Source organism: Convolutriloba macropyga, chromosome 4 (genome assembly GCF_964194025.1).
Source record: "Convolutriloba macropyga chromosome 4, txConMacr16.3, whole genome shotgun sequence".
NCBI classification, from domain to species: domain Eukaryota; kingdom Metazoa; phylum Xenacoelomorpha; order Acoela; family Convolutidae; genus Convolutriloba; species Convolutriloba macropyga.
Window position 1 is genome coordinate 50,920,687 of NC_134471.1, and position 72,089 is coordinate 50,992,775.

At 33.4% G+C, this 72,089-nt stretch overlaps 2 protein-coding genes across 5 annotated transcripts in view; one reads left to right on the forward strand and one right to left on the reverse strand.

Moving 5' to 3' along the window:
* Window positions 1-14,247: 14,247 nt before the first annotated feature.
* On the reverse strand, window positions 14,248-46,756 carry LOC142338490 (uncharacterized). 3 transcript variants are annotated; one of them, XM_075388267.1, is made up of 4 exons: window positions 46,612-46,756; window positions 38,352-38,604; window positions 36,324-36,510; window positions 14,248-14,557 (listed from the first exon to the last, which is right to left on the reverse strand). In XM_075388267.1, the coding sequence occupies exons 2-4, from the start codon at window positions 38,454-38,456 to the stop codon at window positions 14,280-14,282; spliced, it is 570 nt and encodes a 189-aa protein (XP_075244382.1). In that variant the 5' UTR covers window positions 38,457-38,604; window positions 46,612-46,756; the 3' UTR covers window positions 14,248-14,279. The 3 variants fall into 3 exon arrangements, with proteins under 3 accessions (XP_075244382.1, XP_075244383.1, XP_075244384.1); XM_075388268.1 differs by lacking the exon at window positions 46,612-46,756 and adding an exon at window positions 43,241-43,373; XM_075388269.1 differs by lacking the exon at window positions 38,352-38,604.
* Window positions 46,757-66,149: 19,393 nt separating this feature from the next.
* LOC142337732 (uncharacterized) overlaps window positions 66,150-72,089 on the forward strand; it is an 85,874-nt gene continuing 79,934 nt past the window's right edge. Inside the window, exon 1 of one of the 2 annotated variants that reach the window (XM_075387204.1) lies at window positions 66,150-66,376. In XM_075387204.1, the coding sequence (XP_075243319.1) occupies window positions 66,346-66,376 (31 nt within the window). In that variant the 5' untranslated portion in view covers window positions 66,150-66,345. Of the gene's footprint in view, window positions 66,377-70,850; window positions 70,893-72,089 lie in introns of those variants that run through there. The other variant, XM_075387205.1, reaches the window with a different exon arrangement.

A 72,089-nucleotide genomic window follows, 5' to 3' on the forward strand; every position in this document is an offset into this window, starting at 1 on the left:
ATACTGTATAAACATTACTTCTCGTGGTGGTGGCCCAACCTAGTGTAATACAAACATTTGGAGAACAACTTTCCGGTTTCAGGTTTACTATTAACCTTTAGGTCATGCATACGCAGGTGCTTTGTTGCTCAGATATCCCATGCCTTTTGGGTCGCAGCTCATTTTGGCACAACCCAGATTGATGTGCTTGGCCCCATAAAAGTACGGGCAAGACGAGCTTGTTTCGTGGGCAGAGGCTGTAGAACAAACCGGCCTCAAATAATGTACGGGCAAGGCTGAACACATTTGTACACAACGGGCAGGTCCCAACAGACTCAAGTCAATCCGTTGGTCAAATTAAACAGACCAATGCCATATCCTGCTCCAGACCGCAAAGGGCCAGTCACTGGGCAACACGGAAGAGACCCAAATAATGCACTGGTTCAGATTGAGCAGAATTTCGTTGCCCATGTACCAGACCATACATAGGTTGGTTACCTTGTGCATATCAATCCTGTGCACATTGAGAATTTTTAAATTTATCTGTTCAATTTTTCCCCCAAAAATCAGGTGGAAATTTTGAAAAATCTTTCTAAGGTCAGTTTACGGCCCAATTAATAGGACAACGCAGCTGGCAGTAATAAAAATTGTCTGTCGGTTTAGTTGTCTAGATTATGTAGCTAAATTCTAATGATCAGCTATTTCTCATCGAAAAAGATGTTTTTCAGAACTCAATTACCTTTTGTTTGTACAAGATTGGTCCCTTTTTCTGGTTTGATGGCCGGGTTTCTATCAGTTCAAAAAACTGCTTGAGCTCTGATTAGAGCGCTATTCTCTTGATGTTTCCGCTCCTCAGTGGTTAAAAAGACTGACTTGTTTTTATCCTAGCCAGACCAAAAAATAGGTTCGAGGTAATACGTATATGGTAGCTTCCGCACAAGAGGGGCGCGACTCGCTATCATGTACACATTACTCTATTTCCCTTCATATTTTTTACAAAAGTATCATATCTTGTCCCATTTAGTGCAATCCACTTATATCGAGTTAAGCTGGTTATTATCCATTATCAGTCAGGTAGTTTGGGTTCTATCCCCACTGACTTCAGCGGACATATCTCAGATATATAGAAGAACTGAGAAAGACGAAGAACTAGTGAGATTTTGTCAAAGGCACGTAAAACAAAAATGCAAAACAAATTTGAACAATAAAATACCAACTGAACTCTAGAATTATAAAAACAACTTTATTTTCATTTGAAACTCCCTCCCTGATTTAAGGTATAAACTTAAATAAGCATGAATTACCGTGTTTGAATCATGCCTTTTCACGCTGAGAAAGTATTTTTTCAAAAAAAATGAGGTTTCAATAATTCCATATATTTGAACAAAATTTATCAAAAAAAAAACAATAATACATTCTAAATCATTTTGCGAAAAAATTTAAAATTAGCATTACAATCTCTAAAACCCTTATCATCAAATCGATCTCTGGCTATTTTAAATTGCTCTTCTGTTTCTACATGATGTAGAAACAAAAGATACTGATCAAGCTACTGATCAAGCTCTTTTTTTAGCTTGACCAGTATAATTAGTTCCTTTTTTACCGTTAAGTCCAATATTGTTATAATCTTTTATTGTATTTTTATTTTCTAGAGAAGCTTTAGTTATTCTTTTCAGTTACTTTTTTCATCACATTTAACAGTTGGATAATAATGAGTGTTTGCTTTGAGGAAACAAGCCTTCTTAATAGCATCTTTAGGTACTCCAGCTTATTTGTTGCCTGGCTCACTATTACTCATGATACCTTTCATTATAATAATTTCAGTTTATATAGTAATATTAAAGGAAACATTAAAGTTTATAAGTATACTAGCAGTATCTGTACAATGACATCTACACTCTAATTGTTTCTCAAATTAATCATATATAGCTTTATACATAAATAGTTTAGCCTTCTCTAATATAACAAAACCAATTTAATTAAACTTATCCAATTTCACTTTACCTCCCACTTTACGTACTGCACTTAAATCCTCACCAAAGTCTAATGCAGTTTATTAATCTGTACTATTTTTACATTTCTTTCAAAATTTTTTACAAGTTCAATGTGGGGTCTATTGTATGCTTTCTCTATCGTCGTTCCATAGAAGGCATTCTTCATCAACTTGAAGAACATATCGCCAGGTTTATCACCTCTAGCTTTTGCCTTTTTTTCTGTTGAATATTAAACTCTATACAGGTTCACTCTCACTATACTTAAACTTTGTACTTACTATACTTAAAACAGTCTTTATTGCAATTTCCTCTAACTTCATCGCATGATTTAAATACCAATCTAACATCTCACCATCAATAATATAATTAACTTTATCTGTTAGAATTAATATTCGATTCTAATTTGGTTTGTAGTTTTTCTTCAATTCTACTTGGTAATTTGTAAATTGATCTTTTTCTTTTTTTGGCGTTTGAGGAAAGGAAACTTCTCTGTCTGTTTTTTTAACTCATCTCTATAGGCTATATGAATAGTAAAAAATATCCTTTAGTACTAGTTGGAGGTGTATGTTTGTTATTTCTGCAAAGATTAATCTCCTCAGTAGGTAAGGCTAGCAGGACAGCAGACGAATATAATGAATTTAAAACTAATTTGTTTAAGTAACTCTTTTTAGTGTTAGAAATAGAATTTATTTGTTTATTAGTAGATTCGACATAACCATCACCCAACACAGAAGCTAAACCAGCTTAAAACCACATTCTATTGTTTTATAAATATTAAAGGTTTCTTCTTCATAATATTAAAAAATAACACCAGTGAATTTTTATCTGCTTCAAAAATTTATACCAGGAGTAGAATATGTATATCAAGGATCTAATTCATAATATTCTATACACTGATGTCAAAAATTTTCAGAAACATCTGATTCTATTAAAACATCAGTCTTAAGATAAACCAACAAAGAACCTGCCATTGTTTTACATCGCGTATCATTCTAACCTATCTTAGCTCGTTCAAATTCCTGATATATATAATTCCCTTCTGTTTTAGTTTAGAACAAATGCCTCACCAGATTGTAATGATGTTTCACTAAATTTATCTATCTTTTTAGTCATTCATTTAGAATTATTTCTTTTTTTCTCTAATTTGTTTTTACTCAGCATCACACACACTTCATCGCTCAATGTTTAAAAGATTTTATCTCAATAAAGAATGTGAAAGAATCTAAACATTTGGCTTTAGCATAACCCAGATCAATACTGATATAAATCTCATCTGTTTTGCTAATACTTTAATTTAATCTCCTGTACAAGTTTCACTAAAAAAGAAGATTACCATATTAAGACGCATTATAAACAGAAAATGGCACATATGTATTTATAGTTTGGATGTTAGACTTATTATGTGCATAACTTCTAAATATGTCCCTTAAATGATCGCGATCTTCAACACAGTCATCGCCTAACTCCTTTTCCTAGTCCTAACAGTTAGTGGGTTATAGTCTCCTCCTTAAGTGTTATGTTTGTTTTGAAAATATCTCGAAATAATCTATTAAAATAATCAACCCTATTTACAACACAATTAGCAAAATCAGCCCCAAAGATATTATAACCTAGTTTCAAATATATTTCGATAACCACTTTTAGTGGTTTAAGCACAAGCAACAGGAATATGTTTACCATCTATTCTTATGCATTCAAAATCATATACCATAATGAAGGGTACTCTGTTTTTATAATGGAACTTGCCACACATTAGATCATCATCTCTATGGAACTCTCATTTTCCAAGGTGTGAACCATCATTAGAGCATCTATCTAATTTTCAGTCTAATGCATCTTCAGTTATAAATGACACACAACATTTCAAACACGGATAACATTCCTGACCTAATATTCTTAAAAAATATGACATATTTCAGCATAATAGATAAGGCCCGTTATAATAAAAAATATTAGATCCTTTTGGATCATTAGGATCAAGTAAAACATTTTCCAAGGTGTGAACCATCATTAGAGCATCTATCTAATTTTCAGTCTAATGCATCTTCAGTTATAAATGACACACAACATTTCAAACACGGATAACATTCCTGACCTAATATTCTTAAAAAATATGACATATTTCAGCATAATAGATAAGGCCCGTTATAATAAAAAATATTAGATCCTTTTGGATCATTAGGATCAAGTAAAACAGGATAAGTAGATCTATCTTTATCTTGGTTAAACACATCAAATAGTATTACATCCTTATTCAGTTCGTGTATCACCTCAAATTTAAAATAATATAAAAACCATAAAATTTAGGCGGTGGTTTTATTTCAGAAGTTTACTCTGCTTTATTGTAATTATTGACTCTATTGGGATGATATTTTGCAGCATGTAAATATACAATTACATTTCACATTAAAAAGTTGTTATCAACTACGTCTACATTGAGTAAATATCTAGATTAAAAATGGAATTTCTACATGAGAGCCACCTACTTGATAAAAGTTTTGTATATACATATTACTTTTGATAAACTTTTGCATACTCCAACCAGAATAATTCGTCTTTTTTCCTGCACTGCAGTTTCTAAATCCCCATTCAACAATCCAAGTCATATGGAATATTATAATTTCTAGACACCAATCAAAATATAATTTTGATTTCTTCTAATGTTTCATGAATAGGTTTATCGTACTACATCAAAGGTGTTAAACTTAATATGTGGATGTATGATAGGTAATGCTTCTAATACATCTAATCTTTTACTAGTTCCTATTAATTGATTCTGCCTGATATTATGATCTCATCCTAATTCATCAACTTTCTCTTTCCACATTTGATTTAATTGTTTCCTTATTTCATTTTCTCATGTTTTACTGATTTTTTTTTCTTCTTTAATTTCATATCTAGTAATTTATATATTACAAATTCACCAGTAAAAGTAGTGAACTCTTTAACAGGTTAGCCTGCAACAGCATTTGTTTTTTGGTGTGACCCTCTACGCTATATTGACTGAGAGATGTATTACATGGTATACGATCAAAATGATCTTCATTGTTATTTCACCATCAACTAATTTAATGTTATTCCTACGCTTACATTTTTCAACATGTCTATTTTAATCAGTCCCATCATCTATATAGATTTCATAGGTATCACTTAGGCCTTTTATTTCAGAAAAATTGTTTATCTATCTTTAGTTCTACTTTAGTAACAAGATTTATTTTACTATTTCTAATAAATAATCTATAGTTCTTCTTATGTTTTGATGAATTATAATGTCTATTTGTAGTTTTAGATAAAAAAAACGACTCTTTACAATATTTGCTTTTGGTTTTATTATTTGTAAATGCTTCATTTGTCGTCGCAGTACTATAACGATCGAGTAGGTCAATACTTTCAGTCCTTTTATCCATTATTTTATCCAAGTAAAACTTAATTTTTTAAATTTGTCAAATAAAATTTACATCTTATAAAATTGCATATCGAGAAAAAGTTTAATTATATAAACTGGAAAGATAAACCCTGGAGTAAATATTGTGATAAATGTATAGTTAGTGAAGATAGTTGCTATGTATGCGAACAAGATAATGTAAAATTTAAAAAATATGCCGAACATTGTCAAATCATTATACAAAACCTCATCAATACTTAACATGTGCATTCCGCAGAGTGAATAGATTTGAGAAAACTAAAATTTTTTTATGTTTATACTTAGATAGGTTTGATATACTCATACTGAAAATCAGTTCAGAGAATCCGCTAAGAGATAGAACATCTCAATAATTTTAACCGTATTAAAAATGGGGTGGACGATATATATTAATTACTTCTGTATTAGTTGTTAAAGTTTTATTAAATTGGATATCTGATCTTTACTCGGATTTACGGAAATGATTTAAAGGAAATAAAACTGATGTATTGGAGCAAAATGGAGTAGATGAACATAACTTTATCATAATTGTTAAATCTAAATCTGTTAAAACATAATTTTCGTTTTATAAGATAATTTTGTTATCTAATTGAAATCGTTCAAATTTCCTGTGAATGTACACGTGAGTGGGAGGGGTATAAAGTGTATACTAGTAATGATGTACATCGGTAAAACAAGTTGAAAAATATTTCTTAAATATACTCATCAAAATATATTTGATGATATGGACAAAAAAATAGATCAGTTGCAGTACATGTGATATACTCAAAAAGAAGACATCGTATTATAAATATAATGAGCTCAAGACATAAAACCACAGATCTAAATACCAAAGCAAGAGACAATACGTCATTAGTTAACAATACACTTAAAATTCTCATTTATTTGTTAATAAAGTACAAGATGTGTTTAATATGGACTACTTTATCAAATATCAAACATTTTGATATTGGAATAATAAAGTATGATATGGTAGAAAACAATTAAAATACTTACATAAAGATAAAAATGTTGTTAATGACTCAAGAGTAGAGGACGTTGATATTTATAAACATATTGATAAATCAGAGGTTAGTGAAAATGGTTTTAATTTACATAGTTCATATTTGAGTTTTAGAATGAGAGAACCAATAGATATTTGTAAAAACACATATGAATATGAAATATTTACCTAATGAGACAACTAGCGTATATTATGCAATGGGAGGTTTGGTAACTATAATAGGTATAGCCATATGTGTTTTATACAAGTTCTATGCAAAGAAGAATAATACAAACGTACAAGACAATAACCAATCCAGTCTTAGTGGTCTAGATTTACAAAATATTGAAAAATTTCAGATTAAAAAGGTTATGGGATGAAAACATCAAGATATGGTTATCGTTATAGTCTTGCTGAGATTGCTTATAATGCCCATGAAATGAGTCTTGTTATGACAGAGTTATATGGAGATGGAGTATTTTTTGAATTGAAATGGTTAAACGTACAGAATGTAATGTTGATATTATGGTTGAAAACAATTGTTACAACGAAGTCGCTTTAAATAACCATATCAATGTAAACCGTCTAAAATGTTTTGATTGCAGACGTTATTTATACAATAAGTTTTTTTGCTGATAAATGCATAGATCAACAAAAAGAAATAACAAAACAATTACCTAGCTATATAGATAAACATGAAGAAAAAACAAATAATGTAATTAAATGTATAGAATGTGATACTATTCTAAGTGGTGATTTTTTTATCCAATACTTTAGAAACTTCAGGACTATGTTAAATAGATGTAATAAGTGTTATGCTTCTGCAATTGAATATTATAATAAACTTAGTAAAGATAAAAAAAACAATATTAATAGTAAAAAAATGATGTAAGCACTTATTATAAAAACAATAACAATAATAACAAAAATGATAAATTTTTATAGTTAGAGATTGAGAACGCATTGAGGTCACTGATTTTGAATGAATTGATGATAGAGATTATGAAAAAATTAAGAAATGAGGGTCTAGATAAGACAAATTTTAACCCTACTAAATTGAAAAAAAAACACTTAACAATATAAAATTGAGAAAACAAACACTTTTCATAAAACAAACAGTTTATGTAAAGATTGTAGTAAATCGAAACTTTGTTGTCCTGATTGTAATTTTACTTTATCTATATCATCACATAATAAACATAGAAAGAGGAGTCATTCATATGATCAGTTATAATTATTACATAAGCTATCAAGTAAGATAGTTAATCAAGATAGTTTACAATAAGATAGTTTACAGCAAGTTGTAATTTTAGGTAAAGTATAAAATAATAGCATTTTGCGTATTACTTTAAGCTAAAATATATTTAGGCATTACTTATTAGATTATACAGATTCTATATTGTCATCAATAATCCAGATTACAGAGGGTTTATATGGATTACCTGGAGTATAAGAGGATTCTTTGGATTATAAGAATGTTAAGTGGGTTATTAGCATTATCAGAGATAATAATGATCGTGCATCTGCATCACCTACATAATACTCTTATAAACCACATAATCTTTTTGTAACCCATAAAATCCTCCTATAATTCACATACTCCTCTTATAGAGCAGATAATCCACATAATCCTCTATAACCTGGGTTATTGATGACTATCTATAATCTGTATAATCTAATGCTTAATGTTTAAATGTACTTATGTGCATAAAATATTACGCGTGAATGCTATTATATTAAAGTTTATTTAAAATTATATATTATTGTAAACTAGCTTATTGTGAACTATCTTGATAAACCATCTTACTTAATAGCAGATTTAATAATTATAAGTGATTATTTGAATGATTTCTGATTCTATTTTTATTAAGTGATGATCTACTTAAAGTAAAATTACAATCAGGACAAGAAACTTTTTCTTTGCTACAATCCTTATATAAGCTACTTGTTTTATGAAAATTATCTTGAAGTTTTTCGATTTTTAATTCTGTACAAGTTTTATTTAATTTAGTAGAAGTATTTTTGTCTTATCTATGCAAGCATCTGTTATTTTATTCATAATCTCTATCATCAATTCATTCATAGTCTCAGTTCCCCATTGCGCAAGTCTGCCTGGGCATACCAGTCATTGGTCATCCTAAACACAAGCTTTGTTCAATAGTGAATTGTGCTTTATTCTGCTTATTGCTTAAAGTTTCTTGATCAATTTATAAACCTTTGTTACATTGCAACTAAAAAAACTTGATGTTTGGCAACTTGTACATGAATCCGCTGCAAAAAAATCAGAATTGATAACAAATTATATTTTCATTAAAAATATTGCATTGCTTTGTAATCTGCTGAATTGTTATTGTTTACCTTACTATGGACAAGGAATGAATTGGATACGGTTATACGAATACTGGAAAGAATAACGGGCCAAAAAAAGACGAAAAGACGCTTCACTGAGATCTTGGAAAAAAGTTTAAGCTTCAGATTTCTTTTGACTTTAATAACAAAAGAGATTAAAAATTGGTGTTTCAGTGCTACTTTTATATTGAGTTTAAAGTTCGTCACATCCCATGTTTCTCCATTCATCCCTCATTTCAGCGATCTCTTCATTCAATTCATCATTTTGCTGATTGCGAGAGTCAATCAAAGCTTTATTTACAGATATATCCTCATTAGCCTGTGCAATCTGAACATCCAAGTCGTAGCTCTTCTTTGCGAAGTCGTTGTAAACATCTAAAACCAGTTCTAGGGCTTCGTAAACGTTGGAATTGGTGGTCGCTGCATTTCCTAGCTTGTCCAGAAGTGCGTCAACTTCTTCGGTTTTGTCTGCGGGTGGTTTGTAGTTTGGGTCATTTGCGGCTTTGAGGGCTTTGTCAACGATTGCGGATCCGTACTTAGCCTCAGCTTCGTCCAGCATTACGTCCAAATCGTCGGATAGTTCCTCGTTAGTACACATTGTATCACTGTCGCAATCGTCCGCCATGTCCAGAATTTCTTCGACAATATCAGCCACAATTTCTTCTTCACTCTTGCCGTACAAGAAATCGAAGTCTCGTCTTTTGGGATCTTCGTCCCGCTTTGCAGGTTCGGGTTGTTCGTTTCGCTTTGCGGGTTCGGGTTGTTCGTTTCGCTTTGCGGGTTCGGGTTGTTCGTTTCGCTTTGCGGGCTCGGGTTGTTCGTTTCGCTTTGCGGGTCCAGATTGTCCGTCTCGTTTTGCGGGTCCGGGAACGTCACGTTTTACTGATGGTTCAAGAATATCTCGTTTTGCTGGTTCGGGTTCCACTACATCGCGAAGTGCGGGCTGCACAACATCTTCACGTTTTTGTTGAGTCGGTTCAATCGATCGGAGTTCGGGTGCGTGGGCACGTTTCCAGGCTTGCCGCTCTTGTTGTCGTTTTGCAATGTCATCATCGCCACTTCGTTTCTGGTTTCCCATCGAATTCCTCTGTTCGGTTGGGAAAACCGCAATGAGAAGAAGGCATATAGCTAGGAGTAGAGCTTTGTTCATTCTCTCAGATTATTACTCAAATCAGTTCAATTCAATTTTGTTTAGTTATAACAAAATTAGCTCGTTTAATATCAAACTTACAAAAAGTAATAAATGAGGTATGTGTTTGGTGGTGCTCTCAAAAGTTTAAAATGAGTTTTGCTGTGATCGTGACAAACGCGCACGTTTTTTTCAAGTTCTAACCAGTTATTACATGAACTCGGCTTTATTACTTAAAAGTACACCAATTGGTTGCTATGCAAGCTACATTGAGTTCAAAAATCTCAAGTAACAAGCTGCGATTTGTATATTAAATTAGACTGACTTTCTTAATGGCAGCATCATGAAATTTCTTTTTTCTAAACATGCTTTAGAAAGACGTGCATATTATAAAAAGCACATAAATCGCTTTTCGTTTTTTTCTTGCACCGCCTGTAATTCACAATTCAGTTCGTTAAGTTGAATAACTTCAATTTTAAATGCATAAAAAATAAGTTCATCAGCTATCACCTCAATGATGTTCGTGAATGGTTCGGCATGTTTTTTGATCAATTTTAATTATGAAGTTGTGAACTCCTGGAGATGAAAATCATGTTCCATTTTAGTTCAACTTCTGAGCATAATAACGCATGCTGTTCACTCGAGAAAGGTCCGGTCATTGTCACAGAATCAACATTTTACAGATATATGATACGCTTATGTTAAATTAAAACAAGTAATAACAGTCGTCAAGTGCGGCTCGAGTTGTCAACTCCTAATATTGATAAAAATGTAATGATTGCTGTGAAAGATTCCCAGATCGAGACGTTCACCGTGAAAAAAAATTGTGGAAAGAGAGGAAAAGTTGAAAAAATTTTTTCACCGATGTAATAAAAAAATCTGAGTCATTTATTTTAAGAGCAAAGTTAGGGTTCAATTAAAGTGAATAGTGGCGGCTTCCACACTTTCACGCCTATCCGCAATTTCGATCTTTGGAATTGAATGATGGAATTAATGTGGAATAATTATGAAACAAAAGTGTACTCATAGTGGAACTTCAATGTGTTCAATCTTCCACCCTCATCCCCCTCTTTTACTAGGGTAATATTATAGAGTTGCGCAAACTTTTATTCCAAATTTTTGAAGGTGGAAAATAGTCAATTCCTTAATCCGAGTTGTAAAAATTGCGTTTTCATCAATGAAATCTGTGAAAAAAAAATTCACCGCTGAAAACAGCAAACTTTTCAAAAAAATCCACTTTAATTTTCCCGCAAAAATTACCGTTAATAGTAGAAAACTTCACCGTTTTGAGCGCGTTCGCTGCTGAATGATGCTGGAGAAACGTTTTCACTACTGTTCCCTGCTATTCAACATTTTATTTTGAAGAAACACTTCGACTCGCGAGATATGATTTCTTAAAGGTCGAAAACAAAGATGAGAAGAAAGCTGTTGGCAACTTCAACTCTTAAGGCCGCATATTTATAAATAAAAGGGTTCGGCTGATTTAAGACTGGCAAATTTCTCTCACATAATTCATGGAAAGTGTGCTACAGCAAAAAGAACCAATTTCTTAAACATGTATCTGTCCAATTAGTAACATTCGAATGTCCAATTTTGTGGACAAAGCTTGTGCATTTCACTTTAAAGTTACCCGATGTCAAAATACAACATCAATGGGCCGTCTAAAAAGTCATTAAACTCTCTAAAAAGATCTAAATGCTCCCTGCCGAATTGCTTGTTGTTTCTTTTCTTCTGAGTGACCAGAATTATGATAACAAGCTGATCATTGCAATAAAAATTTTGTCCGATGTCTCTAATATAATTCAATTGCACTTAATGGCAATTTTAAAAATAATTAAAATTTTGCTTAAAAAATATCCATTTTTTGCAAATACTTACCAAAAAAGATAAAAAATTTTTATCTGGTACCGCTGAAACTAGGTCTTATACATAAACATCAGATACGTAAATTTCAACCCTCTTGTTATTGACGCTTTTAATTAAATCTAGGCATTCTCCCTGCTGTACAGTAAAAAAAATCAAAATTTAGGCAAAGCCCAATCTAATGTTAATCTAATTTTAATCTATTAAATTTAACTATACCTATCGTTGCAAATATAAAATTGTTTCGCAATATTTTAAAATTTCAATTTTGTGGAGTGTAATTTTGCAAATAATTAAAGAAAAACTGAGCCAAAGTTTGAAAAAAAATGCAACCAAGGACTTATTAAGAACTAGGACTACAGTAACTTTCAAAAACAATGGACAACAACCATACAATAGTCTTGCGGAATGTGGAGCAATGTCATTATGTGGAAAATTTGTACAGTAAGAACCAACCACTATGATACGTCTTCGTTTTTCTGATAATTTTTAGAACGGTTTTACTTTAAAACAATCGAGTTGGGAGATCAAAGTCATTCAAGATCATAATTTCTGGTGTTTGTTTGAAACTCGGAAGTTTTCTATCTTTAATCAGCAATCAGATCCCGATAAGAAAACCAAATGAGAATAAATCTTGATTTCTTTTTTCTAGGTACTCCTGAAAATGGGCGTTTGCATATTACTGCCAACCCGTATCTCACTTTAAATGGTTTTGAAATTTTTATTGAGTTATAATGTAAAATCTGATATAATATTTCATTAGAAAGTTTATAAGGTAAATAATGTTAAATTCATACCAAAAAAAAATCTTTTTTGATTTCAATTTATCGTGTAAGACCTGAACAGCACCTCATCAGCTCTAACAAGTTAAAGTATGTACAATTGGAATACTGTATAATGTCTCTGAATTAAATCATCAGAATATATCATCCAATGAATTGGATCTCATTGTTTTTCTCATCTCACAATTGTTTTTTTCTGATAAATGCAGTCGAAAATTGAAAAAAAAAGGTCATCAAGCTGGTATTTGAACTTAACAGCTTTGTATTTTATTTATTATAACATAGGCACTAGATCCGGAAGTTTTTATCATGCTGTGAATTATAGTCGAAAAGAACATCGAATGGCAATGATTGAAATTTCATATTGTATAATTTTATTGGCATAAAATTCCTTTTTTTTTCAATTTTTCGAATTAATGAGTTTAAAGGCACTCTTACAATTAATTTAAATTTGCCTTAAAAGATATAATTTTTGTTTTTTTAATTTTTTTTAAACAGTTCAACTTTTTATCTTGTACCACTGACACTTAGTCTAATATACTAGCCTATAATACGTGAACTTCTGAAGTTTTTATGATTACCAGTTTATATTAACTATAGATTTTCTGCTTCTCTGAAGTAAAAGAAAATTCTAACCAAAGTTTTGTCCATTAGATTGATTTCTACTTTCTCAATCTCCCAATGATTCCAAAAATTTTATTTTGCTATGGTTTAAGATCTCAAAAAGCATCATATGAGAATACTTGAAGTTGTCAAATTAGTATTTATCACTGCATAATTTTTCTCTTTTTGCGTTCGTTAATGAATAAATCTGTTAAGGGTAATTTAAGTTTGAAAATGAAAAAATGTTGATTTTATAACTCTATGAAACACTTTCTTTTCAAAAACACTCATAACACTTTTGAGTAATTATCTAGCTTTCTGGTTTTGACAATTCAATTTAATATCACATAAAAGAGGTTTACAAAATTATTTTTGAAGAACCAGAAACCAGCTGAAATTCCATAACTTCAGCGCAACTTCAGCCCAACGGCGCTTCAATAGCTATGTTGACCATTGGCATGTTTTGAGAAAATTAAATCAATGGTTGACGTTTTCATCATCATTCGCTGAAAACACTAAAGAGCAAAAGCCGAGAAATATTGGAACTGATAAAATTAAGTGAGTTTTTAAGATTTGGTTAGTTTTAAAGAGACAAAAACAAAGCTCATTTCCCTAAAAGCTGACGAAAAACTGTTTTTAATTATGTGACCGAATCATAAAAAGTTCAATGAAAAAGTTGCAAATAAACGTGAAGCTCTCATAAGCTCTACGGAAACCTGATAAGCATTTTGTATGCTCTTTGAAGATATTCATCCAAAAGCATGAGTTTTATTTTATAAAAACTTAGAGATACTGATCAGATCTTATGCTACAAAAATTTGCAAGTTAGACTCGATAAAATTGTTCATTATAAACTCTCTGATATGAGTTATAAATTGTTACACGAATACGTGATAAAAGTTCCGGAAACATTATGAAAGAAATAAAGGTTTGCAATTAGTTTGAAAGCCCCCTTATAATATTTAAAATACCTAAAAAACGAATTAGTTTTCAAAATTGATATTAAGAAGAACGAATCATCTTAAAGATGCTGCCTTTTTGCTTCGTTTTCTGCAAAAGATATGTTGGTCAAAAAAAACTGACAGAACAAATCTTAACCAAACAACGGGAAACTCAGTTTTAAGGGTTGATAGGTTAAAAACTTTGTCCGACTATCGCCAATATTTATTAAATTTTAATAATAAAAACTAAAAAGAATCTTATTAATAAACAATGCAATTAAAACAAGGTTAAAATGAGGTCTATTCGTCGAAATTGCGAATGAAAGACATCGAGCGAACTCAATTACTGGTTCTATGCACCGCTCCATTATAGTGAGAAAATCAAACTGCATGCAATCTTTTTCCAGCAATTTTCCCACGAATGATATGCAACAACTGTCATATGTAGCTGGATACTGTATGCTGGCTGAGAAACTGGTGGCCTTTAGACAGCTGCAAACACCGTCAGCTCCTAAAAATTGGAAAATCTAGAACCGTTGTAAAAGACACTTGTGAATTTTCCAATTCTAATCAGACATGTCTTTGTTTAAGAACACTGTCTTGTGCTCAAAAATGACCCTCATCATACTTAAGAAATAAGAGCTCTCGAAATCCCTCTAGCATTAAATCATTGTGTTCGAATTTTCCTTCGAGTTCTAGCTTCTTTCACAAAGTAGTGTGGTTTGCAAATAAGCTTCAGTTTTAGACATCCTTTACTTGTCAAAATAGCTGTTTTATCTAACCTATCTTTTGTCACTGCGCTTTCCTTTGGAATAGTGTTGCAATAAGCCTCATTAGGCGAGTTTTTTATTACTCGACACCTAACTTATATGACAAACTCCCAAAGAGCCAAGATATACACGTTAAAGTTAACCTGCGTATTCTCATTTTGTTACAATTAGTAGTCACTGAAAACATTTGTTTTTCAAGTAATGTCATCTCGTCTCCATAATTCTAACGGTGGGTGTCATGTCAAATTCTTCCTCGGTAATTTTGAGAAAATATGTACTCTTCTCTTGCATGAGAATTTTTCTGTGTTCCAAATAAGTTTTTCTACGTAGTTAAATTGAATTCACTCTTTTTGCTGGTACGTTAATACTGCCCTCAGTAATATCCGGTACCTAACTCCAAGTCTATGTCAGTACTAGGCATGTCTAAAAGCAAGTCTTATTTCGTTTTTTAGTACTGGGCAAGTATTACAAATCTTGCAAGTCTTTGCTCGCACTTGGGTAGCACTTGCAAGTTGATAACCAATTCAAAAATTACTTTTCAATAAAATTAGAGAGAAAATTTTTGCAACTTGCCCCAATTTTGAAGTTGTTGTTTAACCACTTAATCGAAGTACCTTTAAATCGCCCCAAAGCTACCCGATGCAATAAATTAGCAGCCTGGGGACATAGGAGGTCATTAATGCGTTTTCAGCCTTGTTAACCTCAAAATAGCCAAAATCGTCATTTTTTAAAAAATAAATCTAAAAAAGTTAAAAGTTAAATCTGATGTAACAAATGTCGAACCTGTCCAGCCTACGGAAAATTGTTAAGAGACGTACAACAGTGAGGGTTTCTTTGATTAGCCGAGGCCCTGTCATCCGACATCAGGTGCTGATTCTTTGTAGAAAAATTCGCAACCGGGATTTCGCAAAACAAGTCCCGCGTCATTTAGCTAGAAATTTTGTAGCGCGGTATATATAATAACATGATATCTGAACAATTACTACTATTAGCGACAATCATTAACACCCGGATAAAGGTGTTCGTGGGCGTAAGTAAGAAATTTTGTTTTAAATGATCTCAGTGTGCTGAAACTGTGTAAAAAATACGCTGAAAGAATGGAAATTGCGGAGCAGAAGAACGGAAACTATCGCGTAAGAAATAACCTCACAGAGGCTGAAAAAAATACTTTTCCAAAATTTTATTGCCACCAAATTATAAAAGGCTATCCGTTTATTTTGTTGGCAAGTGCTGAAATTTTGTTTTAAAAAAAGCGTTGAAATTTGGAACAATTTTGCGTAAGACTATTTTGTGTTAGATAATCTTCCTGATGAGATTTTTTTCCTTTGTAGGCTGTCAACGCATTTACGACAAGTTTTGAAGCAAAAACCTCGATACGGCCAGCTAGAACAGACACCATAGAAATCTCAATTCTAAGCAAGCTTGCTCAATATGGAGAGTGAAATCCTCCTTACGTTTTAAACAATCAAGGCGAGCCAAATTGCTTTCAATTCTAGATTCAGGCAGTATCAAATTGGACTGTGTTTATATCAGATCATACGATATGTTTTTCTTCTGTACTGAATAATCTGATAATGAAACAAATCAAAGGCAAAGATACATACCTAAATCCTGAAAATTTTAATTTCAGTAGTTAGCAACTTCAAAATTTATAACTTCACGAGGAACATATAATTTGTGATTCAATTTGTCCTCTCAGAAAAGAAATCGGATTGTTATTTTGGCAGTTTTTGTTTTTTGGAATATAATCAAGGTGCCGTTGTCTGCGGTGTTGAGATACAAAATTAAAATTATTCTGTTCAATATAGGTGGAGAAAATTATTATTTTGATTTTGACGGATAGTGGGCGCACCACACAAATACGTTTATACTAATGTGAATTCTAATTTTTCTATAGGCATTGAACTATGACAAATTTTATTTTCTTCATTTCAAAAAATCTTTTCATTAAATTTTTGAAAGCTGAAAGCATTAATGATTGATCTTCCCCGTTGTAACTCGTTGAAGTCACCCGTTGTCTGCTTTCCCCTTTTAAAAATTGCTGCATTTTGTGATTTTGTTGATGTATATTGTTCATTTCCCTAATCAATCTGCTTCCTCTTTCTTTGACTTGGCGGAACTTTGCAACTTTGTAACTGTAAATTGCAAACAGCAAGCAGATCAAGATGTTTTAATTAATTTTAGAGCCGCTCAGGGGAAAAACTTACATTTTCCGTCTTGAATCTAAGCGAGGTAATTCTGTAACCCAGGCCTCAGTTTGGACAAGTTCATTATATTTATGTGCAAAGCGCAAAATGTAATACATTATTTACCTTAGGCGCGCAATATTTTTAGCGTGTTGCAGTAATAGTGGTAATTGTCGTGTAGCTGTATGTTAATCTCGCAAGATCTTGAAAGATCAACTTCGTCTTGCAAGATCTTGCATGATTCACATCGTCTTGCAGATCATGCAAGATTCACATCGTCTTCCAGATCTAGCAAGATTCACATCGTCTTTAAAGATCTTGCAAGATTCACATCGCCTTGCAGATCTTGCAAGATTCCATCGTCTTGCAAGATCTTGCAAGATTAAAATCCTTTTGCAAGACTCTTGCAAGATCATGCAAGATTAACATCCTGTCTCGACCAGAGTTTGACACATGGTGGACATAAAATTTTATCAACCCTGCATCCACATACACATACACCAGTAGTATAGTAATTTGCCTAGTGCTTGTAGGGGGGTTCGGACCCCCCCCCCCTACAAGAAATTTTACCTCTGAAAAAGTGAAATCTTTGTAATTTTTTCAGAGTGTAAGGCAAATTACTATACTTTTCAGCTATTTCCATTTCATTTTGATGGTTCATGTAAATTGAAACTTGGGAATTGGGTTTTGGTGGTTTTGAATTCATGTTTTCGGCGCGATTGAGGTTAAAACTTTAAATTGGCATTTTATTTAGTTTGGAGAGCGGGGAAATGTTTGGATTTGTCAGAGATTTGTTTACGGTGTGGAATTTACGAGGAACGGAATCAAAGGGAATTAACTTTGTGGAAATTTAAGTTAATGGTTAGACAAAATCAATTCTGAATGTTTTTATGGGCTTTGAAATTATATTGCGGTAGTGAGGGAAAATGTTCAAATTACTATTAAAGACGAATTGTGTCGGTGAATGGAAGACTTCAAGGGGGCTATTTAGGGACCGAATTAACTTGTCAGAGTCAGTGTGGTATGGAATATTTTGTTATGGAATGTCTGGAACTATTCCTATTTGCCTACAGTAAAGAAATGAGGGTTTGAAATTTGAAGTTTGGAAGTTATAAATATTCAATCTCCATTTTAAAGTCTCTACTTAAAGCGCTAAGAGCTCAATCTATACAATTTGCTCAATGCTTCAGTGAAATGCATATTTGCAAAATTTGTGACATTTACTTTGACAAAAATCAAGAAAAAAAACGCCCATTTTTGCCATCATCACCCTGATATATACCTAAAATTTTGTACTTTATGTTGCAAATCTGTTTTTTTCCTCCCAGAATTGAAAGCCCATTTAAGAGGCAATTCATACCTCCAGCCCAACCTTTTATACGACTATCGTTCTCTTGCAGCTGGTAAAGTTCCCGATCAAACTTGTCCCTTTTGTAAGGAGGTCTTTTATTAAAAACTTGAATTGGAAGAGCACCATTTAAAAAACAAGTGCTTGAGTGACAAGGTGCGAAGCCTCTTCAGGGAGAGAGATTCTAAAGTACGTTTTCTTTTTAACTTTTGAATTGAAGAAAACAGTTTCTTAACACTTTACATTGCAAATTTTTAACTTTCCTTTCTAAGATGTACTAATTAAACTATCCAAAGCAGCAGTATTATTAAAACTGAGTCAGAATCATAAATAACAATACGTTGGCGTTTAGTACAGATAATTGGGGAGTCTCTATTACTTTGAACTTCTTCCTCCTCAATTATTTGTGGTCGACTAATGCTGGGTAAATTTTTTTTGCTCTCCTCTCTTCTTTTGATTTTCTATTTTTCTCTGTTTGATTACTGACAAAGGCGTGTAATCGTCGCTGGAAGAGGGACTGGTGGCAGATCTCTCGTTTTCCTCAGCTTCTGTCAAAATAAAGGGGTTATTGGGAGTCTCATGGTCAGACTCATTGCTCATTTCAGAGAGGTTAGTTAAGTCAACAACGTCTTCAAGTTCCTCGTTTGAATAAGTGCGCTGGTTGAAACCGGGATCAGGGTTCCCCATCCAGACGCTTCCCCACCCTCGGGTAAATTGAAGACGTTAATATCCTCATCTGATTCGATTCCCCAATCGGGCTCATCACATATTTTCTTTGAAATGTACTCATCTCGAAGAGAGAAATGTCCAAAAGGCAATGTTGTTTTCCGGTCAGCATTTATGTATCTCTTATCGTCGTACGCACTCAAGTAAATTTTGTTCACACATACAGTTTCTAGTTGATGTTTTGTCGAAGCAATCTTTACATTTTCGAGTCTGACAAGTTCACCGTTTTCGAGGGTTTTTTTGAACAGCTCATGGTGGAGTTTTGACTGGCCAAATTTCTTGGTGCCCTTAGCAGACATTTTTTCGAAACCGCCAGCAATTAAAGAATAAAGTTTGGATTGAGTGCGCAGAACTCTTCAATTGGTGCTCCAGCTAATTCATCTTTGTCAGAGTATAAAAGATGGCATGATGTTTCTTTTTTCATCACATTATAATGGAAGTCCATCATGAAAAGTTTGGACAGTTCCAAAATACATACGCCCACTATGGTAGACTTGTTCCACATTATGTTCTGTTTCTTTTTGGTAATGAGCGACAAATTTTCGTCAATAACTTTTATAGTGCTAAGGACAACTTCAGATGTAGCTTTTAAAAGTTCGTCTTCAGTGCGGACAAAAGTTACAGTAACTCGATTCCTTAAACTTTTACAAAGTTTACCAAATGTCGAATTCGTCATTAGCTTAAAGAAATTCTGGTCAAGTTTTGATGTTGCTTCTTTTCGCCTTTGGGTATTTAATTCAGCATATCTTGATAACCACTTTGATTGTTGGAACTTGATAGCTTTATGAATCTTTGTTACTATAATTCCTTGTTCAACAAAGAATTTCAGGTTTCTGAAATGGGTAACGTAATGAGATTTAGGATGAAATGTTTGTCTGAGTTTATTTGTTTTTGTTGCTGAAACCTTCAGTGCGTTTTTCATTTGGGTCTGGTACTCACTGAGCTCCAACGGGTCAATTGGTTGTTTGTCAGAAATGATTGGGAAATCCGAATGCTTCTCATGAATCGCATCCGGATATTCCAGGTCCACTTCAACAACAAACCCAATCTCTCCATTATCGTCCGTTTGGAGAATTTCCTCAAGAGTTATTTCGGTTACCAACTCGAACGCTTTCTCAGGTAGTGGATAATTGAACATAGCCCGGCCATAAAGATTATTTGCATCGATATAAATGATCGATGCCAGTTCTTTTGACTCATCATAGTTGGGCAGTGAAGGACTGTTAGCCCTTTCTAGCCTTGAGCTGAATACTGATGCTACCCCACCACGGATCATTCTTTCAGTCATATCAAGCAGCTCGCGGTCAGTCAAAAGCTCAAGTTGTGGTTGGCAAACTTTTAGACATGCGCTGCCTGAGAGATTTGAAGCGGTGTAAAATTGCGCGCAGTCAAGCGAGTATGTTTTATAGCACACAGACCACAACTCTTCAAACCAACATGCCAGTTGCAGAACGTCTCCAGTGAGGTACAGCTCTAGAAATTGCTTTAGGTTCTCACAATTGAATTCTCTGAAAACTTTTTTCAGCTGATCAAGATCCGCATACGTTATGTCGATGCTGTTATTTTTCAGTCTGTTTTTCCAGTGTCGTATACCAGGAAGTTCGAGGTTGTTTAGTTTGTCAAATCTATCGACATAAGAGTAGGGAAAGTTTCATTTGTGTTTTAGCAGCTCACGTTGTTCATGACTATATCCACAATAAAAGTTATCCAAGATAGTGAATTTATCATCTGGCAGAGTCTGTACTAATTTACTCAGGCTGCTGGGCATGAATTTGAAACTGTCAATGAATCGTAAGTACTCATAGATAGCAACCTCGTCTCGTTTTTGCCTTCTAGTCTCAATGTATCCACCATAGTTCAAAGCAATGAACTTTTCATCGTTCGTGGGTATCACTTCACTCTTTACATTTGCTGTTGCGGAGTGCAGTGCTTTAACAATGTGATGAAGATCATAGTTCATCATATTATGAGCAATAACTGGCGTATAGTCAAGTGTTCTGCGCTTCAAGTTACACTCATTGTGAGCATAACCCAGAAATTGTCCCCGAAAGTGGCAATGATCCAGAACTTTTTCATCATCAGTTTCAAAGGGAACATCGCAAATCCAACAACATGTATGAAATGTTCTTGAAGGTGGTGTTCCAATGAAGATGGGATTCTTCCTCTTCTGATGATAGAAGAATTTTGCTAGCTTCTCGATCTTGGACAAATATCTCTCCATGCTATCAGGACCTGTATAGATGTCAAAGTGTATGGGTTCAGGGTTTCCTCGCTCTATGACCATTAAGCAATAACTGCATGGTAGATGTTTCTCTAAAGCATGAGTACTGGAGACATTTGGTTGATTTTTCACTGTTGCTCCTGGAACTATCAATGATTCAAGGTCCAAGTAAATCACAAAGGGTGAAAACCACCTCGCAGCAAAATTTTTGAATGTCACTTTGTTTTTCGTTAAACCAGGCATAGTTATTTGTAGCGAATCTTGTTCGAGACATTTTTGCTGATGTGTGTTGAAGTATTCAATGGAAGAACAAATGTGGAAACAGTTTCGACACAGATTACTTCTTTCACGATATTCTTTTCCACTAATTTTTGAGATGAGTTTGTGCAAGTTTACTATCAAAACATAATGGTAGGTTTCTCCATTGCTGAGTAGAAGTAAGTCAAGAAGGAAAGGATAATTTTTTCCAGCGGAGAGTCTCAAAGGCAGCAGTTGTTTTGACTCATACCTAAAAACAATTTTTTTGGAGAGCTTTAGTTAGTGAACACGGTTTTTTTTACATCAATTAATTTCATTAGCTGGTTCTTTTTTTAAGAAAGTTTTTTGTGTGAATTTTTGGATAACTATTGCAAAGAAGTGGGGTTACCTGAAAACGTTGACCTGAACTTCGTTTAAATCTACGAACATCGAAATGTCCAACAGGCTCATCGGCATATCAAATTCACCAATCGGTTGCTTTGCTGAAGGGTTCTCGCTGCTATATGTCAAAATATTTTTCCTGGGTCTGAAGCAGGGTCTAGGCGGTTCCAACTTCTCTTTCAAGTAGACAAGATGATACCCAGCAGTGAAACAGTACAGACAGCACTTGTCATCATTTGTGTTGTGTATGTTCAGGAGATTGGAGTCTCTCCTCAATGGATGGTTATCCGGAAATGGTATGAAGCTGCTCCCCCTCACTGGAATATAACGCACCAGTTTGATCGTGATTTTGTCAATTGTCTGCAGCTGCCATCCGCTTCCATAGCTTGAAAAAGAAACCAGCTTCGAAACTATGTTGTCCACTAGTTCCTCAAAAACGGTATCAGTTATACCTGTGTAGTATACCGTTGTTGTATTCGTGTTGAAGTAGACGCTGACTTTTTCTGGTTCTTCTTCTCCAGGTTTTTGAAGGGTCATCTCAACCATCAGTTGCATTTTTTGAGGGTACTGATTGGTGTGTTTTCTGATGACTTCTTCAATCTCGTTTCGTTTTCTGAACAAATATTCCATGATTTCTAGATCGTTACTGGTAGGATGAAGTTCATAGTAGTTGATGCCCCCCTTGATTGAGCTGACAACTGGCGTTGCGGGACTCGATTCAACTGGACCCATTTCAAAGACTTGAAGACCGTGTTCGTTTTTTATGTGACGGGCAAAGTCAAAGTTTGTATGAAAGCCCATACGACATGCATAACACACTTTCAGAATAGGTTGGTGATGGGAAACCTGTGAATGTTTGCGTAGGGAGGGCAAACTTTTCACTTGTTCTGAACAACTGAAACAGCTGAACGTGGGCACGTCTGGATGAATGTCATGCTTCCTCTGCAAATGCTTGTTCAGTGCTCGTCTATCAGACAAATGAGCCGGACAGTTTGTGCATTACAGAGGAATTCTGACAGAATTGATTGTATTTTGGGGTTATGTTGTTTTTTAAAGCTAACTGATCAAGATTGTAAGAAATGGTAATTAAACTAGAAACTGCTTTGTAAAAGTTGAAATAATGATAGAAAATTGTTTTTATAAAAGTTGGTTTGAATTTGATAAAGAGAATGTTTAGAGAAAGGTTGTTTCAGAAGCAATAGGAATTGTCAAAGATCCAATGTATTCAAGATTCGTAGTTTGAGTTTTATTTTGCAAGAATTTGATAAGTATTTTGAGAAAGTGTTCGCACACACGTTTAGAGACAGTCAACGGAGCAAAGTGAAAGTTAGAGAAATACAAATTTACACGCTGCTCCCAGTAACGCCTAAACAGATCAAATGTCAAACATTATCTTCCGTTGTATATAGTGAAAATATATAGTGAAATAATAGTGAAATCACTAAAAAACATTAGCTCAAAATTGTACCAGTGAATTTCGTTTTATTGCGTTTCGGTATCAAAAATTGAAATCAGATTCTTATATATCTTATCTGGTTCAGGTATAAGTATGGGTTGGCGCAAAACATGTTAAACTTGAGCAATTTTATAGTTTAGTTTCCCTAAGCATTTAACCAAAATTGAATTTCTGCATGTTTTATTGAATATTCAACCTATGTATAATTCCCAAACATTTTGAACACTGCCATTGATCAAGTATACAATTGAAATTGTGCTTGACCTCTCCAACGCCCACTTTGCAATGAACAATTTGTTTATTTCCCAGATTTGATAAAGTTTCATATCCCAAATATTGAATAAAACTCTGCGCTACTTGACAGGATTATTAAAATTTGCCCAAGTATTAAAGAAGGTGTAATCAAGAACAAAATATTAAATGTGTCGTATTAGGGGGAACCGAAATGGTCAACAAAGTTTCCAAATAAGTTGAATTGTCTTCAATGAATTGTATACAACGAAAAAAGTTAAAACAATTTTCAGCTGATGATCTGTTATGAAAAAATTTTTTCATAGGAACAAGTAATTGCTTCCGATCGACTTCCAACACAATGTCATGAGCGCTCAGAGAAAATTTTCATAATTGTTAATCATTTTTTTGAGATTTTACCAAAAATTTGCCAAAAAAATTGATTTTTTCATAAAAAATCTACAATCAGCTGATGGTCTGTTATGAAACAATTTTTTCATAGGAACAAATAATTGCTTCGAATCGACTTCCAACACAATGTCATGAGCGCTGAGAGAAAATTTTCATAATCGTTTATCAATTTTTTGAGATTTTACCAAAAATTTGCCAAAAAAAATTGATTTTTTCATAAAAAATCTACAATCAGCTGATGGTCTGTTATGAAAAAATTTTTTCATATGAACAAATAATTGCTTCCAATCGACTTCCAACACAATGTCATGAGCGCTCAGAGAAAATTTCCAAAATTGTTAATCAAGTTTTTGAGATTTTACCAAAAATTTGGCAAAAAAAAATTGATTTTTTCATAAAAAATCTACAATCAACTGATGGTCTGTTATGAAAAAAATTTTTTCTTAGGAACAAGTAATTGCCTCCAATCGACTTCCAACACAATGTCATGAGCTCTCAGAGAAAATTTCCAAAATCCTTAATCAAGTTTTTGAGATTTTACAATAAATATGCAAAAAATTGACTTCTTTCACAAAAAATGTTCGAAAATAATAAAATTTCCCCAAAAATTATTATAATATTAGTTGGTCTTTATTATAATATTAGTTGGTCTGTATTATAATATTAGTTAGTGAGTCAATTGATTGAAATCAAAGTGTTTTAATAGAAGGCTTTATGCGAGGATTATTTGTATTTCAAAAAATGGAATAACTTACATATTTTCTGTGGTTTTTGATATTTTTTTTCCAAAATAATGAAAATTTATTTTGTTCACTCTTCTTTCCTCAAAATTTTTTATATTAAAAATGGTTTGTTTGAACCTCGATCACAGTGAGCCGATTGACTCTAGTTATAAACAATTCTACTAAATTCCATAACCCGTACGTTTAAGTTTTCTGTTTTGAAGATTTAAGGATTTCTTGCATTCAGCCAAATTCGGTTATAACTCTGTTGTTATAAAACCAAAAACAAGAAATTTAAAATTATCTGAGATCAAGTAAATCATTTTTTGGGAAACTGCAACACAACACACATTAGAGTTGGACACCACTGAACCTTTTAGTTTCAATATATTGACAAATTCTTTATGAAATACTTCCAATATTAATAACAATTTCCCGCTAACATGTGGAATTATTGCTTTTCACTTTTTATAAAAATCAAATTTTTTTGACCCACAAAATCCAGTAGTGCATGCAGTGTTGTACATAACTTTCTAATGTTTTTGCCAAAGAGTAGGAGATAACTGAAATTGTTCCAGTTTTAAAAAAATTTCTCTTAGTCTGAGTTTTCAAACAGCTCTCTCACACGGGTCGATGATTTTCTTTTCTTTGGAGCATTGATGGTCTCCGGGTTCTCTGTGTTCACCGGTGTAATTTCAATAGTGCTGGCTGTATCCTGATTTTCTTGGTTGTGTTGAGTTTTTATTGGAGTTTCAAAGTTAGTACCTGACAGGTTGCTCCAGAGACCACTGAAATTTTCTTGAGAGCTGCTAATGCAACTTTTCATATTTTCAAAGAGAGATGGGCTGGTTGCTGGGGATGCAGCTGGACTCGCATCAATCACTGGAGTAACTGCTGGTGTTGGTGCTGAGGGCGACTCAGGTGATCGAGGTAGCCCCCATAAGTCAGCAAGATCATCGCAAGCTTGGGTAACACCTAGTTGGTTCTCAAAGAATGGAACTGTATCACAACCGTATTTGTACAAAATTTTCTTGACCGGAGCAGTTAAATTAACTATATCGTAAGCCACAAGAGGATCCTCCAGTTTTGAGGGAGAAATAATACCACCTGACGTGATGTACGATCCTTCGATCGAATCTGATGACGGTTTATCAGGAAGTTGAGATAGAAAGTTTAGAAAGATTTTTGGAATCATGCAATGTTGTTGGGTATTCCAAACATCCTTCTCATTGAATTTCTTCTGTTGTATGAGGTCAATAAAAATTTCGTAAAAAGTTTGATACGCAATTGTCCGTTCCCCGGAGCCTTCGCTTTCACACAGAATATAATAAGACATTTCTAGATATTTCAGTTTTGGTGAATTTTGTATTTTTGGGAAAATCAGAAATTGAAACGAACAGTTCGAAGAATTCAAGAAATAAAACGAGCAGTTGGTTTGCTGTTATTCAATCGCAAGTAAAAAAGTGAATGAGTGGGTTACCAGAATTCGGTTCACAACTTAAAGAGTTGGAAGTTTGTACTCATGTGATTAACTTAGTAGTTAAACTGGAAAAGCATAAAACTACAGAAGTTTTATTTGTCTTAGTCGTGGTCTCGGCATAGGTTTTATGACTGATAATAAAGTAAACGCGTGAAATCATTTTAGTTAGAGCTATTAAATAAGAGTTTTGCTCCATGGTTTACTGTTCAAAACCTAAGGTTACAAGTGGCTTTCATTAAACATTAGCGCTGAATGGTGAAATGAACATACATGTAATCCGTCTGAACCTGTTTTATGGCCTTAAGCGGACTGCTCTACGTACAATGTTTGCGAAAGAGCACATGTGGTTCTGAAACGCTAATCAGTACAATGAAACAATTATTCTCCTTAATATTCGCCCTTTACAAAACTCTTATCAGTTGAACAATTCTATTTTTAGCACTATGTTAAAATTGTTGAGTTTTACTTTCACCAGGGGAGACATTATACCCTATTTCTTGAAGAAGAACAGTTGAACAAATTTCAAATTTCAACAAAATCAGAATGCCATTTACAGCTGAAAAAGACGCCGAGTTTGGAGACGCTCATTTTGACGTTTCTAAGAATGAAAAACGCTTGATTCGAGTCACGCTCAAAACATATGAAAGAACAGGAACTTATATCTTTCTAAAATCATTCAAAAAGGGTGAACATGACTATGAACTTCAACAAAGAATAACCCTGACTTTGGAAGAATTTGAAAAGTTGTCAAAGAAAACTCCAAAAATTCGAGCGGCTGCTCAAAACTCAAATGACATTGATTCAACAACTAAACCAACCCCGGCAAAACCACCAAAGTTAAAGCAAAAAGACGACGAACACGAATTATCTGATCAAGAGTAAATTGTAAAGAAAATGGTGGAAGCTATGTATGAGCGCTCACCTGCCTACTTTAAACAATTTCAAAAGAATTTCAGGTTTTTCGTTTCAGAAGAGAAACCATCCTCAATGTTTGCCAAGAATTACGCTTTATGCATGCATTTTGAAAACGGTTATTGTGAAGTTTTACCCTCTAACCATTGTCATGTGTTGTTTGATGTGTCTGATGTGTATTGAAACGAAATAAGCTTTATACAGTTCCTTGTTTGTACACAACTTTCAATTTTTTTTTCAAATGAGGCCACAGTGGAGACAACTGGAGAGATTTTCGAAAAACTCATACTAGCTGTGGAATACAATGGTTCAGCACCGTTGACAAAAGGAGAATCAACAGGCATTCAGAAGCGCTTACCAAATTTGATCGAAGCCCTGAGCAGAAACCACCGCCAAAATGAATTTGTTGGTTACAAATCTCTGGATAATGCTGAGAGAACATTGAATCAGCAATTACAAACTGACCGGATACCAACTGAAACTCTAAAGAGATTTGAAAACATTTTGTATGGTCCTCATTCTGGTGCTTTTTGCCAAATAATGGATATTTTTGTGAGTGGCTATGGAAAGTTAGATATTGACAATGATGTTTTGTGTGTACGCTTAGTTTTTGAAGAAAAAATAAAGTTTTGGAAAAAAAATTATTCAATCAAATCATGTTAGTAGTGTTAGAGCATCATATGAAGCGCAAAACGTATCAATTCAACATCACTCAATTTTATAATTTCTTTTCCACCAAAAAGATAATGAGCAATATAAATACAAAATAAGCCACACAATATTGAGTTTTTGTACTGGCTGGTTTCTTAGCAATTCATATACAGTTTGTATAATACCAGCAGAGGAAACAAGTCTATTGTGCAAATGTTTATATGAAGTTAGATTTTGTCCCAAGGGATCCGCAAAAATATTATCTCCGTTCCTTTGACAAATAAGTATCCAATGTGTTCCAATTGATTGAGAAGTTGATACATTCACAATAATGAAACTGTTCTGAGATAAGTGCAGCGGAAAAATGTCAGCTGCAAACACACCATGAAGTTTGTACTTCAAACGTTTATATCCTTGAACGAGGTTGTTTATTTCATCTTCATCCATCAATTTGTAGGAATAAGATTTTTCGAAACTCTCCGTGCAGAGTCGATAAAAATTGTGCTCGCTTTTTCGCCAATTATGAAAATTTCAATATTACTGGGCAACGCGGCTGAAAACTTAAGTTCAATTGAAATTGAACAATTGGTAAGTTCAGGGTGAACAAAATCATGTGACGCCTGCTGAGTGTTGGTGAGATCAAACACCATGATAAAATGGTTAGGGTATTCAGACAAACTTATTCCATGTCCATTGTCAATATAGGCTAAATCTGACATTGTGTTCAGGTACAAGCGTTTTACGTCAGCTGTATTTATGGGGATGTCTGCAACGGGGAGTCCATTTCGATAAATACATATCTGCTCCAGATTAAATTTACGAAAGGTAAAAGGATTGAGTTGTTTGCTTCCTAAGAAAGCTTCATTTGTGTTAAGACAAATGGCAAGACGTCGAATAGGCTCCCTGCTAAAAACATCTCCCTGTTTCCAAATTTGCAATCCAGTAGAAGCCAGAAATGATTTTGTTATAGTTTCCAAGTAAGGATAGGACGCTGGGCTTGTTAGTAAAGTTTTTTCAATGGCAGAAACGATGTCGTCGTTCAATGTCATTTTTCTCACATACAAATTAGCTTCTATAATTTTCACTTTGTATGATTTTCCAGCATCGTCAGATATTACAACAAAATCATCTATTGATCTTCGAAAGGAAATTCGCAATGTGACTCCGCTCAAAAGATGTCGATCAAATGTAAAAAAATCTACTGCCACTTTTCCATAAAAAGTACATTCAGCAGATTGTCTAACCAAAGCTTTTCGTCTGTTAACTTCAGCTGTTGCTATCGCTCCAGGATTATCCTCTTACGAATAACCTTGGCAAGCCAACCAAGTAGCCTTTGCGTCTTTGTTGTGAGAAAATTCGGTTTCAATGAAACTTTTGTGAGCATAATTTCCATTTGCATTTGAAATTTTCAGTCCGTTGGCAGATACTGTACAGTCAGAAAAGACTGAATGTAAAACATTATTACAAAAGTAAAGAGCGTCTGTTTTGGTTACATCTGCTGCAGCTCCAGCATCATATTTTAAATCAGCTTCAGAAGCCTGAACTATCTTGCATTTGATTTCCGGGAAAATTTTTTGCAGATCAATAAAATTATTTCTGTCTCCAGCAAGCTCAAACTCAAGCATGGGTCCGTTAGGACTGTAAACTGGCCCTACTTTTTGACAAAAGCTCCCATCAAAAGTTACAAGAAGCGCTGGTTTTTCGAATAAATCCAAGGAACTATGTGTTGCCTCTGTTGGTAACATATTACCGATCGTCTTTAACTTTGGCAAAGAAATCCGACCGACTTCTCTTTGGCTGTGTGTATTTTGAAAAGATCACCTTACTTTTTTTGCTACATTTTCTCGCTTTTGAACCTGAACGTTTAGATCGTCTACGATTAATTCGCCTTTGTCTCATTCGCAGTGCCAATGAGCCTCCTGTTTGCTTTTTGACTGTATTTGATATCGTGTTTTTCAGCGCTTGCTTTGGAGATTTTTTTACTGACAACGTCCATTAACTCTGGTACGCTCTGTAACAGAAGCTCTTTTCCAACACGTTTTGCTGCTGGTAAAATAAATTTTCTTGCAATAGGTAGAGCGATTCTTCCGATACCACTTGCTGAAGCTCCAAAACCGCTACCTCTTTGCCTATAGTGTCCCGAAAAATAAGGCAAGGCAGATGCTTGATTGGTGTAGTATTAATCCATTGCTTTTACTCACCAAATTTGTTGAACTGTAACGTCAGAATAACTTTACCAGTCCCTGAAAAGGGGACTAATTGACCTGTTTCGGTGCGTAGTTCTATAGAAATTGACTGAATCGTATTTGAAAGAAATTTTTTGTAGTCCAAATTCTAAAAAACTATTCAGTGTGTTGGTTCAAGCTCGCAGACGCTACCGTTTTTCAATCGTTGTTTTGAATCAATGACTCGTAATAAAGGTGCTTTCGCATCGCCCACGTATTGATACTCAATAATGTTTGTATAAACGAATATCAAATGTTTCCCGGCGCACAGATCAGCTGGAAAGTCACCCGTAAAAGCCTTAGTATCATCTTTTTTCATCAGTTTATTTGCAGTTGTGTCCATTTTGTACCCAATGTGTGTTCCTCGTCCATCAGGGACACCCTTAAACCAATAATGCTAGGAATTTCATCGCTTGGAAACGTAATTCCCTCATATTTTCCAAAGACAATTTCAAATTTACCAGAACTTTTAATTTCTCTGAAAGAAAAATTTGGTAAACCAACAGTTCTTTTAATGGTAGCTAACAACTGTGGCACAGTATCAAAAGTTCCTGGCATGAAAGCTAATCGCTCACCGTTGTATGGACGTGATGTGACATTGGCTCCAGAGCTATTCCGTTGGTGATCTTCTAAACCACTTAAACTGTAAAAAATTAGGACTCCGTTGGTGATGTGCTCTATTTTTGTTGGAAAAATAATTTCACTCAAAGCTACTCTCCAGTCTCCCGACAGTTGTATTTCATCATTGAAAAAATTCCTGAATGAAGCCAATGTGTTTTGATCGAAGATCTCCATCGAAGCGGAGGAGATTACATGTACCGTAAATTCATCTTCAAAACGTTTACTTGCAATTTTGCACAGGCGACTCTCGAACTAATTGGAGTTCGGGTTGATAGAATTTACCCTGAATATTTTCCTTATCGGTATCGATAAGAGAATTCGTTGGAGGGTTCAATGTTGGGATAGACGAAATTTCAAAAACCTCGTCTGTAAATGACTGTTTGTAACCCTTTCCAAACGTCTCCTCTTTTTTCAGTATTCGTACACGATCACCGACAAAAAATTTTGGTTTTTGAGAATATGTTGTATTCGCAATCAACGATACCTGTCGCGGAACGTCTTTTTTCGTGACTTTGTTTAGAGCAAGATTGATTGTTCGATTAACTCTATAATTGATAGTTTTACAAATGAATCCAGTTTATCTAGATATGAATAGGTCCACTTTTCTTCTAAGTATCTGTATATTATATTCTTGAGGGAACGTATATTTCTTTCAGCAAAAGCAGACTTTTTCTCACTGAACGTACTGTATAAATGAATTCCGCGTTTATTGCAGAGGGCTTTGAATTCTGTGCCATCATCGACCCAAACTTTTTTAGGTTGCTTATGTTTGATCATTTTTTTGAAAGCCTCTGCAGTTTCTGTAGCATATTTTGTTTTTAGTGGTTCAACTCTGAGATATCTTGACAGACAGTCAACTGCAACAAGAAAGTAATTCACACCACTGTTGTACTTTGCAAGTTTATCAACAAATGCTAGATCTACGGACCAGATCTCATTTAGGTCGTTAACAATTACTTTAAGCCTTGGAAATGTGAAGCAACGTGAACGAAATTTGGTGAAGGATGGTTTCGTTTTCAGATACATTTTTACTTTTTTCATTGATAATTTACCCAAAATTTGCAGTCGTTTTGCGTTTCCAAATGACGCAGGTCCTTTTAAACAGAGGTTATCAAGTTTCTTCACATCCTCTATAGAAAGCCCAGCCTTTTCTAATCGTGTCTTCGTCTGTCTTCTTTTTGCTCTCATCAACTTTTGGCTTTGCAATTTTTTCTTTTGTCTCAAATCTTCCTCTTGGTTGTTTTTGTTGCTGTCTCTTTTGTTTTCGAGTCGGTTGCTCTTCCTCTTCTTCGCTGTAAAATTCATCGAGAACTTTTTTTGCATGAGTATTGTAAACCAAGTGGGCTGCTGTATCAAGTTCACTCAATATTTTGGAATACTTTTGCACGTCAATTTTTTTGGTAGGTTGTCGTAAATTGTACAAGAAATTTGTCACCTTCACTCCTTGAGGTTCATCTTCAATATGGAGAACATTATTCTCTTCACTAATAGAAGCAGTATCGGAATCAAAATTGTTTTCAGGATTATTGCAGTTCTTTTTGTTTTATTTTCATCCATTCGTTTTAGTTCCAGCATTATTGAGTCAAAGGCTGAATCTTTCCGTTTTTTCACTACAGGTTCGATTTCACTGTCATCACTAACAAATGACTCTGAGTTTACATCATCTGGATCACTTGTTCCATCACCGATACTCCTTGTTCTCGTGATACGTCTATCAGTGCTTGTGTCAGCATCTTTCTTTCCACTGCTCTGCTCAAAATTTGGATTAGATCTTTGTAGGAGCGATAACTGAGTGGCTTTTTGTTGATATATTGGATTATCAAAAATTTCTTCCTTGGTTGGATTTTTGGATATGAACATCTTCTTGGGAATCAAACAAATTCTTCTGCATGCGTTATTCGACTTTTAAGTAAAGATAGCACGAGAATGCTATTGCCTTGATAAGTTGTGATTTTTTCGTCAAAATAAATCGCTTTTTCTTCAGACTTGTTTTCTTTGATAATAACTGCTGAAATGAGTCCTCTTGATTTTTTAGTAACGGTATGTTGACTGGAACATTGCCATTGATGACATTGAGCAAACACTCGCACAGAAAATTTAAAAAACTATTTGGTGCTTCTTTGAGGAACTTTCTGAAATTACCATCAGACAGCGCAAGCATTTGGTTTAGCGTACATAACTCTTTCTCTCTCATCTGGTAAATTAGTTATGACCGCTTTGGAGGAAGATAGATAAAAAATTGTTGGACCTGGTTGTACAATATTTGAACAATAACGCAAGGAGTCTGAAATTTTTGGATCCAAGTCGATGAGTAAGTGTCCAAAGGGTAATTTTGTTCCAAACTCGTAGCTTTCTTTTAAAAAACTTGTGTTATTTAACTGTTTGCCAATATAGGTGATCTGCTGTATGTCTCTAGGTGATTTGAAAAAAATGATGTGGGTTGTATTGAGATCAATTGTTCTTGATCATTTACTCTGTTGGAATAAGTAATGCTTAACGTAAATGACGCTAATATTTCTATGACGTCCAGCAGTTGCGAGGTTAGAAAATTCTTTATCATTGAAAAGTTCCTCGCAAGAACCGTCAAAAACAAGCAGACAGTTTTCCAGCTGTGAAATCAAATCAAATCCAGAAAACTTTGTGAAAAAAATGTTCTAAAGAGCTGAACTTTGGTTGCTAATGTTGATAGAAGTAGTAAATAGATTTAAATTTTGGGTAAAAACTGTTTCTCAGTAACATTTGAAAAATGAGCTCAGTTTTACCACAGCATGACGGCCCACAAACAGCCATGAACAATCTATCGCTTGTTTAAATTATCTTGTTCATAGCTTCGGATTAGGAAGCGCGTAGCCAACTGTGCATGACAGCATTGAAAACCAAAATATTGACTCTTCGCAATCAAGATAAAAAAAACACAAGTTTTATCAACGACACACCAATAAGAAACAGTATTATTATAATTTGAGTAAAATACACTACTTTTGATCGTGGTAGTCTAGAGTTACAAAATTTCCAAGAGCGTCTCTCTTGATTTTCTTCATTGAAAACTAAATCATTCAAACCTATTCCAGCAGGAGAATCTTTCTGGTCTTCTTTATTACTCATTTGAAAAGATGTTTTGATCAAAAATGAATTAAAACATCAGTTTTTTGTGTGTTAGCTCATTATTTTGCTAGTAATTCTCTCAACCGTAAAAAAATTCATATGTAGTATATCTAGAGTCTTTGTCTTCTTTCTTGTAAGTCACTTTGTAGTTCGATTGCATGCCACAATCCTTTGCGTAGTAGGCAATTGACTCCACGTTTCCTTTGCTGACTACCTGCTTGATTTCATCAGGGAGACTTCGGTCGTCCAGGCTCACTTGAACTGGGGTTGGCGACTTGTGCATAGGTAAAGGGGTTAATTTCAGTCTTTTCATTTTCTCTTGTAAAGACATGGTACATTTGAAAGTATTCAAGCAGTGAAAGATATTTCTTCAGTGTCTCAATCTCCGATAAGTTGCAAATAATCTGTTGTTTCCTCAGAATGGATTGCCCACGTGATTCTACTTTATCTTCTCTGACCAAAGATAGATTTATTTGATTGTCATTCGTTATGCAACTGCATACTGTCAAACTTGGAGATAAATTCACTTGAAGAACTGAAGGAGCTACCTTCTCCACTCGACGGCTCATTGGCGGGGAATGTTAGCCAATGGAAATACAACTGTGCTTTTCTTTTAGCGCAATGTCTTTTCTTTTGTTTCTCAGGCAAGTAAAGAGAAGGTAGAGCACAAGTAAAATGTTTAATTGGGGTAACAATTTCCTAAACTTTAGGGCATGAAAATGTATCCAAATCTATCACTTCTTTCTGTAAAAGTGTTTGCAGTCATTCAGTTTTCTCTTTCCCTTTAGCATAAAACTTTCCTGAAGGAAAACGAAGTTTAATTGCAATAAAAATTTGAGATAAAAACCAGTAAGGATAATTGCCACTATTCCACGAAAAACCGTGTAAGAACCTACTAACCCACTGATGAGAGTTTCTCTCACTGGCGGATAGTGAGTTGTAAGAAACTGGTGGAAGGAACAAGATTGTGTCTGTGTAGTTGTTTGAGCAAATCGATAACTCCTTAATTATAAAACCCGATTTCTTATGACGAAAACCTTCAAAATCTAAGACAACAACTTCTGGCTTCAACATTCCAGCAAACTAAATAAGTTTCGTTTAAATGTTTTCACGAAGAGGCAAAACATTAATCCAGTCATGTGACCAATGTAGGCGTTTGTGATTGGACACGGTAAAACGTATGAATAACCAGGACCTTTCTGACTGTGCTCTGCAATAAAACCCGAGGCGTCATGAAGTATTGCATGTAATCGAAGGAATTTATATGACTTAAGGTATTTGTCGAGTGAAGAGTTGTCTATACCTGTAAGACCACCATATGGTCTCAACTTGAGAACAATTTCAAGGTTAATGTCTGGGTCCAAATCAAGACATGCTGCCAAAAAATATACAAACCGCTCACTGTATTCCGGATAGCCTAGTTTTATTTGATCATAAATTTCATGAATATTTTTCAAATCTACCGTTGCAATGGTTGTCATGCCGATTTGCAAATGATAAAATGAAATAATGAACTTAAGTTCGTTGCTTTTTCATATAAGAAAAAAAATCAATTTAACAAAATTGTTTTTTTGAGAAAGTTTTTGACTTCTATTTTTATGTAGACTATTTCAAAGAAAATAAAAGTCAACAAAAAATTGTTTTTTGAGTGCTCTTTCACAGCGCAAAATCCATTTCAGACAATTTTAGAATCGAATTTTACTTGGAAAAATTTTCGAAAAAAATTCAAAATTTTCAATGTTATGACCCCCATAGTGCATAGGTGAAAAAAGTGAAATCAACAAAAAATCATTTTTGAGTGCTCTTTCATAGCGCAAAATCCATTTCAGACAATTTTAGGATTTTGAAAAAAATTTGAAGTAGTAGGCATCAGGTGGCTCATATAGGGTTTTTCGAGTTTTTAAAAAAATCATATTATGATATTCTATGAGTTTAGGATCTATCCAGTTATTCTCTAGTGAATATTGGAACAGCCGTAATTTGTCCAGTGATTGTAGGGTGGTGGGTTCGAACACCACCCCTACAAGAAATTTTACCTCTGAAAAAGTGATTTTCTCTGAGTCAAATCAAGTTTTTTTGGTTAAGTTTTGCCAGCCTGGGTGAGAATGCACCCAGGCTGGCGAAAGTTAGCCAAAAAACTTGATTTGACTTAGAGAAAATCACTTTTTCAGAGGTAAAATTTCTTGCAGGGGGGGGGGGTTCGAACCCCCCCCCCCCCCCCCCTACAAGCACTAGGCAAATTACTATACTACTTACACCCAATTGCACGGGCTTTTTAACGTGGTATCATGTCATATGACAACATATAACATGTAACTAGTGGCCATAAACGGCATTCGGGATCCAAAACAAAATAGACCCAAAATTTGTTGAACAAATTTTTTTAAAAAAAGGTAAGGAGATCTTTATCATGTATCAAATATAATGATCCATCTGATGCTGTTCCTATATGGTCTTAAACAAAATTTAAAAGTTTTAATATGTCTATTATGAGGTATTTCATACCAAATATTCTTGTAGCAATTGGTTGTACAGAAAATCATCAGTTTCTGTAAAACAAAAATCTCCCTTGCCTTCTGATGTGTTCATCTTCTCCATGCACATAAAACTTTTGAAGATCTTCACTTTGAACTCAAACTTGTCCTTATTAACGTTTGACATGTTCAAACTCGAAAGTAGAGAAGATAAAATTATCGAGCCTGCATCATTCGAGTCATCTCTGTTATCATCGTCATGTTTGGAGGATTTTGTGCCCTCAGACTGAAACAAACTTGTGTCAGGACGTTTTAGGCAAAATGAATCATGCTCGCCAAGGTTGGGAGGTGCGCGACTCAAGCCAGCTCTGATATCAGACCGTAGAGACACAGATGAGACCCTGATCATACTTTCCAGACCTGACCGTAGACTCTGCGGTTAGACGCTGTCACTGGGTCGCGCGGTGCGCTGTTGAGCGGGACCCAAGTCGAGCTGATCAAAGCTGGCTGGGGTTCCGCACCTCAACTTATGTAGTAACTCCATATTCGTACGGGGCACGTCCAAATTCAGTCTCAACTCAGCAATGGATCATACACTGCTGCAATTCAACACTTTTAGCAAAATATTGTAACGCATGTTTGAATAATTAATTTGTTTTCTTAAGTTGAGGTATGCCCAAATAATATATATTATTTATAAATGCAAATATGGCACATCTCACAATTTGACTTTTCTCAGTGAAACAAAACTTAATACATCTTGCCATCGTAAAACATTTATTCCTAAGTCGAGCTGGCCAGACTGAATTGAGCCCTGATGAGACCATCTTCTAGCGCACACATGTTCTCGGTGCGCTCGAATTACATGGTCTGGAAAAAGCTTCGAGCGCACTTTTGACTGGAACTTGTCTGATCAGAGGTCATTTCGGAATGGGATGGTCTGACCAGAGGCAGCTTCAATCGCACACTAGTCTGATCAGTTCACAAGTCGAGCGAATTCTTTTTTCAAGTTTTTCTCTTTTTAACTCACAGATAAGAGTAAACAAACCGCTAAGAGTCAACAATACAGCAGCAGTCTGATCAGAACGCCATTGAGAGCCAAACGGGTTAATGCCATTGAGAGTCAAATGGGTTGATTAGAACCAAGGGGTCCAACTGATAGCAGCTACCGTTCCCCTCATGAAAAGATATGGAATTATTGTAGATCATGAAATTTTCATGTAGAGCTGTCTTAGTTCACCTATTCAGTTTAAATAGTGAATTAATAAATGGCGAACCCAATTTTTTTCGGTATTTGGGTTTTCTTTTCATAGCAATACTTATAGAACTGCATTTTTGTTAGTTGAATATATGATTGAAAACAAAAATTTTCATGAAAAGAATATATTATAGCAATATTGAGAGCTTTGTTTATGTTCAAAAACAGTTTCTGGTCAGAGGCGATTTTGAGTGCTATTTAGTCTGATCGCATTTAATTTTGAGCGCACTTGAGTTCGACCAGAACCAATTTCGAGCGAACTTCACTCCAATCACAAACGGATTCCAGTGCACGGATCGGTCTGATCAGCAGTGACATTCGAACGCACAATAGACTGGTCAGAGGATAAATTAACCTGGTTCGGTCTGATCAGAGGCCATTTCGGTCTGAACCTCAACCTGATTATGTTGCAGTTTTCAACTGCTCAAGCGCCTCTGATATATTTTCGCAATAGGAAAACTCTTCAGAAAAACTCTTCTGGATTTATATGTACCAGAGATATTATTTTTTGAATGCAACTTTCTGTCGTAATACTCTAATGCGAGATGGATTCAATGTTCGCTTTGTAGAATTTGGCAAATTGAATGATTTTAATCACATCCCAAAACTGATAAGCTATTCGAAAAATCTATTTGTTTTTGTCGTTCGATTCGATATTGGAAAGACAACTTGTTATTCAATCTAATTTAATGCTTTTTAATTGACTCCACTGAATCTAGTTCATATATTTTGCGCAAGAAAGTAGAGATATTTTGCAGGTGTTAATGTAGATCTTATTAATAGATGTTTTGCTGCTTCAAACGGTACCAGATTTTCCTCATCTTATGATTAACTCCATCTTTCTCCAATTTTTTCAGTTGACTACTGACCTTTAAATCAACTGTGTTCCAGTGTCTCTTAGGAGTTTTACTGGCCGTAGTTGTTTTATAGCTTTGGTCCAAAACAACAAATTGAAGATTCGTTGCCGCTCGCATCGTTTTTGATGTTCGGGTCGTTGGACCAAATGTTGCGGCTGCTCATGAATCTCAGCGGCAGCCAATCCTCACAGCCTGGTGCTCATAAATTGCGGCGGCTTCATTGTTTTTTCACTTTGATTCCGATTCGATAACAATCTCGTGGAAGCTATAAGTTAATAGGTCGTTGAAAAAAGACTGTAAGTTTAATTCATTGAAACGAAAAAAAATCTTAGTGATGAACTATGTTAAATCTCGTAATGATAATTGCAAAGCTTCATCCAATTTATATGAATTGTAGTTTTGTTGCTGTCTTCTTATTTGACAGATCAGCAAACAGTTCACAAATTTTAGCAAAGTAGTTCAGAAATTTTTCCAATTTCAATATCTAGCCAAACCAACATAAAAAGACCAAAAATGATTAAGAATCAATTCATTGTCAAAAAGAGACCCTTGCATCGGTTTCCAATGGTTCTAAGTACAAAGCTCGCACATTATTCAATTCATTCGGTAAATGCAAGTTAAATTTAAATTGGAATCTATAACATAAGATTTACTAATTAATGATTGATTGATCTGGTAAGTGAATAGGGTCAACATTTACATGGCAAAAACATATAACATATAAGTGCCTCAGGGGTTGTTGCTACTTTCGAAGCATTCGTTTCCTCATACATAGGGTATTCGAATAATAATAATATCTAAGAGATCATAGGAATAGTTTGTTGAGAAATTTGGTTATGAACAGGTAAGATCTGACAAAATCCTCTTCTGCACTATATATGCGCAAGTATCCACAATTGTGGTTACGTTCTAATTGGGATCGAAGTCATTCTAACCACGTACCATATCGTGGCCGTTCTGGCTTTTCCTCTTCAAAATCGGGGGAGTAGTGGACAACTTTGCAGTCGCAACTTGTAAAATTACTTAGTTTTGGGCTTTCGGGTAGTAGCAAATACTAAGTTCTAGATAACCCTTTTCTTTATTTCTCTGGAGGTTTCAGCACTTTTTTAAAGATGGTGCCAACATCCTTGCCCCTTTTCGATCTCGGAAACATCATAAATGAACCGTGGCTCCAATTTTACTACTGATGGGCATAAGTCTCGACTTGCCATTTCGACGCCTGTTGATCAAATGTCGCAAATGACGAATGGATTATTTGTTCGATTTGATATTCACGCCGTTTCACTGAGTCTTTTACCATGCATGAAAGCTTTCTTTCCTTCAGGTTTGGCAGATTCCCGTTCGAGAATCTTGATTTCTGGTTCCAATGGAGAAGATATTTGCAAGTCCATTTTTTTATATCTTTTTCGAATATGCTTGCGTTGTTTTCAGGCAATCTCTCAGTTAGTGGTCAAAGTGACTGGATGGCATGAATGGAGTTGTAGCATTTTCTCAAAGCATCAAGGAGTGGTTAGGTTTGACGGCTGTCAGATCTTGGCAGTAACCACCAAATGCCATCAGTGGACCCACGTTGAGTTTTTTTTCTCTACAAGACACATTCCCGTGGTGTGTACTTCATCAGTGAGGCCACAGTTGTCCAAGATCTGAACCCTGAAATTTAACTTTCAATTTTTTTCACATTCCAACAAAATGCGGGTGTCCTGGGGTTTGTATTTCTTTAATATTTTTGTGAGCTGAGTCGCTTTCCATTATAGCTTTTTCCCATTCGTTTATGAATTCGTTTTTCCAATTCTCTGTGTTCACAAACAAAGTTTGTGTGGTTCTCGCTAATGATCGTGCCTTGGTAGCAACGTCGTGCGTTGAATATTTTCATTGCATTTAATCACGGATATGCGTGCAACGAATAAATCAACTCGATGTCTACTGGTTTGGTTGTTAAGAAGGTTAAAAAGCAGCACATTATGTTTAAAGTGCTATGTCAAAATTTGAATATAAGCGGCCTTAATAAGTTAAATTGGGTGTGGGGGAATAAGAAAACATGAACGTCAAATTGCTTTCTTGGAAGTTCAGCTAACCGAGAGTGATTTGGTTGGCGTTCCTGAGCCTACGCATGGCACATATCAACTCATGCAAGGCATCCTGTAATGCAATGAACCAAAACTCCTGCTGAAAACTGGTTCTCAATTTCTCTGTGTCTTCAAGATGGTTGCCATAATGTGCCCTCTCCATAAGCTATATGATTGGATGCTCCGTGGTTAAATTAAGGTCTTCGCATGGTAAATATTCTTTACTTGTGTAAGTCAAAATTTTTCTCAAATTGTGCTATTTTGATCAACAAAGGAGATTAAATTGACTTTTGCGAGGACTTCAATATATCGTTTGTGGCAGCTATAGATTCTGAATCATTTGGAAAACGTTCAATTTTGAACAATTCATGAATATCATTTGCTTTCAAATGTGCCCTATTTTCCGCAATGAACCTCTTGCAAAGAACCCGCTGTAGCGTTTCCAGTCATGGGGTTGATAACTAGATTCTCCTAGATTTTCGGTTTTCAGAGTCTTGATTGCTTGCTCACTTTCAAATTTGGGCTCTCGGCATCACGGCTCCTGCCCTTTCTTTTCATCCCTCTGAGGCCTTGCTGGTCCGTTTAAACAACCGATATTTTTTAACAATCGAGAACTTTGACCAAAGTTTTTCTGGTGCCTAAAACTGTAGGCTTGAGGACACCTTCGGCGTGTCTTCATTGATACTTTTAAAAATTTCCCAGAATGGTCTAATGTCTGAAAATTGCTACGCAATAGTTTCCTATCAGTCCTCAGACTAATCGTTGCTTTTTCAGTTATGATACGATAGAAGATGCTTGTTTTGGTGCATATGTTGAAATGTAGAGTCAAAAATTTGTGAAGCTGTATTCAATTAATTGGAATCGTTCTTTTTTCTCTCAAATCAGAGCACCAACTGCTGAACTGTTTTGAGTGTCCTGCTGACCATTATTTGCAGCTGGGTTGTCCCATTGATGCACAAACACTTTTTACATTTTTTAGAAGGAACTCATTTTTTTTATGAAGACCCGTATTCAAAGCTGGTCAAACACTTCTGAGACAACGAACAGGACAAATCTCTGCCTTAAATTTTTATTATCATGACAGCCAGTGCGATTATCTGTGACCAAGTTCTAAGTAAGTCCCACAAGTGGGGTTGGATGTATTCCAGCTCTCAAGAAATTTAACAATTTTTTTTTGATATTGTCCTTTTCGGGGATCTGTGACTTCTTTTGTCTGTCTCTCGTTCTCTAGTCCTCTTGGTTGGCAATTTGAATCCTCATTTGCTGAAATCGTTCGTCAATTTCTTGTTGATTTTGGGTTCTTCATGAACGTTGTGACAGACTTCAGAAAATTTTCCAAAAAAAAATTTCGGGTGATCGCATTTTTTTCGGTTTTTGAGACTAGGATTTAACAGCCCACTGCTTGTTTTTCAACTTACTTGCTAATTTTTTCCTGCTTTTGAAACTGTTGTTGTGGCCAGAGTTAGTGCTCCTCGCTTTGCCATTAATTGACCACATAGAGCCCATTCAATTTCTGATTTAAAATTGGAGTGCGCAGGGAGTTTTTTATCCTCTGGTCTCTTGGGTTTTATTTGGTGATGATGAACGTCGTAGCAGTTCTGTCCATACAAAATTTGATTCTCATTCAACTGATAAGTAATTTTGATTTGATAAATTCTTCAGCTACGTGAAGCCCTCTTTCATTTCTTGAAGCTCGATCATTGAGTTACTAAGTTTTAGTTTTCACAAACTGAAGACAGTGTTGTTGGGAATGGTCGGGGTTTGTCATAGACTAAAACAGCGTTCGGTACCATTTCTTCATGGATCCCTCCTACGTATAAAGACGTTTTTTGGCAATTACCTTTTGAAATTCAGAAAAAATTGATCTATTCACGAAAAAATTAGAGGATCCAAAATGATTCTTCGTTAGCACATTTAGACTTAGCTTTTTGTTCGTTTATTTGATTCGCAACACTGGGAGTTTTCCTTGAATAATTCTGGTGGCTACTGCAGTTTTAGTAACTGAGACGTCTGTTCTAGCCTCCTTCCGTGAGAAGTCGGTATGCAAAAAATTTTTGAGTCGTCTTGAATAGTTGGGTAAAATGCACATTCTGCCTTTGCAGTCCTCTGACAGGTTACCTGATCTGAAACAATTTACAACTATTCTGTCGTTCAATTACTTTTGTTGTTTTGATTTTTTACAAGCCTCAAAATCAAGGTGTCCGTCTTTGAAAAGGCCGTCGAAACTATTTGGTTTCCTTGAGTCTTCAGCGTTTAAGGCGGTTGTCCAAGCTCTTGGCTCAAAATTTAGACAATGCTTGCACTGACTGCATCTAGTTTTCTTCTGCACTATTCCAATTTGCACGAAGATTGTTTTCGTGATTCAGTTAAGTTTGCGTCGGGATTAAAATTTCAACAATTCTGTCAAACCTGCTTTCAACTGTTCTGTCAAGCCTGACACGCCGTTTTGGATTGATTGACTGTTTTCCATTAGGAGGAAGAATGGTAAAAAGTAAGTCCGACTGTCTAAAAGCAGTGAGCGAGATGGTTTAAAGTCTCAGAAATCAGGTGCTTTGTTGATTACCCATTGAAAACCTTTTCTCTGTTGTTTCACATTATGCTTGGTATCAGCATTTAAAAAAGTTCGAAATGTTTTGTCTTCAACAATTAGTTTATCGAATTGTCTATTGCCTTCTTAATTACTTTAAGTCTCGAAGACACATGGATCTGCTTTGCATTCTTTTGTTGATGTAATTCTTTGAATTTGTGTCAGGTACCGTTCTAACTCCGTAAGGTAGCCTAAAAATAACTTGAGTAGACCAGCTTTTTTTTCATCATCTTGAGTTAACAACTTGCCTTCCAGTCAATTGAGTTCGGTGTCCTTTAGGAGTTTTACTGGCCATCGTTGTTGTATATCTTTGGTCCAACAGATCAAGTTGAAGACTCGTTGCTGTTTGCATCAATGTTGATGTCCGGGTCGTCGGATAGACTGTTGCGGCTGCTCATAAACCTCAGCGGAACAAAATTTTCACAGCCTAGTTCTCAAGAATTTTGCTGGCCTAATAAAAGAAAGGCCGTAACTTTCTTTTATTGAGCTGAAGAACTCTCTTGGTGATAAAACATGTTCCATCTTGTATTGAATTTTGTTACGCTTTTGTCAAAAGATAGTACTGTTTCTAAACTCTTTATTGATAGACCACCTATCTCTTTATATAATTGGCCTTTGACTATGATCAATTACCTGAGAGGCTATTAAATTAACACCTTAAAAAATTGGCAAAAAAGATAAAACATTAAAAAATCTACTTTTGCACCATACAAAAGCTGTTAGTCTTTTTTGTGGATATGATATTTTTTAGCTTGCTCAGACAATGGGTGGCTTAAAGGTTACCCTAACCATGTTCATACGGCCCCGATTACCATAAATAAGCAATAATTGGGTATATCTATATATATATATATATATATATATATATATATATATATATATATATATATATATATATATATATATATATATATATATTCCTGTGCAGTTTTAAGGGGGTTAGACACGTAATTAAAACATCGGTTGGCGGTTTGCTTTTACTATTTTACCAAGAGGAAACAAATTAAGCCCCGCAACCACTGAGACAAAAAATCACGTGCATCAAGTTGCTGAGTGCCAAGGCCAGACTAGATTAAAATTTTTGTTCCAGATCCAAGACGTATAATTTTTAGCCTAATCAGTTTTTTTGACAATGCAAAAATAAAATTATGTTTATGCACATAGGCGACTAAATTAGAGCGTTTGCTTTGACCAATATGCATTCAAAACATTGGATCTATTTTTCATTGGCCACAAGTTTTTGGTTATACATTTTGTAAGCCCTCCAGGCGCATGTGCTATTCTTTAGATAGTAACTTGCTATATAACATATAAAATTTAATTGGAGAGCTTATAAACACTAAGAGGATAGAACTATCTGAAATGTTGTGGCTAATATACTGAACAGCAAATGTAATTTGACACCCCTTAGTTTTACGAATTAAAAACTCAATTTATGAGACAAGTTTAACCCATTTTGAAATGGTTTTTGCGGATACATTTGTCACTTTGATCTCCTGCACTACTGCTCTCGCCTAACTATGAAATTCAGATAAAACGCAACGCTCGCTTACCATAGATCTCAGTGTAAAGTGTATGAACTCCATCAAACGTTCGAAGTAAAGAATAAGTTGTCTCAAGATGTGATATGTTTTCAGGTTTGTTATTTTGTGGCTAAGTTTGATATTGTGTTAAATATTAAAGAGAGAAAATGTGTGAAAAAAAGTTATATTGTGACCATTTTATTTTTACTGTGAGAATTGGATGAAGCTCGTAAACCTTACATTGTAATTTATGATAAGATCGCTGAATTTTATCTGCATTTCATAGGTAGAGGAGCACTAGTGTAGAGAATCAATATTGTAAAAATTGTTTCAAAAACTGATTTTATGTTGAAATTGTTATTGCCTCAAAATTTGAATTTTTACTTCGTAGAACTAGGGGGTTGCTAACTTACTTTTGCCTTTCAGTATACTTTTGTTGCCTTTTTTCTGTTGATAATGATGTAAGTTCAAACTAATTCACTAACCTCTACAGCCTGATTATTTTAACGTCCAGCTGATTCTAATATTGATTTTCGATTTAAATAAATGGATTACCGAACGTATTGAGGAATTTTTTTTTCACTTGTAGAAAATCGTCGTCTTTAATCGTTTTCTTTAAACAAAAACGATCAAAGCCCTTACGTAGTAATCGTCGTTTCATTCGTTATTTCGTCGTAATTTTTATGTAGAAATGATCGTTTTTCATCGTAAGAACGTGTTCTCCGCTGGGATTCGAACAATTGAACTCCTGATACATAACCTGATGCACTGACCACTGCGCTATCATGAACTAACTTCAGATATGCTAAAACAATTTTATAGAGAAAAACTAGTACAAGAGCAATTAAACGACGAAAAAACGATCAAAAAACGGCAGTTTCTTTTGGAAAAAAACGACGTACGAAACAACAGAAAAATGACGAATAAACGATCATTTCTTACACGTAAAAGATGACTTAAACGACGGAATCTAATGAAAACGAAGAAAACGACGACAAAACGACAACAAAACGACGAAAACGACGAATTCTTACAGAAAGATTATCGTTTTTTTCGCCGTTGTCCTCAGCACGGGTATTGCTCCTTCCCCCCCCCCGCCCAAGACTAGTGGTCGTATAAATGTTAGGCGCCGCTCCATTACTGCTCCATTAGCTATTCTTTAGACAGGAACGTGCCATAAAACCAGACACAATTTGTAAGTGGGGCGTTAAAAACAGTGAAGGTCGAAACAGAGTAGATCATCACAATCAACAGCGCTAGGGGATAATAATGCAGGTCTTTCTCTCATTATAGCCCTCCCCAACAAAAAATTTATCCGCATTTTGGTTAAGCACCCCCCCCCCCCCCTCCCCTCCCCCGGCCTAGCTTTGTGGTCAAATAACTCATAAGCCCCCCCCCCATAATGGGGCTATAACTTCATGGGGTATGGGTACAATCGGAAAAACCCGGGTTTTTACTAAGTCTAGCCCCACCAACTCTTCAGCTTGGTGGCATAAAACTTGGGGTCTTTCATCCCATTATAGCCCCTCCCATGAGATTATAGCCGCCATTATTTTTATATTTACCATGATTGGGGGAGGGGGGAGGCTATAGGTTATCTGACAACTAAATTGGGGGCGGGGGGCGATTTTTTACTAATTAAAGTATAACTACACATAGTTTGCAAATGGGCATAAAAAATGGGGGATAGATTCGCTTCATAGAGTATGCCAAAATGTATCCGCTTTATATTATACGACCACTATGCGGGGGGGGGGGGGGGGGGGTGTCGGTCTATAATGGGAAAGACCCGCAATAATGCTACCAACGTGGCTATCGTTCATAGTACAACTAATCTGACATGGCTAGCATGGAGGAAGGGTTGTGTCGCTGGGATGATAAGAATAACAATAATTGGATCTTTTCCGTTTGTCCCCCCCCCCCCCAGCTTAGTGGGTGTATATTTTTTTGCAACACCCAGAAGCACGTGCAATATTTTTACAAAATGATTTACCATGTGATGACACGAGCTCTTTAATTGTGAGAGCATAACGTACTGGGGGGGGGGGGCAGAAACGGAAAAGATCCCAATAATTAACGAAAAAAGAAGTGCTCACTGATGCTCCACTGAATCGGTGTGTCAAAAATAAAGACCAGAATAACAGTAAAAGGACTTCCATTTTTTCCAGAAAATTCCACCGATCATCCATTTTTGTCCAGTTAGCAATCAAATTGCAACTGTACAGAGCTCACGTGCTCTCGTTAGCTTCTCAAAAAATAAGGAGTCCTTCAAAATGTACCAACGAAAAGCGGTGCACATGTGATTCTAAGACTCAATACTTTTCAATACTATGATTATCGGGGCGATATGCCCCGGACCCCGATGTACGCGAACCAATTTGGTCTGGCCATCTCCCTGTCTCGGGTCCGGGACCTCATCCAGACCATTCTACACCTCATCCTGCACCTATATCTGTCTACCCTAAAGCCCTCCTTGTAATCATTAGAATGGACAAGGGAACGTTCTTAGGTCTAATTGTAGCCCCCTCCCTTCAGCTTCCATCATTTAGCATATAACCCCCCCCCCCCCCCCCCACCCCACCACCACCAAAAAACAGTACTTTATTCGCGTGTGTTTTAGGGAGAGACCCGATTCGTTCTAAAAATTATTCCATTTGTCTAAAATTGGTTGCGGGATTGTATCGCGAGTAGGTTAGTTACAAACGGAGGAGACACTGGTACAACACATTCACATCGGGATTGCTCTTAAGTTCACAAACGTGGCTCCCTGACCTCCGAGTTCAATACTCTCCGGCAGCCTGTGTTCTGCTCCGCTAGAATGCTAGATTAAATTTTTCAGGTGATGTTTATTACTCATTTTGCTTTATTGGAAAGGTTGCAACGACACAAGTATCGCTGTGAGTCATACAAAACAGTAGTAAACCCGAAGCCTGTCATTTATAATTGATAACAATGAGGACATACAAAGAGTACGTAATGAACAGTCAGATGTCACTACATTGGCATAGATGGGAAGCTGACTCTTAGATTTTCAATTATAATACTTGTCACCCGTACTTAATGTCAAGTCAATATCAGTACTGGGCAACTCTAACTCCAAGTTTACCCAGGTTGAGGTGCCATCCGGAAGTGACCTCTGATCAGACCAAGTCCAACGCACACGGTGTGTTCCCAGACCAAAATTACAGGGTCTGGGATTTGGTTCGAGGACACAATAGTATGGTCAGAGGGCACTTCGGTCTGGGGATGGTATGATAAGAAGTCACTTTCAGTAAAATCGTCTGGACAATGGTCTAAATTTGGTCTGATCAGAGGTCCCTTCCGTCTGGAAAGGTCTGAACAGAGACAGTTTCGAGCGCACTTCGAGCGCACACGGTGTTTCGAGCGCAACATTAGTCTGATCAGAGGGAACTTTGGTCTGGGATGGTCTGATCAGAAGTTACTTTCATCTGGTACGGTCTGATCAGAGGTCACTTCAGGATGGCACCTGTACTGATCAGTACTGATTCAGAGCTATGATCATAACACATTTAAGACTTGTCAGAAGTAATGTGTAAATGGGTACCTCCGCAACATAGAGCCGCGATACGGAACCCATATACATTGTTACTCTATTTCCCTTTGTTTTTTCCAGTATATTTCCATTTTCCAAATAAATAAAAATCTATCATTTTTTGACTAATTTACTAAATTTTGCTATATTAATTGTAAAATCTAAACTCACCATTACAACTTTTAATACCTTTATCATCAAATGGATCTATAGCTATCTTTTACTGTTCCTTAGTTTCGAAATGATGCCTTTTGCTATCAATAGTATAATTAATAACATATCTACTTACACCCCCATATATAGCAATTTTATAATCTTCCAAACTAATTTGGTTTTTAATAGTAAATTTGGTTATACCTTTTAACTTTTTCTCATCTTCTCCTTTAACTGTATTATAACAATATGCTTTAGCTTTAAGGAAGCAGGCTTCTATAATAGTATCATTAGGTAATTCATCCTTCATCTTACCTAACTTATTATTATGTAAAATATCTTTTATCTTATTCATTTCAGTTTCTATATTACTATCGAAAGGAACATTTATGTTTATAAATATACTATCGGTATCTGTATAATGATAACTACAATCTAACTCTTTCTCAAAGTAATCATAAATAGCTTTATAAATAAATAGTTTAGCTTTTTCTAGTATAACAATACCAATATAATTAAACTTATCTAACTTAACATTACCTCTTGTTTTATGTACAGCCACTAGATCATCATGAAACTCTACAGCATTTTTAAAACTAATACTTTCTACTATTTTAATATATCTATCTAAGTCGTTAACTAACTCTACATCTTGTCTATTGTATACATTTTCTAATGTTTTTCCATAGAAAGCATTATTCATCAGTTTAAAGAATGCATCTCCAAATTAATCACCCTTAGCTTTAGCTTCTTTTCTTTTCTGATTATTAAACTCAATATAAGGCGTTAACCACTCACTCTTACTCTACTCTAACTTTTGCTTAATTGTAATATCTTCCAACTTCAAACCACTAGCTAAATACCAATCTAGCATCTCTCCATCAATTAGATAATCCACCTTATCTGTTAACTTTAACATTAACTTCTCATTTGGTTTGTATCCTTTCTTTTTATTTTAATTTTCATACTCAGTAAAATGATCAATGTTAGCCTTTGTCTTTTCTGGAAAAAATGGATATTTCTTTGTCTTTTGTTTCAACTCATCATTATATTTTACATCCATAGTATAGATATTATCTTTTTGTAGAGCTAGAGCTAGTATAACCGAGATAGTCACATACTTTGATCTCACCAGTAGGTAAAGCATGAACCATAGCAGAAGCGTATAATGAGTTGAAGTCTAATTATTTTAGATAATTCTCGTTCCCTGTATACTCAGGATCTATTTCTTTATTTTTACATTTTAAATGACAATCACCTAATACTGAAGCTAACCCACCTCTAATACCGTTGTGTTTTGTATCAAAAATATTAACTGTTTTTTCTTTATAATATTTAAGTCTAATATTAGTATACTTCAATCCGCATAGCCAAGTTAATCCAGGAGTGGAATGTGTAACAAGGATCTATTTCATAATTTTCTTAACACTTATCTCTTAACCTTTCAAATACATCTACCGATAATAATACATCTGTTTTAAGATATAACATCATATAGTCTTTTATTGATTTACATCCAGTACTATTCCAACAATCTATTGCTTGCTTATATTCATTATCTGTAATACCACTTTGTCTCAACTTAGAATAGAATGCTTCCTTAGGTGGTAATGTTGTTTCATGTAAATTATCTATACTATCAACCAATTCATATGGGAACATACCTCTACGTCTCTCTAACCCAAATTTGTTTAATATAACACACTCTTTAACACTCAGTGTTTTACTTATAGCATCTAAGCTAAGTGGATGGAAGAACCTAAACATATCTAATACTTTTGTATAACCCATATCAATACTAATATAAATCTCATCAGTTTTAGTTATTACTTTAAGTCTAATCTTCTTTGCTAGTTTAGTTATAAATAAGTGATTATCATAATTAGTAGAATTAATTGCATATATTGGTACAAATGTATTCTTAGCTTGGAGGTTACATTTATTGTGAGCATAACCTCTAAATTTACCATTTAGGTGATCATGATCTCTAACAATATCTGCGAAGCCAGTTGCTGGATCATTACCGAAGTTCTCTCTACAATAGAAACACTCAGTAGTAAGTGGAGTAATAGTATCTTCATTAAGTGGAATATTAATTTCAAATATATCTTTAAATAATTTATTATGATGATTTACTCTACTTATAAACCAATCAACTATATCTTCATCGGAATAACTTTCATACTTATCTTCTAATATATCAGGATAGTCACATTTTATATATAAACCACAAGCAACTGGAATGTGTTTTTTGTTTTTTATTATACATCCGAAATCATAAAACATAGCAAATGGTACTCTGTTTTTATAATAGAACTTATCAAACTTTAGATATTCATCTTTATGGAATGTTCTTCTTCCCACATGTTTCTGCGTATTACATAAATCCAAATGTTTATTTAATGCATGTTCAGTTAGAAATGATACACAACATTTTAGAAATGGATAACATTTATGTTTAGATGTTTTTCCTAATATGAATGATACATCTTTACATAGGAAGTAATGATTAGACCAGTATACTATATTACATCCTTTAGGATCATTATGATTGATTAATACAAGATTAATAGTTTTGTTTTTGTTTAGATTAAACACATTAAATAATATTTTATCTTTATTTGGTTCTTGTATTTTCTTTAAGTGATAGTAATCATAAGGAGCTCCGGTCCTGGTTCCCCAGGGAGGTGGAAGCTTTGGTAATTTTATCTCATTAATAAACTCTGGTTTATTATCTTAATTAACTCTATTTGGATCACGTGATGAAGGATGTAGATAAGCAATTAAACACCACAATAAACATTAATTATCGTATTATGTATATTAAGTATATATCTAGACGTGAATGGTAGCTCAGTAGTACAACCATCAAAAGGATAAAACCTATGTATATACATAGTTCTCTTAACAAATCTTTAAATGCTCAAACCAGATTGATTCAACCCTTGTTCTTGCATTCTAGTCTCTAGTTCACTATTCAACATATCCAAGTCATGAGGACCATTATATTGTCTAGTCATTAGTATAAATGTGAATTCGTTTTCTTCTAACTTATCATCTGTAGGTTTTGTATACTTCACTACATCAAAGGAGTTAAACTTGATATGGGGATGTATGTTTTACATTTCATCTAATACATTCAAGAATTTAATTTCTTCATAATTACTACTTGCTATCAATATTTGATTATACTTCATATTATGATCTAAACTAACTCATTAACTTTATCTCGCCGCTTACCATCAACAAGTTGTTTCCGATTAACATTTTCTTTATGTTCATCTGATTCATTGTTCATTTTTTTTTGTTATATCTAGTATTACATATATTGCAATATTCTGCTTTTCACATCTTCAGTTGTATCCTTATCTTTACCATTAACATTATCCAGATGCATCTTTGTTTTCAAATGTTGATCCACACTATATTGACTCAGAGTAGTCTTACATATTACACATTCGAACTTACTCCCTTTCTTTATTATTTCCCCATTAACTAATCTTACATTATTCCTATGTTTTAATGTGTCCATATGTTTAGCATGTTCAGTATTATTGTCCAGATACATATCACAACTATCACAATACTTTATTCCCTCTAGTTCAGGATACTGATTATCTATCTTTTGTTCTATATCTTCATTAGTAATGTTTATTCCATCCTCATTAGCACTCTCAATAAATTTATTTCTATTATATATTTGTTCATTCCGTTTATGTTTAAGTGATTGATTATGCCTATAATAATTCTTTTGAGTTCACTCTTGAATGCAAGCTTCACATTTAAACTTATTTGTTTTAGGCTTTTGGACCTAGACAAAATCATCAGATGGATATGATTCTCTCTCTGAATCTGAATCTTTAGATTGATCTAAGTCTTTAGATGATTCTCTATCTTTAGTTTGATCTAAATCTGGATAAAATTTTGCTTCAACCTTTCGCAATGACTCACGCATGTCTCCTTCTGGTTGTTTAATTTTGCAACCTGTTTATCATGCGACTCTTTTATTTCTTCATTTATTTGATTAAACCTTTTGATTGATTCTAAAGATTTTTCTAATTCTACCTTTTGTCTTTCCTTATCTACACGTTTGATTTATTCCCTTGGTTTGTTTTTATTTTTTAACATTTAGACTGCCATGCTAGTAGAACTAGATTGAGCTTTTCCACCACCAAATTGGACTTGTCCATGAGATTGAGCTCGCTCACTTCCAGATTGGACTTGTTCAGTCGTGGAATGAATGTAACCGGTATAATCTTGTTGATTCATTTTTTATATGCCAAATTTTGAAATAATATTATTTATATACCTTTTCAATACTATAAAATTGATTAGTACCAAATGTGATTAAAAAAAGCTTGGTGTTGGAGTTGTGATGAGTGTCAAAAAAAACCATTCCAATGTTTTATATGTAATAAGATTATAACATATAGAGAGAGTCATAATCATTTGCAAGTGCACTTTAATAATCCCAATCAATATCTAGTATGCAGAATGTGTAAAGTACATAAACACATCTCTCAGTATAGACTTAAACATTTCTACTGTAGGTTATTCATATATCTCTATAGATATAGGTTTCATCATACAAAAGAAAGATTCTTAGAACATGCAAAGAAATATAATATTGAAGTAAAGCTATAACTAAATATAATACGTTTTTCACACAAATAAAATATTGCTGATGTTTCCGCTTATTATTATGTTGCTATTTATTATTATAATTGCTTATTGGAATTATGATAATTATTCTGATTTAAGGAAGAGATTCAAAGGATATAGGAATGTTGTACCAGAACCATTAGAAATTAAAAAGACACAACTTTATTATTTATGGTCCATCAAATTCTGGTAAAACAAATTTTATAAAAGATTTTTGTGGTTTGTATGATACTGTTAATGTATTCTGTATTGATGGAGGTGAGTGGAAGGGATATACTGTATATGGCATTGTTGATTTAAAATTATGAGATAATTTAGATGGTTTTGCTAATAGTCTAATTAAATTTGATGATATGGTAGAAAACATTAGATTACCAGCTATAAACTTATTGTATTCTAAAAGTAGAAATCACAATATTAGTATAATATGTGTAGGTCATACTGTAACAGATTTGAAAACTAAAGCAAGAGATAACACCCCAGCTATATATATATATATATATATATATATATATATATATATTGCTTTAAATAGAGTTCACAACCATTCCTTGAAAGAGTACAAGAGAAGTTTAAAATCGATTTTAATCTATATAGATTTAAACATTATAAGTATGGCATAATAAATTATAATACTATTTTTGACTATAATATTGTATTAGATAAAGATAAAAAATGTCGTATATGATTCTAAAATTGGCAGTCTTGATATTGAGAAGTATGTTGATTATATAGAGTTTAAGGAAAAGCAATATTATACACTAAGTAGTTGTTTAACAGATAGAATGTTAGAACCAACACATATTAAACCAAATGAGTTGATGTTCTATTTTGAAGAATATTCAGACTTTAAGAGAATGAATAAATCCTTTAATTTTTAAAAAACATATATGAATATAAAAAGTTTATTTAATGAGATACATAGTGGATATGTTGCTATATTTGGTGTAATTAGTGTATTAGGAATTGGATATAGTTACTATTTAAAATGTGGTAATAATAATGATAATAATATTAATAACAATATTAATGGTATAGATATAATAGATATAGATAAGGAAAAAATTAAATTAAGAAATGGTACGAAGATGACAATAGATTATGGTTTGATTGATAAATACAATATTGATCTCAATGACCCATTTAATATAATACATATATTAGCTATTAGTCTTGTATCTATTTATGCAAGCCATAATGATATTAATCCTAAAACCAAAAATCATGATAATATGTAGAGAATGTAATATGGAAATTGATACTAGTAGTGGATATCCAGAACATGAGCTAATGAATCATTATAGTAATTTACATAATAATTTAGTTGGAAGATGTATGAAATGTATGCATAGAAAATATAGTGGTTATCATTTTTTGGATAAATGTAAAGTTAATAGAACAGGCCTTATAACATCAGTACATAGATTTATTGATTATACTGATATTCATGATAGTGATAGTGATGATAATATTGATAACAATACAGATAAACATAAAGATGATTTCTATAAGGTTTTAAATGAACTAAAATATAATACTATAGAGAATTTGAAAGATGACATTAAAAAAGATTTAAAACCAGAAATTAAAAATGAGATAAAAACAGAAATTATAAATGACTTAAAAACAGAAACTAATATTAAGAAGAAAAGTAATGAGACTGATAAAAGAACAGCTAGAGTTTGTTGTTTATGTAAAACTGAAAAGAGTAGAGATTGTTTTTATAAACTTGTGGTTTATGTAAAGATTGTTGTTCTAAAAAAAGTTTCATGTCCCATATGTAATATTGTTATAAATAGATCTTCTCTCAATAAACATAAAAAGAACACATAGTAATCAATCCCAAATTTCTAACAAAATTTTAAAAAAACTGATTACAAATTACAAAGATTACTTGAGATTACATAAGATTACAGGGATTATTATGGATTATACAGATTATTTTAATCATGATAATCTATATAATCCACAATAATCCATGTAATCTTATGTAATCTCATGTAATCTTTGTAATTTGTAATCATTTTTTAAAAATATTGTTAGAAATTTGGGATTGATTAATATGTGCCCTTTTTTATGTTTATTAAGAGAAGATCTATTTATAACAATATTACATATGTGACATCAAACTTTTTAAGAACAACAATCTTTACAGAAACCACCAGTTTTATAAAACAAATCTCTATTCTTTTCAATTTTACATAAACAACAAACTCTAGTTTTTCTATTATCAGATTCATTACTTTTCTTCTTAATATTAGTTTCTGTTTTTAAGTCGTTTATAATTTCTGTTTTTATCTCATTTATAATCTCTGTTTTTAAATCCTTTTTAATGTAATCTTTCAAATTCTCTATAATATTATCTTTTAGTTCATTTAAAACCTTAATTAAATCATCTTTATCTTTATCTTTATTGTTATCAATATTATCATCACTATCACTATCATTAATATCAGTATAATCAATATAACTATGTACTGATGTTATAAGGCCTGTTCTATTAACGTTACATTTATCCAAAAGTGATAAACACTATATTTTCTATGCATACATTTCATACATCTTTCAATTAAATGATTATGTAAATTATTATAATGATTCATTAGTTCAAGTTCTGGATATCCATTACTAGTATCAATTTCAATATTACATTCTCTACATATTATCATCATTTTTAGTTTTAGAATTAATAACATTATGGGTTGCAAAAATAGATACAAGACTAATAGCTAATATATTATTATATTAAATGGATCATTGAGATCAATTTTGTCTTTATCAATCAAACCATAATCCATTGTCATCTTCTTACCATTTCTTAATTTAATTTTTGCCTTATCTATATTCATTATATCTATACCATTAATATTGTTATTAATATTATTATCATTATTATTACCACATTTTTGATAGTTACTATATCCATTTCCTAATACACTGATTACACCAAATATAGCAACATATCCACTATGTATCTCATTAAATATACTTTTTATATTCGTATATGTTTTATAAAAGTTTAAATGGTTTATTTATTCCCTTAAAGTCTAAATATTCTTCCAAATAGAATATCAGCTCATTTGGTTTAATATGTGTTGGTTCTAACATTCTATCTGTTAAATAAATACTTAGTTTATTATATTCTTTTTCCTTAAACTCTGTATAATCAACATACTTCTCAATATCAAGATCGCCAAGACTAGAATCATATACGACATTTTTATCATTATCTAGTACAATATATTACTCACTAATAGTATTATAATTTATTATGCGATACTTATAATGTTTAAATCTACATAGATTAGAATCAATTTCAAACTTCTCTTGTACTCTTTCAAAGAATTGTTATGAACTATTTAAAGTAATATATATAGCTGGGGTGTTATATCTTGCTTTAGTATTTAAATCTGTTACAGTATGACCAACACATATTATATTAGTATTGTGATGTCTACCTTTAGAATACAATAAGTCTATAGCTGGTAATCTAATGTTTCCTCCCATATCATCAATTATAATAAATTTGTTATCAAAACTATCTAAATTATCTAATAATTTTAAATCATCAATGCCATATACATTATATCCGTTCCACTCACTACCATCAATACAGAATACATTAACAGTATCATACAAACCACAAAAATCTTTTATAAAAGTTGTTTTAGCAGAATTAGATGGACCATAAATAATAAACTATGTTTTTTATTTTCAAATGGTTCTCGTACAAAATTCCTGTATCTTTTGAATCTCTTCCTTAAATCAGAATAATTATTATAATTCCAATAATCAACTATAATAATAAATAGCAACATAATAATAAGCGGAAACATCAGCAAAATTTTATATGGGTGGAAAACTTATTATATTTAGTTATAGCTTTACTTCGATATTTTAATTCTTTGCATGTTCTGAGAATCTTTATTTTGTATGATGAAACCTATATCTATGGAGATATATGCATAACCTACAGTAGAAATGTTTAAATCTATACTGAGAGATGTGTTTATGTACTTTACACTTTCTGCATACTAGATATTGATTGGGATTATTAAAGTGCACTTGCAAATGATTATGACTGTCTCTATATGTTATAATCTTATTACATATAAAACATTCGAATGGTTTACTTTGACACTCATCACAACTCCAACACCAAGCCTTATTTATCACATTTGGTACTAATCAATTTTATAGTATTGAAAAGGTATATACATAATATTATTTCAAAATTTGGCATATTAAGAATGAATCAACAAGATTTTACCGGTTACATTCATTCCACGACTGAACAAGTCCAATCTGGAAGTGAGCGAGCTCAATCTCATGGACAAGTCCAATTTGGTGGTGGACAAGCTCAATCTAGTTCTACTAGCATGGCAGTTCAAATGTTAAAAAATAAAAACAAATCAAGGGAAGAAATCAAACCAGTAGAAAAGAAAAGACAAAAGGTAGAAACAGAAAAATCTTTAGAATCAATCGGAAGGTTTAATCAAATAAATGAAGAAATAAATGAGTCGCATGATAAACAGGTTACAAAATTAAAACAACGAGAATGAGATATGCGTGAGTCATTGCGAAAGGTTGAAGCAAAATATTATCCAGATTTAGATCAAACTAAAGATAAAGAATCATCTAAAGACTTAGATCAATCTAAAGGTTCAGATTCAGATAGAGAATCATCGTATCATCTTCATCTGACAATTTTGTCTATGTCCAAAAGCCTAAAACAAATAAGTTTAAATTTGAAGCTTGCAATCAAGAGTTAACTCAAAAGAATTATTATAGGCATAATCAATCACTTAAACATAAAAAGAATGAGCGAATATATAATAGAAATAAAATTATTGAGAGTGCTAATGAGGATGGAATAAATGTTACTAATGAAGATATAGAACAAAAGATAGATAATCAGTATCCTGAACTAGAGGGAATAAAGTATTGTGATAGTTGTGATATGTATCTGGACAATAATACTGAACATGCTAAACATATGGACACATTAAAACATAGGAATAATGTAAGATTAGTTAATGGGGAAATAATAAAGAAAGGGAGTAAGTTCGAATGTGTAATATGTAAGACTACTCTGAGTCAATATAGTGTGGATCAACATTTGAAAACAAAGATGCATCTGGATAATGTTAATGGTAAAGATAAGGATACAACTGAAGATGTGAAAAGCAGTTTCACTGATAGTACCATATCTAAAGATAATTGAGGATATTGCAATATATTTAATACTAGATATAACAATAAAAATGAACACAATGAATCAGATGAACATAAAGAAAATGTTAATCGGAAACAACTTGTTGATGGTAAGTGGCGAGATAAAGTTAAGGAGTTAGTTTAGATCATAATATGAAGTATAATCAAATATTGATAGCAAGTAGTAATTATGAAGATATTAAGTTCTTGAATGTATTAGAGGAAATGTAAAACATACATCCCCATATCAAGTTTAACTCCTTTGATGTAGTAAAGTATACAAAACCTACAGATGATAAGTTAGAAGAAAACGAATTCACATTTATACTAATGACTAGACAATATAATGGTCCTCATGACTTGGATATGTTGAATAGTGAACTAGAGACTAGAATGCAAGAACAAGAGTTGAATCAATCTGGTTTGAGCATTTAAAGATTTGTTAAGAGAACTATGTATATACATAGGTTTTATCCTTCTGATGGTTGTACTACTGAGCTACCATTCACGTCTAGATATATACTTAATATACATAATACTGATAATTAATGTTTATTGTGGTGTTTAATTGCTTATCTACATCCTTCATCACGTGATCCAAATAGAGTTAATTAATATAATAAACCAGAGTTTATTAATGAGATAAAATTACCAAAGCTTCCACCTCCATGGGGAACCAGGACCGGAGCTCCTTATGATTACTATCACTTAAAGAAAATACAAGAACCAAATAAAGATAAAATATTATTTAATGTGTTTATTCTAAACAAAAATAAAACTATTAATCCTGTATTAATCAATCATAAAATCATAATGATCCTAAAGGATGTAATATATTATATTGGGATAATCATTACTTCCTATGTAAAGATGTATCATTCTTATTAGGAAAAACATCTAAACATAAATGTTATCCATGTCTAAAATGTTGTGTATCATTTCTAACTGAACATGCATTAAATAAACATTTGGATTTATGTAATACGCAGAAACATGTGGGAAGAAGAACATTCCATAAAGATGAATATCTAAAGTTTGATAAGTTCTATTATAAAAACAGAGTACCATTTGCTATGTATTATGATTTCGGATGTATAATACATTCGTACCAATCTATGCTAAGAATACATTTGTACCAATCTATGCATTTATTTCTTCTAATTATGATAATCACTTATTTATAACTAAACTAGCAAAAAAGATTAGACTTAAAGTATTAACTAAAACTGATGAGAATTATATTAGTATTGATATGGGTTATGCAAAAGCACTAGATATGTTTAGGTTCTTCCATCCACTTAGCTTAGATGCTATAAGTAAAACATTGAGTGATAAAGAGTGTGTAACATTAAACAAATTTGAGTTAGAGAGACATAAAGGTATATTTCCATATGAATGGTTTGATAGTAAAGATAAACTACATGAAAAAACATTACCACCCAAGGAAGCATTCTATTCTAAGTTGAAACAAAGTGGTAATACAGATAAAGATTATAAGCAAGCAATAGATTGTCGGAATAATACTGGATGTAAATCAATAAAAGACTATATGATGTTATATCTTAAAACAGATGTATTATTATCGGTAGATGTATTTGAAACGTTAAGAGATAAGTGTTTAGAATATTATGAAATAGATCCTTGTTATACATATTCTACTCCTAGATTAACTTGGTTATGTGGATTGAAATATACTAATGTTAGACTTAAATATTATAAAGAAAACACAGTTAATATTTATGATACAATAGAACATGGTATTAGAGGTGGGTTAGCTTCATTATTAGGTGATTCTTATGTAAAATGTAAAAATAAAGAAATAGATCCTGAGTATACTGGGAAAGAGAATTATCTAAAAAACTTGGACTTCAACTCATTATACGCTTCTGCTATGGTTCAAGTTTTACCTACTGGTGAGATCAAAGTATGCGATGGCAATGATTAAACAAAATCTGGCTCCACAAAAGGTTATATCTACACTATTGATGTAAAGTATAATGATGAGTAGAAACAAAAGACAAAGAAATATCCATTCTTTCCAGAAAAGACGAAGGCTAACATTGATCAGTTTACAGAATATCAAAATGAAAAAAAAGAAAGGATACAAACCAAATGAGAAGTTAATGTTGAAGTTAACGCATAAAAATGATTATGTAATTGATGGTGAGATGTTAAATTGGTATTTAGCTAGTGGTTTGAAGTTGGAAGATATTACAATTAAGCAAAAGTTAGAGAATAGTAAGAGTGAATGATTAAAACCTTATATTGAGTTTAATATTCAGAAAAGAAAAGAAGCTAAAGCTAAGGTTGATAAATTTGGAGATGTATTCTTTAAACTGATGAATAATGCCTTCTATGGAAAAACAATAGAAAATGTATACAAAAGAGAAGATGTAGAGTTAGTTAATGAAGTAGATAGATATATTAAATTAGTAGAAAATATTAGTTTTAAATATGCTGTAGAGTTTAATGATGATCGAGTGGCTGTACATAAAACAAGAGGTAATGTTAAGTTAGATAAGTTTAATTATATTCGTATTGTTATACTAGAAAAAGCTAAATTATTTATTTATGAAGCTATATATGATTACTTTGAGAAAGAGTTAGATTGTAGTTATCATTATACAGATTCTGATAGTATATTTATAAAAATAAATGTTCCTGAAGGTAGTGATATAAAAACTGAAATGAATAAGATAAAAGATATATTACATAATAATGAGTTAGGTAAGATGAAGGATGAATTACCCAATGATACTATTATAGAAGCCTGCTTCCTTAAAGTTAAAGCATATTGTTATAATACAGTTAAAGGTGAAGAAGAGAAAAAGTCAAAAGGAATAACTAAAGCTACTATTAAAAACCAAATTAATTTGGTAGATTATAAAAACGAAATATATGGGGGTGTAAGTAAATATGTAACTAATTATACTATTGATAGCAAAAGGCATCATTTAGAAACTAAGGAACAGTATAAGATAGCTATAGATCCATTTGATGATAAAGGTATTAAAAGTTGTATTGGTGAGTTTAGATTTTACAATTAATATTAGCAAAATTTAGTAAATTAGCCAAAAAATGATAGATTCTTATTTATGTGGAAAAATGGAAATATAGTGGAAAAAACAAAGGGAAATAGAGTAATGTGTATATGGGTACCGTATCGCGGCTCTATGCTGCGGAGGTACCCATATACACATTACTGTCAGAATTGTAAGACCTGTTTTAAGACTTGGCCAGTACTGAAAAACGAAATAAGACTTGGATTTATACTTGCCTAGTACTGATATAGACTTGGAGTTAGATACGGGTATACTGTAAATTGAAGAGAAGACGAATTGGCTTTCATCGTAAGAACGCAGAATTAATTACAATGCAGCTAAGCTGATTAACACGCGATCAAACATTCGGGCAGCCGTTTCAGTTGAAGATTTACTTGACAATACAGCACTGTCTCATTTGGCAGGTGCAGCTGACTTCACTAACTTCACTTTAGTTTCTCTTTTTGTGGCAGCAATCTCTGGAAAAATTTTACATGAGCTTCATTTCTTCTTTTTCAACCGATTTAAATGTGACGTCTAAGTGGGTTGTCTCTGGTAGCTATCAATTCAAAATCTTGTGATGAGAACTTACTTACTAGAGTGTGTACTCTAACAAAAGCCTATCAACAACTCGCAATCTTAAATTTGACCTCTAACTGTTTTTTCGCTGCAAAATAGTATTGACATTGACAATAGAGCAATTCATATAGGGCATTAAAAGTTTAATAATTGTTACTGGTGACCTTTCTATAAATATGCTATAATTAGGTGGTCATTTTTCACCAGGTGATGTAAAAAATTTGAAAGAAGATTTCTGCCAGCACTACAATCATTATTTGCGAGCCAAATTTTTGTATAACTGAAATACATTGTTTAAAATTTACTGAAATTTTACTGAAATACATGCTCTAAATTCGTAACTGATTAGTTGAAACCACACCGATCGATAGTCCAGCGACCGACGTAAATTATATTTCGAGGCGATTTGAATATTAGGCAATCTATTAATAATAATATTAATTACAGACAATTTAATTTATTAGCTGAGAACATCCGAAAATTTTTAAAAAAGGAAAAAAATTACCAGATAGGGAAACAAGCAATCAGGCTGATTGAGCTCAGCTATGATTGTAGCGAGAACCGGATAGTGAAATGATTTAGTTAAAACAATTTTACTCCCCCCTCCACCTCTTAGAAGTCCCAGATACTGCAGACTGAAAAATTTAGCATGTCCTAACTCAATGTTCGTTGAATCTTAACGCACACTATTATCATATGTACCGTTATTATAAAGACTGTAATCTTGAAAACTGCCATTACTGAATGGCTACCACGAAAATATTTATACCATAAAAGTTGCTGTAATAGATCCAAGCCATCACTTTCTATATCTCGTAGGATCTAAAGCAAAAATTTCCTAGCTTCCAAGATGTTTAAGTAGAGCAAGGGAAAGGCTGTTGATAAACAACTGAAGTTGTTTAGCAAGATAAAAAGCAAGATGAATAGCGAACTACCAACCTATAAGAAGTTTACAACAACTTATTTTGTGTATTATGTGTTGAATAGTAGCTTCCCAGAATTGACGGGTCGCCTGCTGCAACGTCAAATCTGCTGGTTGTCAATAAGTTTTTAATAGTTGAAAGAAACTTGCGTTTTACAGATTCTCGAATTTTGGTCAAATGCAAAATTTTACAACTTTCGGTCAGAAATCATCATACCCCTGACTTTGGGAATTTCAAAATGCCGCAACTTAAACGGGAATATAATCATCCCAGGGAGAACTAGACTAAATGTAAATCAATGTTGATAATGGCAGCATTACAGGGAGGGTTGCAATTAAAAATTATGATGAAAAAAATGATTATTTTTTGGGTACAGTCTGAATTCGCACCTGATAGGTTGCACAAGTACCATTTAGTCTAGTCTACAATTGCGCCACTGGCCAACCCTGATTAGGCAGAACACCATCCGTACTGCCAGAACACACCTACGTTAAAAGACCCTCAGTCAGCATTTTGCTTGTTTACATACTTTTCCGCCAAGATGTTTGCTCATCTTAGCTTACATTTAAAATGTACGAATTGGCATTCAAAACACCACGATTTTACTGCATTGACGTTATCGGAATAAAGTATACCAACAATAGCAATAGAGGAAGCTGGAGTCCGTGTACCGTATTTACTGTTGTTTTTGTTTGCGCAAACAATTTTTTTGCTTCGTACAATATAAAAGTGGCTCACACTGTAAATGCAGGGCAGATATCTTCAACCGTGAGTTAATAAGTGACTGAATGGCATAGTTTACACGTACTGCGGACCAGGGGGCTCTAGTAAAAGTTATTACGCGTCGCTTAGTAAATCGGCAGCAGTGAATGTGGTGGAGGCTCTGAATGGTCGCGAGGACTTATAGTTACTTGTCAGAATTTGCCTGACTCATCGAGCGAGAGCCTCAGACCTACTGTTGCTGCTTGCCTCTGTCTCATCGCTTGCATGTTAACTGGGGGATAATTCCCGCTGTATTTTTTCAGATGATGCACTAGCGGCAAATGCTTATACTAAAAGAGCTGATTTGAGGATAACTACCTTTGTGTCGTTGTTCCAAGTTGTAGTCGCTTGTGCTAGGCTCGGTTATAGATAAAGTCAATTTTTTAACGTGATAGATCATTTTACCCCATTGATTGAATGTATTAATTATTAGATTTTAATTAAAGTGTATTTACCAACAAAACTTAATGAAGCCAAGAGCACAGTACGGGAATACTATTGTTAATGAGAAGTCAAACCTCCAAAAAAACTGTTCAAGTTATGGGCGCTAATTTTTCAATGTTTATGAGCTGCCTAATCAAAGTTCATATTCTTACTTTGTCATTTGTTGTACATGTTTCTCGTGATCTTTTGCTATCTAACGTTTGATTATGTTTTGGATTGATTTCTGTTTTTGTGCTTCGCTGGTCGAAACCTAAATTGTTTTGTTCAGCTGAAAAAGTTTATTTTTTAAAAATTTCCAACATCTTAATGATCTAAAAAATACGCGGGTCTCTAATTTGTTTTTTAATCATTAGTTTGTTTTTCAAACCTTTTAATTTTCTGACGTTTTCCCATTTCTTTGAAGATCATGCTTATTTTTCACTCATACATCTTTTTTTTCCGTTTCCTTTCTTAGATCATTCAACATTCACTCTTTTCTTTATTTCTGACTTTTTGTTCAATCGTTAGATTTTTTTTTCATTTTTTTCAGTCGGTTTTCAATCCTTTTTCAATCGTTTTTCAATCGTTTTTTAATCAGTAACTTTGGTAAATTAATTAGGCTACACCATCGAGGCATATTTCCTCAATGGTATATATGATTCATCCAGGGTTTAGTATTGTGTTGATATTGATTTGAAGCTACATATTTTTGAAGCTGGAGCGCTTCACCTAATAGATTCATGCTAAACTACTGAAGAAAGAAGATGCAATTTGATAATATTAATCCTTTGCTTCGCATAATTTTATCACGATTGTGCTATTTTTGCAGCAAGGCAACCTAATGTAAGATTATTGATTTTCTTCACAGTAGAAGCTCAGCTTCTGATTAGATGCTAGAAAAGTCATCATTTATGAATGTTGCATCAAGCTATTTCATGCATATAATCACTATAGAAGAATTAAGGAAAGGATTAAACGCAACACCATAAATTTTGAAAACCCTTACCTGGGGCTCAATTAAAAAATTGTCTATCTCCATAAAAGTTAGCCAAATCATAAATCGGGCTTTAAATCGCTGCTTTAAAAGCGTCCAGTAGTCTCGCACAATTTACCACTAGAATTTTCCACTTCACATTTTGGTATAATAGACCAAAAAATATTTTAATAAATTTCCTGCCTTTCTAAGAATTAAATTTTAGTGTGTTATCGTAATGTTTATTTTATTATAGATTTTCTAGATATTAAAAAGCAAAATACGTTTCTTTTTCAAATTGTTTCCTTTCCAGGAATTGTGTTTTAATGTGTTCATAATGTTTATATAGGTATATATAGATTTTATAAACCTTATTTTGACATTATAGAGCGAAAAACAGTTTTTTTGAATTGTTTCCTTTCTTAGAACTATATTTTATAGTATATTCGTTGAGTGTGTTTTATTATTTAAAATATTGATTGTGGTTGAGGTTGTTTAATTGAACTTTTGAGACGATTTTAGAGTGAAGACTGCGTATGGAGTATTAACTAGATTCAGAATGAGCTGATAAACCTATATTTCACACGTAATGAAGCACTTCATTCATCGTATCAAACATCATGTCCACTTCACTGCTTTTACACTTGCACGTTAAACATATTACCATCAAATGTGAACTATGTTTTGATCATACCTCTACCCTTATTTCCTTCACACGTTTTTGTAAAGCTTAATATCAAATAACAAATTGTTTATTACAGTTGTTATTGAAAAGATTATGAAGTGATTTTTGTTCAAATTTTTGGTTTCTTGTTTAAATATTTCTGTAACACTTGACGCCTTGATATGATACAAAAGTTATTAAAAAAGGGGTTATTAAAAGCAATTATTGGTATATTAGTACAGTTAGTGTAGTTGTTACAGAGAAAAACCCACAAAACTCAATATTAATCATATATTAGGTTCCCATTTTCTATGTTTATAATCTTCTCTTTCTTCTCTCACTTTCTTTTGAGTCTGAAACTGAGTTTTAACAAAATTTGTTCCAATTAGGAAGCGTGTCAAATTAGATTACTCCCACTTTTCTTACCGAATTGTACATATTCATCCAAATTTCGGGAACAAATTGCACAATTTTTCACAATTTTGCATCCTCCTAAATGACAGCAATTCAGGGTTGATTAAATTAGTTTCCGCCTTGGCTTAAATTACAGCCAAAAGATATTACGTCACTGTTTTAGTAGCTGTACTTAAGCGCCTCAAAGACTAGTACTTTTCCCACTAAAAAGAAACTAAGCCTTCTTTATCTATAGAAACTTGACCTTTGTATCTTAGTATGGTTGTATTCGGTTTGTGCTACTTATATTTGTAGATTTGAAAAATAGTGATAGCGTTACCTATTCCGACCCTAGAGAGTTCAACCTCGGAAGCTGAAAACAGCAACGCGGCTGAAATATTAAAAACTGTATAATTGAGAGACTTGCAAGGACAAAACGCTAGTTATACCGTCGCGTGTTGTTTAATAATAGCAGCTTCATATTTCAGCTATGGCGTCTTACTGGTCTGAGAAACTGTCAGGTTAGTACACTTATGAACTAAAACCTATTTTTCTTAATCAGAAGCTTAACTTTTTTTCCTTGTTCTTTTTTCACATGACAGATTTCGGTCAAAGATTTTTATCAAGTAATTAAGCACCGTTTTCTTTGGCACTAATAGAGTTAACCAACTCCACTTTTTCTCCGAACTATTTTTAAACAATACCTTCTTCTTCGATCAATTTTCACCAGCCAAAATATTTACCTATAAATGGTATCAATGGAATACTTTTGAGCGTAAAAAAATTAATTGGAGGGTTTGAAATTTACTTACATGGCAATGATTAAGATTTAAATTTTGTTGAATACATGCAAGCTTATTACAAGCATTTTCACCCAATTTAGCTTTTGTATCAAAAAATTTTCTCAATTAAACTATGTATCGTTTTAGAACTTCTGCTAAACCTTTTTCTCTTTTTCTCCTTTTGTTTAATATATGCGGGATACAAAAAATGCGCAAATTGGCCAATTTCAGTACAAGAATAGAACAATTACTTTTAAATGTTGTTTCAACATTCTCAAGTCTTTGACTGTTTCCTAACGTCATGACACCGGAGCTTATGATTGCTGCTATTTTGTCAAAGAATTTTTTCTAACACCTGAGGTTTAAACAGATTTTAAATTTAGCTAATGTCATATGCATAAAATTTAGAACTACCATAGTGGCATGGAACTCTTGTAGTAGAAAAACAAAAATCATGGGCGAAACTTAGAAAAACCATTCTTTGTTGAATACTAGTTATGTCAAATTCCCGGTGTCGGGACAATCTACCAAATTCCATTATACATAATCCCATTATGCCTAATCAACTTTGATATTTGCGTTCACTGATCCCACTGCCGATTAGCAGTCGCATACACATAAATCTAAACATACTTAATGGCAATGCTCATGCCTCAGCGCCCCGTGTGCCTTGATTTGGAATTATCGAAACCGGACATAGTATTGCGATATCCGCTTGAGCGTGTTAAAATATTCGTGTAATAGCAACTGCAAAGTCGGATTACCGAACGAAAATATCAAATTCCATTGGGTATAATGGCATTGGGTACAATGGCATTAAGTATAATTGCATTTGGTATAATAGCAGTGTGCCAAAAGCCTATTTGAACAGTTTATTCCGAGATAAAGTAATGTGCTGGACATTTGCGTTGAAATTTTGGTACCATTGTTTTCTTCATCATGTGCAATTTAAACCGAAACTACACAGATCAAATTTTTTTTAGCTCGGTTAAACCATTTTTGCAGTTACAGTCAAACAGAAAGTAAACTAGACAAAAATTTTAAACCATTTTGAAGATAAACTTGAAGCAAGCTTTCAAATAGGTTTTTAAAAATGTGTTATTAACACCTTCAAAATGTACAAAGAAAAGATAACTACATATTGTAAATTGAAACCAAAAACCTGTAAAATAAGGATTTTTGTGATCGCCCTCATATAAGCGAAGCTAAGAAAATGTTATTTATATTTTGTCCTTTATATGAGATGGCTGAGGTTTTTAAAATAAAATGGGCATAAAACTTTTCAAAATAAACTATTACTGGCTATTACCCACAAAATCGAAGTCAGAATATTTATTTACCGTTTCTTTGATCCTTAAACGAGAAGCAGAAAATCATCATTGTTTGGAGCCTTGTTGCAAGTTGTGAAGAAAAATTCGAATTTTCAAAATATTGCTGTCTTCAATATATAGCTGTTAAGGTCTTCAAAATCATAAATGATATAATGCTAAAACAAAAGAATAAAAAAAGGTTATGTGATTACTCAGAGCCAAACTAAAGCCAAAAATTCCTTTTATGTTATTCTTTTTGAAATCTCTGTTTGTCAACTCAAACTCTCAAAACAACCGAATTTTGAATTAATACATGAACTTTTTTTCCAATGTTAAAATACAAACAATCAGAAATTTTCCAAAAGAAAAAAATGAAATATAAAGCAAAACTTTTTCAATGTCTTTGCGCATATTGCTGTGCAAGTGAAAAAATTGTACCAATACTTTTCTCATTGACCCTTCTACAAAAGAGCTAGAAATTCAACAGCTTTTGAAGATATTGTAGCCCTACCCCTCCACATCGATTTTCAATTTATTCAGAATCAGTTTTATAATCGTATGAGAAAAGTTCTGTTTTATGGAATTTTAACCCGGGTTTTGAAAATTTTGGTAGATAATCATTTCATTTTTATCGTCTTTTTTGGTTTATTCTATTGAGAGTGCCATCTGAACATTATATTTTCCTTACATTAGGCCAGTCTTTCGGAGTAAATACATTACAGGGCTATTTGTTAACCTAACTTATCTAAATCTCAATATCTTAGGCGCGCTTCTTGATTAGTTTGAGAGCTTTGCTGAATGTCTGTTTTGATTAGGCGTCCTTTCAAAAATATACGGGCTCCAAATTTATAAATACATATAAAATAGTTCAAATATTATTTATGAGAAAAAAATCAGGCGCCAATGCTTTTGTGAACTCTGATCGCCATTTTTCTTGGAGAAGCGAATTTGTGTTAACGTCCATTCCTATTACAAATATTCTCCCCTCACCACAAGTCATTGGTTTTTGTAATGTAATTGAAAACCCTGTTGCTGCCGCTGATGCTTATAATCTGTAACTCTCTTTAAATTGAGTTAAATTCTATTCTGAAAAATTTCTATTCACTGCAGTTTCTATGCGGCAGGATAAAGTCTACTCGCAATTTGTTAATAATGGTTCGTTTTCATCTTTCAATTTTTTTAATGACAGACACTTGAAAATATTTGCTCATTTTTGCGCATTCGGCAGTTTTAACTTCTTTTTGCGGTTCCCTAATTCAATTTAATTGTTCATTCAAACGAAATCTGACACCATTCAAGTAGAAATCTACTTGCCATTCAGTTCAAGAAAAATCAAATTTTGTAGACATCTGAAAATCGCCTAACTGGTAATTACGTTTACTGAACACAAAAAAGTTTTTCAGAGTGAAATGTCTCTTGAACAATCTGCAATTTTACTTCAAACTATTTCATGAGCTGCATAATTTTGAATCTGTACATCAAAAACGTAAGCTTTTCTAGTTTGTTTTTGTTAGAACTTGCATATTGCTGCATTCAACACTTTACGAGTAACTAAGGCCGCAATTTAACCAGTACTGTTTTGCTAGCGATTGGATTTTCGAAGTTTAATAATCGATATTCTTCACAACCATAAATTTAACAAACCGAAGTTTTTTTTTTGCGTTTTTTGGCACTTATGCTTCCTCCCCAGTTGCTATTCTGCGCTATCTATATTAACGGATTTTATCTAGAACTGAAATGTAGAAATAAAATGAAATGGCAATGAACGCCTTTATTCTCTCGTGGTCGTATTCTCTCAAGCGGCGCTGAAGATGTCTGCAATCTGCTTTTTCGGCGTCATTAAAAGCATTTCTGAAGATTCATTAGTCAATACTTAAATCAAATCCGGCAATTAAAAATATCTATCAATTACTACAGCAAAGACGCAATCACCCCCCCCCCCCCCCCCACCCCGTCCACTTCTCACCCGACCCCGCCCGGGCCGCCCGATTATTCTCACATTTGTTGAAATATTGCGCCCTTTTGAGAGAAAAAAAGCAGTTCAAATTAACAAATGTCGAGTGTCAAAGTAAAATTTGAAAATTTGAATTTTAAAACTATTCTAAAAACTTGATATCAGATACAATGAGTTTTGAAACATTAAAACATTTCAAAAATCAAGTAAAATTTGAACTCATACTAGCTAACTTTTGATCAAATTGCAAAAATTTTTGGCAAAATGGCGGTGGCATTATGACTGATTAGAAGGCCTACACAGCTGAGATATACGGACTAAAGATTTCCTTTTGTCCTTTGAGCCTATTATAATCTTGTACCCCTAAGGATTAAATGAACAATTCCTGCTTTGATGCAGTGATTAGTGAGAAATGCCATTTAAACTCCCCCCTTTGAGAGGGGCACAATTTAAAGCGCTTTCTAATTCTCTTTTTCATTCCGCCTTTCAATCATCATTTGGTTCATGTAACCATTCGAGTGAATCTAATAATGTTATCAAAAAGATGACGAAAGAATACTTAAGAGACCTTTTAAGTATTGTGAATTCAACTCTTGTCTAGCGTGGTAATGCTTCATCAAATTACACTCATAGGTCTATTAATATAGTTCTTATGGTTTCAGTTTACAGTTTATTACTTCAAATCTGCATGTCAAGGTGATTAACCTTCACGTTCTGCGGGAAAAATAATCATTACGTAAGTCAAAATTGGTTTGCGTTTTCCATTGGTGCTCCTGTCATACATAGAGTTTGCCGAGAATAGACGTGAACGACTACCAATTAGGGTTATGTTGTCTATAACGGATCAGATTAGCAGGGTTTATATTCAACCAATTTTGTAGATTGCCAAGTAAATCGCCCGTGCATAATTTTTTTTCATTATTTTGTTTAAAGGGATCGAATAAAAACAACAAGACCATAATGTTCGTGTATGGAGACAGCCAGACAACAGGTAACATAAAAATATATACATATCTATCCGAGTTGAGCTTTTTGGTCATTTTCTGGTTAAAAAACAGGAATGATCAGAAAATAACCCGACTGGTACATAGAAATAACAGTTAAAAATGGTCTTAAACACCGCACAAATACAGAAATAAGTAAAATATAAGTTGAACAAAGATTTTACTACTCTTGCATTGTTCCTTTCCGAACATTTAGAAATTCTTAGTCGGTAAAACAATTCAGCGTGGCTTTTTTCTTTTACATTTTGAAAATTCATACCGATTTGAGGCAACAGGAAATTGGAGAAACATTTTCAGACAAAGAGATATAGTAAAAAAAAGTTTCGTTGGTAAATGCAGTATCTTGAGTTAGAAGTTTTGACACCTTATATTAAGAGATCAGAGGTAAAATTGAAGCCAATTTTTAGGAGAATTAACTACAGTGGTCAATCTGCCAGACCTGAGTGGTAATCACCTGAGTGATTCGTTTTTTTGGTGGGGGCATGATTGGGCAACTTTGGTGCAACGATAGAATGCCAGCCCGCGGTGATGGAGAAAGGAGGTTCGAGTCTTCTAGGCTCTAGTTCTGTAGCGATAGATGAAGTTTGGCATACCACAGTTGGGTTTTCAAAAGTCAAGTGCTACAAATTTAATCCAAATTTTCAAATTGATTTACGGGCACTCCGGTCTAACGATTTTTTACAAAAAAAAATCTTTAGCTGCTCAGATGATTTTTTGCGATGCTTTTACTGGTCAGTCATTTTTAGTTTTTCCTAATTGTTTGCCTAAAATTTTCCGATTGCTGACGGTTTTCGGCTGCTTGTTCTTTTCTGCATTTAATCCAGCTCGAAAAAAATGAAAACCGCATTGTAATAAATTTGCACTGAGGTCTCAAGTTGAGTGCACGTTCAAAATTGACCGTAACGACTTGGGAATATATTTTTGGCGATAGCGTTAATTATAACATGCTTTCCAATTGTTTTCAAGTTAAAAATCATAGCCTGTTGAAATGAATTTTAAAATGCGATCATTTTCATCCAATTTCAGATCCCAATTAATGGGAAACTAGCCACGTTTTATCTCAACATTTACTCTTAAGGCCATATTGATTTATCATCGAAGTGGATTATGAAAACCATCGTACTAAACGCTGCTGCAAGAAATACAAATGGAGAAACTCGTTTCCCGGGTTGCCATTTCTTAAC

What these genes read in the sequence shown, in the direction of transcription:
- LOC142338490 (XM_075388267.1), bottom strand. Translation starts at nt 38,456, where the DNA reads ATGCGAGCGGCAACGAATCTTCAATTTGTTGTTTTGGACCAAAGCTAT. An exon ending in GGAACACAGTTGATTTAAAG is followed by an intron (nt 36,511 to 38,351) that starts GTCAGTAGTCAA and finishes AGTTTGTTTCAG; the next exon opens with TCTGAGGGCACAAAATCCTC. An exon ending in GAAGATGAACACATCAGAAG is followed by an intron (nt 14,558 to 36,323) that starts GCAAGGGAGATT and finishes TCCAATTTTTAG; the next exon opens with GAGCTGACGGTGTTTGCAGC.